At 43.1% G+C, this 72,089-nt stretch overlaps 1 protein-coding gene across 1 annotated transcript; it reads right to left on the reverse strand.

The window, feature by feature from the left end:
• Window positions 1-244: 244 nt before the first annotated feature.
• On the reverse strand, window positions 245-19,761 carry FAAP20 (FA core complex associated protein 20). The gene is made up of 5 exons (XM_066572703.1): window positions 19,704-19,761; window positions 14,473-14,595; window positions 9,993-10,140; window positions 1,158-1,903; window positions 245-1,006 (listed from the first exon to the last, which is right to left on the reverse strand). Exons 2-5 carry the CDS (start codon window positions 14,583-14,585, stop codon window positions 934-936), a joined length of 1,080 nt encoding a protein of 359 aa, XP_066428800.1. The 5' UTR covers window positions 14,586-14,595; window positions 19,704-19,761; the 3' UTR covers window positions 245-933.
• Window positions 19,762-72,089: the final 52,328 nt, after the last annotated feature.

Here is a 72,089-nt window from a genome sequence, read left to right on the forward strand (position 1 = left end):
AGTCTACATGCCATTTCTGTATGCAAGACAGAAACCCAAGACCGAGAGAAACATTATGTGAAAAGCGCCTAAGCTCCAATTATTGCCAAGTGTTTAGAGCATGGTCTATTTGAATAGTTATAAAGTATAGAAACGTCACTACCAAAAACAGAGCCCATAGCTAATGCTGAAGGAGAGATTGCACTGCTGGAAACCTGGGGTAATAAAAGCAATATATATCATCAAAAGGAGTTAACGCAACAGATAAGAGAAGCTGAATGTGGTTGGTTGATGTGGGAACATTTTTCTTTGCACTGGTACATTATAGGCCACATTGTGATGTAATGCATTAATGCAATGGATGCAGTAACAGGTCCTAACTGATGAAGGTACCAAAGCTGGCAGTATTCAGTGTAGCCCTAAGAATAAACAATTCATGGATTTCATTATTGGCATACATTTATGTGGATCGACTCTCACACTTATTTCTTCTAAGCAAGACAGCAGTTTATTATGGTAAAGAAATGATAAGTGTGTTTACTGTTTAAATCATTCTTTTATAGACAGCAATAATGCTTTGTATTGCATGATATGCAAAATATACAGCAAAGGAAGAGTTGTAATTTTTAAAGTGCCATTTCATCCATTAACATATTATGTTTGTTAGGCTGGTGTGTGTCCAACCACAGGGACCTCTACCACGGACAATGGAGAGGTAGGTTGGTGTGCATTTGGCCTCTCCATACAATTCTATAGGAGATATACAACTGGTTAAGTGCACCCAATGTTTTCATGATACAAAAATGGGTACCTGACTGTACCTTGCTTTGAAACAAGTATATATGCAAAAAAAAAAAAAAAACACAAGAAAGCACATGAGATTGTGTATAGACTTCTTGAAAGGGTCCATCAACTACATTCTACTTAAGCATTTGTTTAGTCCACATTGTTAAATTACCATACTACATCAACAGTTGTTTCTGACAAGCACTGAGCCAGATGGCTGTCCATATCAAGCTGTGAAAACCTGTTGAGGAAGAAAATACATACTTAGTATTCATATATATAATCTGTATTTAAATTATCTTAATTTACCGTGTGTCAGAATGAGGCTAGATTTTTAAGGACTATGGAGAAAAAAAAAAGAAAAAAGTTATATAGCTGTACATTGTACTCACTGCTTTGGAAACTGCATCAAACATATGGGACAGTTGTCCAATGAGCTTGTGGCATCTGCTGATTTTTCGACGCTCTCCTTTACTCTATTCCCTCCGCTACTGATCTCGGAGGTCTCTTTTGTGGCATCTATCATTATGACATCACTAGACTTTTCTTCTGCTTCAGGCTCTACTGTTCCTTTAGGGTCCCGTATTGTTTTGTTACTTTTTAAAGACGTTACTGTGGCCCATAAACTAACATTTGATTTTTGTGAGGTTTGCTGCTCCTTGGAAAGTCTTGTGGAACCTTTTTGTAAAGTCTGTGGCTCCTTAGCAACCTTAGATGAGCCCTTACATATCTGTGGTTCCTTGACATTCTTTGAAAAACATTTTACTGATGTCCGTGGTTTAGTGGCATTTTCTATAGTACTTTTTTGTGACATCGCAGGCATGACATTCTTTGTGGAACTATTTTGAGGTGTGGGTATGTCCCTGGTATTACTTTTGTAATCCTTACTACAGACTGGAATCTTTACTTGCTTGGTTAGCAGCATTGTAGATTTGCTTTGCTGAACATTTTGTGGAAGAGCATCAGATGAAGGTTTCAGAATGGGCTCAATAGTCTGTTGACTGGCTTCAATGTCTGGAGCACAAGGCTTTTTTGCATTATCCATAGTAAGGGCTGTAGGCAATGGAAACCATTCAAAGCTCATGTCTCCAACTTTAAAGACTTCAGTCTTAAACATCTCCTTTTCCTTCTTGTTCATCTAAAATATATTTTTTAAATATTTAATAATTAAGGGACACAAATTACACAAATAATGAAATAAGAGTGAAGAAAGGCACAAAAATACATCATATACAGATGACATAACTAGGGCGGATTTATATACTACAATTTTGGCAGCTGACTTGCGATGCAATTATGATGCTGATTGAGAACAATTATATAAAGTGTTACACAGTTTTTTTTCAATAGGATAAAAACCATTTCTTTACGACATTAATTGCAATTTTACATTGGGAGGCCAGTCATTTCTGTGCCAATGACAAAAAAAGATGTTTACATGTAGTAAATCACCAGTTTGGCTTGTTCATAAAAAAAGAAAATTTTAACATAAGCAAAAATAATTCCAAGCATTCATCTTCACATCTACCATATAGTGCCTTCCTTTACTTTCTTTGTACACATGGAGGATAACATTATAAACGAGACTTTAAAGAATGATTTGTAATGCTGATCGGAGTAGACTTTTGGAGAGAATTCAGACAGTTTGCAGCCGCAACTGTGCTTACAGTTATACAGATGGAGCAGATTACAGAGAAATCAGCAGCAACCCCTCTTCCTTCTTTACATAGGGTCTTCTTGCTGCTAGGAGTGCCTATCAGGGCATTAACAAGTTTAATCCCCTATATATAATCTCCTTTTGGCCAAGTGTCCATGGGCAGGACGGAATATCGTAAGCGATATTCCACCACGGAGATCACTAATGTCACCGCGATTTTCCGCGATGAACCTATCTTAATGATAGGTTTATCGCTGAGAATCGTGGCAAGCCGCGATTTTTAGGCGAGAGCGGAAAATCAAGAGCGGTTTTCCGCTCGTGTATATTGGTCTGTGCTTTCCATAGTTTTCCTATGGAAACCGTGTCACGTGTGCGATTTATCGCTGCTTATCACGCTATGACAAGTGGCCCGTGGACACTCGGCCCTAATTTAAAGAGGAGAGCAGCCAAACAATAAGACCTATGGCTGGGTCTTAACAACATCATGATCGTCGCATCGTTTTTTAAATGCCAAAACGAGTTATAAAAGTTGTTCTCCCACTTTTTTTAAATTCAATTCTACTTTTTAACTTGAAATAAGGTGGTGAAAACTATAGCTACAAGCAAAATAGTCAGATAGCCACAGAACTGCCCCAAACATATTTTTTAAAATGACCTCTCAATATTGGTTACTACCGATATGTCACACATAGCTGATTTGCTGTGGATTCTGTCGTAGATTTTGGTGTGGATCTGCAGATTGCTCCATTTTAATTTGGATTCAGTTAAAGGGTGATATCTGCACAAAATTAGCACTTGTGAGCGCACCCTTAGGGTAGGTTTACATGGGGAGGAAATGCTAATTTCAGAAGACATAGTGCTCACCTCCGAAGTCTTCGCCTGTCAGCGCTTCCTTCACCTGATACCCGGCGGCCTGTAGATAGAGTAGTGCTGCTGGTCAGGTGATGGAAATGTGCAAGGGATTTGCACTTTTTCTAGTTAGAACACTATCACAAAAGTACAACTTTATTGAAAAGCGAGCGATCATCCAAGGATTATGCTCATATTCACTACAGATTTTAGCCTACACATTGAATGAGTGAAATCCACAACTTTTCAAGAAAAAACGAGCATGCTGCAGATTTTCAAGTCTTCAGCATTCGTGTTTTTCCACTTTTCAAAATCCTGTCCACAAGCATTGTATTGTAGATTGCTTTGGAACTGCAGTGCGGAATCCAACTTCAAGCGCTAGACTATCTCCAACAGACCCATTGAAACAAATAGAGCAGCAGCGTGCATAATCGACCACCACTCCATTCATTCGGAGAGCTTTAGGACCTACATTTTCGTGATCGGTCAATGTCCAAGTGGTTGGACCACCATTGATGAAAAGCATCCCCTATCCAGTAAATAGAGGATAACTTTCCATCCTGGCCAACTGCCTTTAATCCTTCATACTTCTCTGATATCAAAAGGACTGTAGGTTTGTACTCAGACACATTGGATCAGCTAGTTCAGCTGAATGTAATCTAATGTGTAAGACAAGCATTAAATTATATCACTAGCAGCCAGACGATCTATGCCTGGGTAGTATTTGAACGCTAACTACATTATATATCACTAACCTATATCAGATAATGCCGAAAAAAAGTAAGCATTTATAAAGAATTATTTGCAAAAGAAAATTAAAATGGGTTTTAAGTGGAAAATATCTGAAATTTCGATTGTTCAGAATGTAATTTTTATAAAAGTAACAACGTAAAAATCCCTTCACTTGAATAAATAAATGCTTAGGCCTGTCTGCAGTCCAAGAACACAAAGACTTTGAGTTACTGTAGAATGGCAAAAGTTCTATTTGACAGCATTATTCAACAGATGGTAACTTTCATTTCTCTACGAGTATTCTGTATCCCACCCAACAGAACTGAGGCAGTGCTTTTTAAATAAAAGTCCTGTAGCCATAGTAACCGTAAAAATACTTAAAAGACATTACTTGAATCGCTGAAGTAAAATGAAATAAAAGGGTGCATTTCCTGACATAGGGCAACTCTGCAAAATTTGCGTTTGTGCCAATACAGCTGGAGAGCATTTAGTACCATATAAATTGTTATTTAACTACAGTATTTTGGGAAACAGACTTTATATGCAATCGACTGTAGCCAGAACGGAAAAAAATGACACTGCCAGTTTAAGTAATGCAGGTTTTTCAATAGAAAAGCTGTACAATCTGTTCAAGTAATAATTCGGCTCAGAGTATGCTCGTCATCCGCAAAGTAAAAACCTCTGCACAGACGTACTAAATACATCAGTACAATCTAATCTGATGCCTATTGATCCCTGTACTGCGAGTGACCTGTAACATACTGCTTTTTATTCATCACTACAGGAATGTCTAATAAAGGTGACATTTTGTCTTAGATTTTATTTTCTACTACAAATAGCTGAACCAAAACAGCAGTAGGAAATACAGATAATTATCAAATGTACTTTTGTATGAAGTTAGAGCCAATGTTACATGCAGTTTTGTTGGACACACACTACCTGTGCTCCCATACAATGGCTACAGTAGGGCTTAAAAGACGTACTGCATTTTTTGGACTATTAGACGCACTTTTTAGCTAAAAAAAAAAAATCTGTTAAAAAGTGTGTGCAGCTTATAGTCTGATGAGAGGAGAGTTTGGCAGTGCCAGAAGGTCCTGATCGCTACCTTAGTGATCTTGTAGAATGCTGATAAAAAGCCTGCCAGCAGGAGAAGAAGCCAGAAGGACCTGCAGGAGAGATGATCACCTATCTGCAGGTTCTGGGGCAGCAGTGAGGACAAAAGGTCTAAAGGATCTTTCAGGATGGCTCTGTGGTTCGAGTAAAAAAAATGCAGGATTTTAAGATTTTTTTTTTTTTAAATACAGATTATGGTCAAAGGTTAAGAAGAAAGTCACCGAAGCTTTTGTATAAATTAGAGATGAGAGAGCACCAAAATGCTCGGGTGCTTGTTATTCAAGTTGAGCTTTTCGTAATATTCGAGAGCTCTATTCGAGTAACAAACCCCATTGAAGTCAATGGGAGACCAGAGCATTTTTGCAATTCACCCACCGGTTCCGAGCTTGCTTTTTTTTTTTCCTCTGCCAGCCAGCCACATACTACTGTGGACGTGCGCACGCTGGCACGTTACAGCAGGAAGTGGTAATACGGAGAGGGGGAAGGGGGGGGGGGGGGGGGTCGAACAATGCGTGGTACTCGCTCAAGTAACGAGCACCATCGAGTATGCTAATACTCAAACGAGCATGTTCGCTCAACTCTAGTAAAAATATGTTTTAAAGGAGATGTCTCGAGGCAGGAGTGAATTTTTTTTTTTTGCCCAGTCCCCCTAATTAAGCATACATTACTAAGCCCCCCTGTAAATGACTTTTCTAGCTGGTTTGTACTTACCGTTCCAGCGTTTCAGCAACTTATAAAAATTTTCCCAAGATGGCTGCCAGCTCTTTTCCCTTCGCTTGCTGTAGCCCGACGTGCGCGCTCCCGAGACGCTACCAGCTGTGTCTCCCTGACAACCAGACGCCACGCAGCCGCCGACGGGACCCCTGGAGTGAACACGGCCAACCAGTCACCCACCGCCAGGCAGCAGGTAACCGGCGCAGCCCCCCCCCCCCCCCCCCCCCGGCGCAGCGACGACAGCCCCCCGGCGCAGCGACGACAGCCCCCCCCGGCGCAGCGACGACAGCCCCCCCTCCCCCCCCCCGGCGCAGCGACGACAGCCCCCCCTGGCCCATCACTTACCAGGACGGCGGGACAGCTGGGCGGCTCTGCACCTTCCTCTAACAGAGGATGGTACAGAATGGCCGCTCCAGCGCGCTCCCGAGCAGTGACAGCTCGTCTGCGCATGCGCAGAAGAGCTGTAGCGGGGAGCACACTGAAGCGGCTCGTGCTGAAAGGAGGAGACCGGACTGCGCAAGCGCGTCTAAAAAAGCAAGCTGCCAGCGAATTTAGACGGAACCATGGAGACGAGGACGCTAGCAACGGAGCAGGTAAGTGAATAACTTCTGTATGGCTCATATTTAATGCACGATGTATATTACAAAGTGCATTAATATGGCCATACAGAAGTGTATAACCCCACTTCATTTCGCGAGACAACCCCTTTAACACAAGTATGTGATTTATACAATAGGTCATTTTCTAATGACACATTCCTCCCTTTTATTCCCCACTACTATTTCGTTAGCCTAGTCCTTGGAGCCATACCACGAAAATACCAGAACTACTGGATCCAACACATCCTGGACACTAGCAGTACTACACAGACCCCATTGACTGGGGTCTATCTAGCTTCTGGCATGCTAGCAAATTTTTTTTCACGCTGCACTATTTTGTCTAGGCTTTGGTGCCGGAAGCTCCAAATGGAGCCCCCGGCTGAGAAACCCAGAGCAAATACAATGCAGCAGGACTAGCAGACACTGCTGAGTAATATGAAGGGATCACATCACAGATGAAACCTTTATGTGGATAGCTAAATCTAATGAGTTAATCTATAATCCATTGCAATTGTTTTCATTGGTTAAAAAATAAGGGCGCAGTGAGTTTAACAGAAGCAGGCTGTTGGTTAGTAACCCCCTCACCTACCCTAGAATACCAAGAAAGGAGGCCTATCCTAGACCAGAAAAGTTAGTAATGTTGACCCATCTGCTTTCTTAGACCACTAGGGAAGTTTCAATTAACATAAAATATATTTTTCTATTGTTTGCGGTCTACACCAGGGGTGCATCTTACAGTCCGAAAGATATGGTATTATAGTCCAGTGATTCCAAACCGTGTGTCACGAGAGACTCCCAGGGATGCCACAGCAAGTGGATAGTGGCAAAAAGAACATGACAGAGGAAATTTTTTTTTTTTTTTTGCAGGGATGTCGCAAGATAAATTTCTTTTGACGAGGTGTGCTGTAATCCGAAAGGTTTAAAAAAACTTTTATTGTAAGACGTACAATACATTCTAAGAAGGGAAGGCGGCCGTGGCACATAATAAAATGACCTGTTTAATATTTGACAGGATTTTAAAATAAATCCATATATACTACAGTATCTCTTGCATTGTATGGTGCTTTTGAACACAAACCTCACATATCTTACTTTAAGACCTGATACTATGACTTCCAAATGTCAAGAGACTACAGCTTGGAGTACAAGCTGTGATCATAATGGATAATGTCCAGGCCAGAACCTCTTAAAATCTCAATTAAAATTAATATGAGCGGTTACCTAACTTCTGGCTGAAAAAAATTGGCCTTGAGGCATACCTACAGTACTACTGTTACTGTACTCAAACTGATTCTTATGTTCATGCTAAGTGGACATCTCTGAACAAAAATATATTTTTGGGAAAGAGTCACACATTATCTACAATGAACTTTACAAGTCAGGGAAAAAAAACGAGACTAGTACAGGTGCACACATCAACCAAGAAAAAAAATGATTAAAGAACCCAAAGGGATTATCTACACACCCATAAACAGCAAAGGCTTTCATACTTTCCTTTGATTGTTCTTTGAAAAATATGCATGGACCGCTAAAAATATACATTAACCATTAATTGGTTCTGCACTTTACTTTCTGTAATCAATAAAACATATCTGTGATAAAAAGCAGTTAAAACATTCTGGGCGATTGAGTCACGAGGTAGGGTTGTCTACAACCCCCAATGGAGGACATATCTTGTTAAAATCGATCAGGCGCATGGGGTACAGTGAATTACTACTTCTAAACAGCATCTCATCGTTATGGTAAATAGCTATGCCTTTCGCCAGCTTCTCAGCCCAGTGAGCCAAATCAAAATTTCAGATTTATATATTAAAATTCAGTGGAGTGTACCAGCATTATTGTTATGGGCCCTAAACTCTTTTCTGGAATTTTGAAATGATTCACCATTACTAATAGCACTAAATTGAATGGGAGTTATGGAAACAGCATAGCCTGCTGTGCTACACAGTTTCCCTAAGTCCCGTTCAATAAAAGTTGCGGAATCAGCTGTGGTGGTCAGATCACAGACACAGGTATACCCATCTCAACCATGAAAGGACGAGATGGGAATACTACTTTAAGATGCTCTATAGAACTTCTAAAATCCTTCTGCATCAAATCAAGGATGTGTGACGTTGCAGATCAGCAGTATACATCCAGTTATGACCGGCTGTAAGAGTATGGTCAAACAGGTTGTAAATGCTGTGGATTTTTCACATGGAAAACTAGCAGCATTTACAGTACAAGCCATGAGGCTGAAATTTTTAAATTCTCAGCCACATGGTACAGAAAAATTCCACACAGAATTGACATATGATGTGGATTTTAAATCTGCAGTATATCAACTGTCTGCTATGGATTTAACCCTTTGCAAAGCACACACTATTAGATGTGAATTTTGCTGCTACAAATTATTTGCAGCAAATACAACCCATTCGATCATATCCTAACACTATATGCATGTACACACGAGGTTTGAAAATACATCAGAGGGGCTATGTATGTACAAATCGTTGAAAAACAGCTTTAAAAAAAAAACACACCTCCCTAATTTCACACAAGTCACTATTCACACTGATTTTTAAGATTGAGCAAACCTCTCTCTTGGGCATTAAGAAGAAAAGTACAAAGCCGAATACTACAGTGAGGTACTGAGGATCTTGGTTTTAGTTAAGAATGACTAAATATTAAAAAAATTAAAAGTAATAAGTCTTAGATGTGTTTAAAAAAGTCAGGGGGACTGCAATTTTTGTAAGCTACGAAATTGCAAAGACAAAAACAGCAACAAAAAGGAAAGCACTTTATTGGACAACACTATTCCATAATATTGCCTGGACACCCATTTTTCTAAGCGGTCATGGTGTTTGGTCAAGTAACACTGATGACCTAATTAATAGAACTGAATAAAGGGAAAAAAATGTAGCAAGGCACAATTTTACAACAGCAAAGACACAATCATGTCAGGAACATCCAGGGTGCATTCACATGTGCAGTTTTGTATGTGGTAATTGATAGTAGTATTAGGGGATGTTCATAAAAGGAAAGAAAAAATAAAGGACTTCTTTTTTTGGATCCATTCCTGGTTTGGGCTTCAAAAATTGCACGTTTGAACGCACCCCAAGACTAACTTCACATGGGTGAGTGCGATATGGGGCTGTGAATCACGACCCCATATTGCGCTCCCCACCATATGAATTCCCAGTGGATGCAAGGCGGTTTTATGTGAGAACAACCTTGCATCACTTTAGGGATGTAGCAATCAGGTGTGGCAGAGGATTGCAGAGTTTCTCCCATTGTTTTCAATGGGAGACCTCACATTGCGAATATCTAGCACGTGGTGCAATGCTGCCACCAGCCCCATTGAAAACAATGGGTGGTGCGATGTGAGAGCATGTAGAGAGATAACATGCCACAATTTGTTTCCTGTATTACGGTGCCATGCAGGAAAACATCGCTCATATGTCTCGCAATGCACAAATCTCAAGTGATTTTCTCGCCTGTGTGAAGTTAACCCTTAGGTAAGAAAGAAATTAGAAGCAAGTGGCAACATTACACTGTTCATTAACATCTTCAATCTACTGCACCTTGAGGTTGACATCTGGCAGACCAGGCACAGCTCCGCAGCCCATACTGCTCAAGTCTGGATACACACTGCTCAGAACCTGCTTCCATATTTGTTGAGCAGGAGTTAATTCAATTTCATCAAACCAGGAACCTGTGAAGTCCTGTCTCCTAAAAGAGATCAAATAAAGCAATTTATTAGCACAAGCAGTATAGCACAGATTTTGTTAGTATGAACAAAATAAGACTATGTTGGGGATATACTACATGTATTTGTAGAAAAACAGTGCATACTACCCCCTGCCCTGACAAGAAATTGTACAAGCTATCAGGCAAGTAGTTTTACTTAATAAATTATATCATACCTGTCTGCATGTTTCAAATAAAATCTGCCACCTACCCCCAAAAAATAGCCATACATAACACCAAGCATTTTTTGGCAAGTACAGTACCTGTAAATGTGATCATGTTTTTGTGACCATCCAAAAATGTAAAAAAATTCCAAAAGGGTTAATTTATGCAAGACATTTTTTTTGTTACCACTGTTTTTGTAATGGGCACAACTCTGTAAAAAGCAGAAGCTGCAAGTTCCTAAAAGCCACTGCACATTACCCCATAAGTGACAAGCCACTAAAATCAGTACCTGACAGGTTCCCTTTAAACATGGAGCCCTGCTGCAAAGACAGATTTAGGGTGTGTCCACACAAAGTAAATTTGGTGTGAGTTATTCTCAGCAGAAAAATCCACACTGCTCGCTGTGGATTTTGAAGTGGATCCACAGATTTCACTATTCAATTGAAGGGGTGAAATCTTCTGCGTAGCCACATCAAAACCTGTACTAAATGGTGCAGATCTGCACCAAAATCCACCAAGTATGAACGCACTCTTAACATATAACATTCTGGGTGCATACAGCTGCCACTAGGAGGAGCCAACTACTACTGTTGCATGTTGTGATCAGCCGGGTGATAAATTCAGAACGATTTTTGCTACAGTCGATCGACCCATTACGATTTTAAGCAAAAAAAAAAAAAAAAAGAGAGAGAACGCCAAAACATAGTGTCTTTGCTTTGAGCAGAAAGCACAGGTGCATTGGCTTAGCACTGCTGCCTTGCAGGTCTGAAGTTGACTTGATAGGGATTTAAGCCTGGGACCCCAGAAAGTTATGAAACACTCTACAAAATTTGTATCTGGTATTCGCCCTCCCCTCCCCTCCCATTTTTGGTGAGTTTTCTGGGTCCATGGCATTTTCTTTGCTACCAAATACAGAATGCTTTAGCATTGTTTGTTTTTTGTTTTTTTCAAAAATTTTCATGTCGTTAATCCACAAGCTTAAAAAAAAACTGCAGGAAACCAGTTCTAGAGCTACTTCTTTCTAAAGCGTCTTTTGAGCAAGAGTCGTTGGGTCTAACTGCACGGACATCTTGCAGTTTTCATTAACGAGTCGTTCCTCGTTGTCTTTCAGCAAGCTGAAAGAGAACGTTGAGCCTTATCAGTGCCGTTCACAGCGGGATACCGCTGATACTATTGTTTCAGCTGGTATCCCACTCGGAAAACACAGCCGGAGTATGACGAACACAGCACTCCGGCTGTGTTCTGCATACCCCGCTTGGAGCGCTCCGCTGTATACCAGCTGTGCGCTCCGCTGTATACCAGCTGTGCGCTCCGCTGTATACCAGCTGTGCGCTCCGCTGTATACCAGCTGTGCGCTCCGCTGTATACCAGCTGTGCGCTCCGCTGTATACCAGCTGTGCGCTCCGCTGTATACCAGCTGTGCGCTCCGCTGTATACCAGCTGTGCGCTCCGTGAACACAGCAGGAGTATGCAGAAGACAGCGGTCCATCTGTCTTCTGCATAACCCGCTCGGAGCGCTCAGCTGTATGCCAGCTAAGCGCTCCGAGAAGAAAACCGCTGTATACAGAAGACAAGCGGCCCAGCTTGTCTTCTGCATACATGAGCCTTCATTAACACACCTATGCAAAGTGAAAGCTCAAACTGTCGTTTGAGCGAATTTTGTGCAATCATCTTGCCGTGTAAATGCACACAACGATGATTTACACGTTTACATTACAAGATGTCTTTTGAGCGATAATCGTTGTGTCTAAATAGGCCTTAAGAAAAACAGAAAGGCAAGACTCCAGTGGGCAAAAGAACACAAAAATTGGATCAGTGAGCAGTGGATAAACATCACCTGATCCGATGGATCGAGATTTCCGGAGTCCCCAGATATCAATCCTTTGCAGCATCTCTGGTACAAGTCAGATCAGGCCATTCAGAGTATGTCAGGACCTCCATGTAATCTGAAGCAACTACAAGCAGCTCTCCTGTCCCACATGGGCCAATCTTCCTGCAGAATGATTTCAACAACTAGAGGAATCTATGCCACAATGAATTGCTATGGCTCTGAAGGCCAAAGGAGATCAAACGTGCTATTAGATAGGCGTCTCCAATAAAGCGGCTATTTAGTTTATTTAATAAATGTAGAATGTCTGTGTGAAGTGGAGTCGTCTTGAGGGGGAAAAAAAGCTGAAGGCAATAGAGCCCTTTTATTAGAGTAATTACATAGATTACATAAAAAGATCTTTGTTGATAGAACTAAAATAAGGTCCAGCCAAGAAAATATGTTCCCAAAGTATATTTTTCTGTTACATCATGATGTTCAGTCTTGTGAAGACAGTTCCCAAAACAAGTATCCACTTCTGACCTCCTTATGCTTTACTTACTGACCTTCTCCAATGACACTCGTGAAGGGATTCACTACATCCATATGTTCAATGTGGTCTGTCACAAAATGCAAACAGGTGCTAGATTCTGAAACTTACCTTATGAAAGTATGTAACACATGATTTAAAAGGCAACTAGTAAAATCTACAACCAGTGCTGATTTGCCAGAAGGCATAGATTTGCATAGGAACAGTCAAAGTAACCTCAGCAGGTACATTAATTTTAAAAGTTGAAACTAAGTGGGGAAAAAAACAAAAAAAAACAAAACACACAATTTACAGCAGAGTAGATGCACAGAATATATCATATTTGAGAAGACAGGATAGTAAATCAACAAAGCTTTCCCTTTTTCTCATAAACTACGGCAAGCCTGAGCTGCACAAAACTTTTACAGTGCAACTGCCACAACCCATAGAAATTAATTAAAAGGGAATATCTACTTCAGACAAAATGGAGGACACATGGATGCATTATTGGGGAGACTCCAACTCAGGGCCTTTCCTCTATAAATGAGAGCAAAGAGTAACTATAAACAACAGCTCTCCCTCTGTAGGACTCTGCTCAGTGTATTCCATGGATATCTGATTGATTTCACTTGACACTGTGTAATACCTCTCCATTAGTGTCACTGCAGGGAAATGAAAACTCCATGACTGCTTGAGCACTCCATTCAGATAATAAAACATGCCAGCATTCTGATAAGAGCATCAGAAAAGCAGCCATAGGAAATTTGGATTCCTTATTAGCCAGTTCTGCCAATCACAGACAGCTGGGGCTCATGCATTTGGTTAGATCACAGACCCCATAGTACAGAAACCATGTAATACAGCACCGAAGGAACACCATATGCTGCCCTACAGACTCCTTGCTTTGTCATGTCCTTTATATGTATATATTAAAGAATTCCTCACAAGTCAATGTATCTAGAAACATTTCAGTGGATGAAAAATGGAGATTCTACTTAACAACATTTTCTTTTTAAAAACTAGATTGCAGCTGGAAGGATCCCCATGGGGCTCTTTCAAACGAGCGCTATGGGTTCCATTCTCCTGCTCCATTATGGGAGCAGGAAAATGAAACCCAGTGGTCAAACATTGAACAGTCATATGACGGTATCAAACAGACCCAGTTGACTATAACAACTATAATGGGGTCCATTCAGCCAGTGTTTAAAAGGACAAAATAGTTCTTCATGCAGCGCAATTTCATCTTGGAACCTTTGAGGCTGATGTAACAGACCTTTAGCTCAATTAGATTTCTATATTATTATCAATGTCCACAACAAATATTTTTCGGTAACCAATTATCACACATTTTTGTTTAAACAGATTTTGCACGACAATCATTACATGTAAATGGCCCTTAATTCCCTCCTCATGATGATGGGCATTACTTCTGTGTCAAGCTATTTGCAAACAGCATTTGCTGATGGATGGGCTTTGCATAGTGAAGTCATTTACAAAGTAAGAAAAACATAAACCTTTAGTTTATATTATCTACAATATAGAGTATTCTGGACAACAAACCATGCTAAAACCTATATGGCACTTTTTTTGAGCAGTTAAAACATTCCGGTACATCTGGACTCATTGGGTGCTAACAAATGCCAACTTTGAACACTTTAAGCATGTCACTATTTTAGTGTTTAGCTGGAAAAAAACAACAACATTCATGGTATTAGTAAAATTGATGTATACATCCATGCATCCTGTTTATAGTTTCTGCTACTACGTTTGTGCATAGAAAAAGAAAAAAAATAGTATCATTGTGGCAACTCACAAGCTTAGCACTGATGAGGGCTGTAGTCTGACCTCCCCCTCTTGTCCAACCCGAGCTGTGGTTACACATTTCTTCCTCTTTAGCTTGAGCTTAGCAGACCTCTCTTCAGACATTGTGAGTAACCTGCAAAGCAGCAGAAAAATCAGATATGAGACATTCACCAAATGCAGACACATCTGTTATGTATATTACTCTGCACTGTCTAAGACTAGGGCTACCTGTGCAAAGTAATACAAGAGTCTCAAGACCCATTCTTAGCCATTTGTGTGCAAACTTTACTTCTCTAAGTCATCATTAGAAAGCATAGACCATCACAGGATGTGACTGTCAGTGTCAAATTGAACAGATGTTGCAGTCAATTGCAACTCTTGACAGCCACAGTTTCACAGGCACCAAAAGTCACATAAATCATGCAACTCGGGTCACTAGGCCTCATTCAAGCGACAGTAATGCAGCTGCAGCTTAGTATTCACATTACAGCTGAAAATCCTAGCCAGATCTTGGGTCTAATGGTCCAAATTTAGATTGAGTCGTTAGACTTGCAGTTGAACTGGCACTTGCAGATGTTATACAAATGCCAAAATGTGGCAACAATACAGCCATCTCAATTAGGCCCAGTTTGCATTGTGACATGGATGCATACTGCGGATCGGTAATGCGGTATCATCAGGTTTCTTTGCACACGGGATTACAGTCTACATAAGGCAGTAAGATAAGCAATCACCTAGTGCTTAGGCCTAATTAAAATATGCAAGTCTATATTAGAGAGTTTGCAAATCCTGCTTTGGTTCCTTCAGGCCTTATACACAACCCAGAGCTGTTTGCAAGAGAACCATTAGCTTTGTGCGTCTCTCTACCACACCTAATTATGAAGATCTACTCCCCTAAAACATAGTCTCAAATGGAACGTGCTACAAGGTATATCAAGGTACAGTATGACCCCAAAGACTACTATGTATTGGGCCATCTTCACACGTGTTATGTTCGCTGCGTGCTTTCTGCAACAATAAATTTGCAGCAATTATGCTAGAAAACCGCGGTGACCAAACCTGCACCTAAATTGTACGGATTTGGCCACATTTGTCTTGCAGATCTGCTGCAGAAGTTAACCCTTGTATTTCAAGGGTTTAGGTCTGCAGCATAAATAGACTTGCTGCAGCATTAAAAATTTGCACACGCAATATGCAGAAGAGAAGCCACTGATTTAAATGAGTTGATTCATGAGCATTAGGCCTCGTTTACACGGGCGACACGGCACCGCCGCGAGAAAAATCACAGCCATATCACATCACTAGTCCGTGCGATAACGCTGAGTCTTCTCACGGCAATACCGCCATTTTGTAGCACCACATGCAAGGATTTTCAGGGGTGGGGGTTGAAATATTAGCCCTACTCCGAAAATCAGCCATAGTTGAAGAAAATTTTTTTTAAAAAGTATACATCACCTAGAAGCGCTGTACAGGGTTCCGCCGCAGTCTCTTCTCGAACCCCGGCACTGGTCATCGTCTTCTCTTCTGGACAGGGATTAAAAAATCCCCACCTCCTGGAAGGGCTGGCTGTGATTAGCTGAAGCTTAGCCAATCATAGCCAGCGCTTGATGAATGGCTGTGGTTGGTTCATCGAGTGCTGGCTGTGATTGGCTAAGGGTCAGCCAATCACAGTCAGCGCTTCCAGGAGGCGGGGATTTTTTAATCCCTGGCCAGAAGACCATGAAGAGGAACAGTGACGGGACCTGACAGCACTTCTAAAAGTGATGCATGTGGTTTTTTTCCCCCCTGCAGTTAGGGCTTAGATTAGAGCTTTGACAGTAGGATTCCCTACTGTCAAAGTTGCATCGCACCACAGAAAAATTGCATTTTCATGCGATGCAACAGAGAAGGTGGCTCCATAGGAAAACATGAGGTTTTATAGCCCATGAGTGGCAGATATATCGCCGGACCCGCGAGGTTTGTGTGTCAGGTCGTTGCATGCTACAACACATCACATGTGTGAAGTTACCCGTAAGAAACTATGGGCTTCACATACATGCGATTTGTAGCATTGTAGTAGCGCTACTTTGTCGCCCGTGTGAACAAGGCCTTATGCGTGAGCATTTCGTTTGCACGAAAAAATATGTATCATGTTCTAATTTTGTATCTATTGCGCATGAACACAGGACAGATTAAACTAATTTAATTGCCCATTGAAATCAATGGGAGTATACTTGCGTTGCTCTTTTGCGCGAACGTCATGCACACGCAAAAAAATACAACCCTTGCAAAAACGCAAAGTTCGTTGCAGAAAAATGCAGCACAGGTTCGTTTCTGCCCATTCCAAGCTTGTCTAAGAGTGCATTCACACAAGCGACAGCAAGTTGCAGCAACATTCTCAGGTGCGACTTGCATCACATAGCACACAGACACCTCGTCCGTGTGCCTGCGGCACTTGAGAGACTGCACATCTGCATGTTCTATTCTCGTGCGAGACCTGCAAGAAAATAAAACGTTGCGATTTTTTTCCCATCTCACAGCATCACTGCGAGAAAAATTACACTTGCAAATAATGGGTTGTATTTTCATATGAATTTTGTAAAACTCACAGCGCACAAAATTTGCACGATTTTTTTTGCCCGTACGAATTCCCCCTATGGCCGTAATTACATGGCCGATATTCTCACGCGTTGCATTAATAGATCCCTTTGTTAATGGTTCTCTTTACATGGGAGATATCTCTCTTGCAGCGAAGTTGCAAAATGTAACAATCGCAAGCGGTCCTGATTCAGCGCGAGTCTCACACAAGAATAGAACATGCAGATGTGCCGTCTCCCGCACACTGCACAGAACACGGACACAAGGTTTGTGTTCGAAGCGATGCAGGTCGCACCCTAGAATCCTGGGCTCGACTCGCTATCAGCTGTGTAAACACGGCTTTATAAATATTTTTAAGGCCTTATTTTTATGTTGCATGTCAAAAAGGAAGGTGCCACATTGATCAGCAGGTATCACAGAGGGCAATTACAGACTTGAGTTGTGGGGGGAAAAAAATAAAAAATTGGTGCATTAAAATTATCATATGCTTAGGGTAATTTCACACTGTCATGAAACTCAGCCCAGTATCGAGCTCGCCGTCATGCTATGTCCCCGCGGACACAAGGTGTTTTTTTTTGTAAAAAACGTCTCACGTCAAAAAAGTTTGGATCTTTCTCCTGTGATTTTTGAGCGGCAGCGCTGCTTTTTCCTGTAAAAACATTACTGCCGTTTGCAATTTTATTAGCACGAAAGTCAATAGTACTTTCTAAATGTTAAAAATGCATCGTACGAAAACCGTACGTTTGTGCTTAGCACCGCGATCAAAGGGAGGCTCCATAGGGAAACATGGGAATTAAAAAATAAATAAAAAAAACACACATATGGCATTTCTGCGCAGCACAATATAAGGGTCATGCGTGCCAGCCCTGAGGTGACATAGGGAATAGTAAAGTGTCTTCTGGTTCGTTCACATCAGCATCGCCGACTTCTGCTTAAAAAAAAAAAAGAAAAACACACAACACACAGGATAAAATGACAGCATGCAGCGCGGTTTCATCCTGTCAAATCTAGCAAAATGTCAAGACAGCAACCAAACACGACCGCAGTGTAGTCAGTGGTGTCCATTCAGTGCCATTATAGCATGGTTCCATTCGGCCAAGGGTTGCCATTTCGAAATGCCAACAGAACAGGGAACCCCATAGCCTTTAGGGCTCATGCCCACGGCGGAGTGGGATACGCCCGTGGTTTTACGCCGCAGGAATAAACAAATAAGTCCTATACTATAATACTATTAATACTACATTAATGGAGACCTCCCACCACGGAAAAATAGAACATGCTGCTATTTTTTTTCCCGCAGCGTAAATCTGCGGCAGAATCCCATGTGAGGACTGACCTATTAGAACCTAATAACTGCGTCACTCCGCCACAGATTTACGCCGCAAGGAACGCGGCATAAATCCATTTGTGGGCATTAGCCCTTAGGCTGGGTGTGGGTCCGTTTTCCTACTCCATTCAGAGAGTGGGAGAGGGGAATCTCCTGGCTGAATGGTCCATCTTCTGAGGGAACAGTGCTGCACGCAGCATTTTGTCTTCTGATATTTCGCGCTGATCTGCGACTGGAGGTTCCAACGCAGTTGTGAACCCGACCCGTCTAGCTCACTGAATTTGGCGCAGTTCTCCAATGTTTTAGCCCGCCTGCACACGAACGGATTTGCATTGTGGAATTCACACTGCGGATCTACAGCAAATACAGTTTGTTACATGCCATGGGGTGGAGAAAAAAATAAAATATTGCAATATGTTCTATTTTAGTGCGGATTCCGCATGAACAGCTTCTATTGAAGTCAACGGCAGCCATCCAACCCGCGGCAACTGACATTGCGGAAAGGTTGCAGATTCCACGTCCTTATCTGGCGGCAGGACCGGAAAAGTTAACTTTTTTTTTTTTTTTAAATCCATTCGCAGTACAGATAAAATAATAAAAAGACAGGTACGTGCGGACGTTGGCTGCTGTCAGGGTCAGCACCCACATGCGGAATAAGGCCCGCTCGTGTGTAGGCGGCCTTGGGGCTCCTTCACACCGGTGATCACGAAATCGTGAGGGGTAAAAAAAATAAAATTAAAATCACAGCCAAATCAAAATTTTTCCTCCGATATTTGAGCATCAGCGCTGCTTTTTCCCACTGAAACATGGCTGCCACTCACGATTTTCTCACACGATTTTTAAGCGCTCGAGTCAATAGGACTTTCTAACATTATAAATGCATTGCATCGCACGTAAATCACAAGTATGTGCGATGCGATCCATAGAGAAGCGTGGGAGATTTAAAAAGACCAAAAAAAAACCCGCAGAAAGGACATGGCGCAAATGTGAAGAGAACCATTGGTTTCATAATTACACATTTTTACTCACTCTCGCCACTGTGGAGGCCCCTATTCTAGTTTTGCAACACCATTCATAGACATGGGCTTCCTCCCTATTGGAAACCCCCATATTACAGCAGCAAATATACATTTCACCAACTTTATAGATCTGAAGACCCAAAATGTGACAGGGCAGAAGTGCTACATTCTATCTGGCACTGAATGAGTTACTGCCCCCTCATGATAACTAGGCACACAGCCCAGCGGGGAGCGGCTGCCGGGGTCTACCGTGAGCCGTCATTACCAGCTTCGCTCTCGGTGTCTGCAACTACCGGCTAATTATAATTACTCTGTAACCTGATTACAGACTCACAACCTGCAGAAGAGTGATTAACAGCCGGGACTACAGGGAGCCGCCATCAGCGGCCGCGGCTGACAGGAGAACGACGAAGAGAAAAGCGCGGGCTCTGCGCTCTGCCCCGCCCACCGTGTGAGGGCGGGAAACCTGTCAGTCAGCGCTTAGCCCCGCCCACCACGTGAGGGCGGGAAGCATATTAACACATTCTGCCGCAGTTCTCCAGCGCGGCCGATTCACCCAATCAGCTGGCTGGAATCGGCACATGTGACTACACAGCGTGCACGCGGATTGCCTGCAGCAGCCGTGTGCACTACACAGTACAGTTAAGCAGCCGTGTACTACACACTCCACTTAAGCAGCACGGGGTTAGGGTTTAGGGTTAGGTTTAGGGTTAGGTTTACGGTTAGGTTTAGGGTTAGGGTTGGGGTTAGGGTTAAGCTTTAGGGTTAAGGTTTAGGATTAGTGTTTAGGGTTAGGTTTAGGGTTGGGGTTAGGGTTAGGTTTAGTTAACCCTAACCCTAAACCTAACCCCGTGCTGCTTAAGTGGAGTGTGTAGTACACGGCTGCTTAACTGTACTGTGTAGTGCACACGGCTGCTGCAGGCAATCCGCGTGCACGCTGTGTAGTCACATGTGCCGATTCCAGCCAGCTGATTGGGTGAATCGGCCGCGCTGGAGAACTGCGGCAGAATGTGTTAATATGCGGGCGGGAAACTAGGCAGTCAGTCAGAGCAGGGAAGGTTTCCTGTCAGCTCTGATTACAAGTAGCAGCGCTCCATATTAGTCCCGTATAGGGATACAGTCTGTTATGTTATGAAGTACGTCTTTTTCCCTCGGCTGACCTGCTGCTGTCACACTATAACACCTCTTCACATAGGCCGGTTGTTTGATGCCATTTTTGAAGCCCAAAGCAGGAGTGGATCCAGACAAAAGGGGACGTTTTACCCGTCCTTTATTCTTTCCCCCCTTTTATAACCCTCACCGGCTTTTGGCTTCAAAAACTGCATTAAAACACCTGAACAAAACCTGCAGGTGTGAACGTACCCTAAAGGCTCCCTCACACGTGAACGCGCCGACGCCGGCTTTTAGCCACGATCGAACGACTGTGTAAGGGACTCCATTAAAAACAATGGAAGCCTCTGACAGTGTTTAGCGCTGCACTGAAAGCGCAACGCTGAATGCCGTAAAAAACGCTTGTGTAAGGGAGGCCCAACACGTTCCGCCAGGCATGTCCCCTCCATCGGGCATCTTTTGCAGCTTCTTTAAGCAGAGCTGGAGGGGTCAAAATGACCGCTCTCTGCTCCGTCCGTCTGCCACTGTTCTGGCTCGTCGGAGGAAGCTGAAAGCCTGTAGGGAGATGACCCCCGCTGCACAACATCAACAGAAAAAAAGGTAAGTATAAGGTTTTTATGCTTTAACACGCCTAAAATCGTGGGTTCCCTGTGTTCATTGGGCAGACCAGGGAACAATGGCTGTTAAAGCATAAAAACCTGATTCGTGTCAGAACTAGAGATGAGCGAACGTACTCGTTTCGAGTAATTACTCGATCGAGCACCGCGATTTTCGAGTACTTCACTACTCGGGTGAAAAGATTTGGGAGGCGTGGTGGAGCGGGGGGTAGCAGTGGGGAACAGGGGGGAGCCCTCTCCCTCCCCCCCCCCCACTCCCCGCTGCAACCCCCCACTCACCCACGGCGCCCCCCGAAACTTTTCGCCCGAGTACGGAAGTACTCGAAAATCGCGGTGCTCGGGCGAAAAAGGGACGTGGCCGAGTAGGTTCGCTCATCTCTAGTCAGAACCCCTTTAATAACCAATCCATTTCAGGCACTAATGCAGAGTTTCACGAACTTTTTAGCCTTTGGATCTTATAAAAGATTTTATTGCAAGATACCCCTACCAAAAAGGGAGTTTGGTCAGGTGGCATGGTTAGGCGTGCAGGTTATCCTAATGTGGCCCCTCTCGGTGGCCCCAGTAGTAATAGCGCCCCTTCTCAGTGGCCCTAGTAGTAACAGCGCCCCCTCTCAGTGGCCCTAGTAGTAATAGCGCCCCCTCAGTCACCCCAGTAGTAATAGCGCCCCCTCAGTCGCCCCAGTAGTAATAGCGCCCCCTCTGTGGCCCCAGTAGTAATAGCGCCCACCTTTTATGCCCTCCTCAAGAATAATCCTCACCCTTATTATCCAATAATTAAAAATGCTTTGTCATATTGTCCCCATGATAAGAAATGTTCTCTTAGCCTGTCATTGATAATGCTCTCCGTTGTTGCGCCATTATTATAAATGCTGCACCTTGTTGTCCCCTTAAGGACTAATCCCCCCAAATATACAGCGCTTGGCGCTGCACAATCCCACAGGAGAAAGAACACATCTGGAACTCATTAGGCTGGGCTCACACAGGGCGGATTTGCCGCGGCAAATCCGCATGCGATTTCTCAGAAATCTCGTCCACACGGGACGGCAAATCCGCTGCGGTTAAGCCGGCAGAAGCCGCTGCTGCGGCGTGAATTTGCCGACCGCAGCATGTCTTTTTTTTTTTTCCGCTGCGGCCGCGCTCTCTTCTATAGGAGCGCCGGCCGCAGCGGAAGAGCGAGCGGCCGGGCTGCTTCAAAGCCACCACGGCTTTTGCTCCCACGGTTCTCCCGGCGGAAATGTCGCGGTTTTTCGCTGCGGCCAAACTGCAACATTTCCGTCAGGTATCCGCCCTGTGTGACCGTGGCCTTAGGCTTCTGAATCACGAGCGTGGTGTGGCCCACGTGCGTTTGAACTTGGCAGTGCAAAAAGTACAGTAAAATGCATCGATACATGTGCAGAAGTGCCCCGTTCACGGCGGAAATATGTTGCGCTGAGGAGAGTATTTTTGCGCATACGAAGGGGCCCTTCCAGTTTATTTACACGAGTGCATATACGCCCCGTTTTTACGCCCAACCGTATATACGTGACCATCTGAGGCATTGGTTTCCAATGTATTCATTCACACGGGAGAATATACATTGCGTAAAAAAAGGTTGACCTGCTGAAAATAGAACATACGTGACTGAAATACGTCCAGGATATATACGGTGGCCAAAGAGATAGTTATGGAAGTATATTTTAGCCAGCATACACTGGCAGGTCCTATAGACTCCTATGGGAGCAGGGAAAGAGAAGGGGGGGAGGCATTTATGCAGCGTCCAACGCTGCAAAAAGCTTACAGGTGCCTCTATACAGACATTGGAAGCCATCCCGAGGATTTTGGCAGAGCGAGGGTTTTCCGGGGTGCAGCGTATTTCTTCGCTAGAAACTACGCTCCCGTTCATGTGAATGGGTAAAAAAACGCTGTCTATGATCGCGGAAAAATGTCCATTCATGCAGTTTTATGGTGCCTGCAGGCAAATGGAAAAACGCCTACGCTCCTGTGCATGAACCCTTAGGGCTTATTTACAAGAGCATATATCGGCCTGCGTTTTCATGGCTGGCCAATATACGCTTCCATCTGAGCAGTTCCCCCCTTCCCACCCCCTCACCGACTCTCTCCTCTACTCTGGGGTTTGCAATGCGAGGAGGTGGGGCGGAGCTAAACTCAGCTCTGTCCTGCCCACTTCCATTGTGGCTGCGGACAAGGGGAGGGTCGAGAGCTTAGCTCCGCCCCCATCCCACCCACTGCCATTGCAAACAGCCAGAGGGGTGGAGAGAGGCAGAGAGGCGGTAAGGGGGTGGACTGCTCAGATGGAAGCGTATATCGACCGGCCGTGAAAACGCCAGCCGACATACGATCGTGTAAATAAGTCCTTATGCTGTAGAATTAAATATATATATATTAACTCACCCCACTTTGCTGTCTAAGCTGCTTCGCTCTTTCCTTTTAGTTTTAATGGTGGCATTTGGTGATTTACGTGACCATTTGATCGCTTTCTATTCCCTTTTTGTGAGGTGAGATATGGAAAATTAGCTATTGTAACCATGTCTTTATATATATTTTTCACGGCATTTACCATGCAGGCTGAATAACGTTTTCATGTGGGCTATTAGATACATGGTGATACCAATTTTGTTTTTTTTATATCGTAAGGAGAAAATGTAAATTTTTTATTAAACTTTACTTTTTATGTTTGTCCCACTAGGGAACTCGAATGTCATTAGGAACAATCATTCCTATAATATACAGCAATACGTCAGTATATTATAGCGTCTTATAGGCCATGGTAGATTGCAGACCCACAGGCCATTGTCAAGGTCTCCAGGTGCTATAGCAACATATCGGCATCTTGCAGTCACATCCGTCAGCCTTTTACAAGCCGCAGTTGGATTGATTATGGCATGTAAAGGACTAAACGACTGGGGTTTGAGGGTTCTGTACTCCCAGCTGTTAGAGCTGGAGCCCGGCTGTCATCGGACAAACAAACCCCTACTTCTTCCAGGACGAGACACCCGTGCTGGACGTATTCTGATGCATTAGCCTTTTTACGGCACATCGAAATAAGGCCCTTTGTGACTGACATAGAAAGACTTATTGTTAGTCATAATGGAGTTTAAGAAAACTCTTAATGCAGCAAGAGAATTTCTCCATAAAATAATCAGTAAATATAAGGATAAGAGTTTAGGCTTTATTCCCACGAGCGTATATACGCGGCTATGTAGGCGCGTTTTCACGGTCAGCCGATGTATGCGACCATCTGAGGTATTGGTTTCCAATGCATTAGTTCCCATTGCCGAATTTGCGGCACGTAAAAACGTTGCACCGTAAAAAATAGAACATACGTGACCAAAATCCACGCCTGCTATTATACGCTGGGTAAAAAGATACTGCTGGATTAGAGATGAGCGAGCGTACTCGGTAAGGGCAGATACTCGAGCGAGTATCGTCCTTTTCGAGTACCTGCCTGCTCGCCCGCAAAGATTCGGATGCCGGCGGGGGGCGGCAAGGGAGAGCGGCGTGAACGGGGGGATCTCTCCCCCCCCCCCCCACCCGCTCCATCCTGCTAACTCCTGCAACACAGCGCTCACCCCCGCCGGCACCCGAATCTTTGCGGGCGAGCAGGCAGGTACTCAGTGAGGACGATACTCGCTCGAGTATCTGTCCTTACTGAGTACACTAACTCATCTCTATTCTGGATCTATATTTCGATCGATATACCCTGGCAGCTCTCATAGACTCCTATGGGAGCTGGTAAAAAAAGAAGGGGGAGGCAGTTTAGGAGAGTCCACCACTGGGAAAAGCTTACAGGAATTTGAAAGTCATTCCGAGGATTTCTGCTGAGCGAGGGATTTCCGGGCTGTGACTTTTTTTCATTTAAACATCGCACCCAGCTGTGAATGGACAAGAAAATGCAAATTAAGCTCGGGACTTGATCACTGAAAATCGTCCACTTATGCGAATTCATGGCGCGTCCCACCGAACGTAAAAATGCATACGCTCGTGTGAAGGAGCGCTAAGCTTGAGTTCACAATTTGCAGAATGTGAGCCGAAGTTCTTCAGCAATGTCGTACCATATAATGCAATTAAATGGAGTTTTAACAAACCCCATTCACTTACAGCGGACAGAATCCGCAGCAGAAAGCAGGCATGCTGAAATGCTGTGGATTTTCACCACGCAATTCATTCATTGCATGGTAAGGTGCTGCTGATTGCGAGGTGAAAGGAGTGGCAATTTGAAATCAGCTGCAGATCCGCAGTCGATTTCAAGTCAAAATCCGCACCAATCAAGCGGAATTTGACTTTGCGTTGATATGGAAATGCTGCGTATTTTCCTGCGGAATTTTCCACTGTGGAAAATCAATAGCATTTCCACCACATGTGAACATATCCTTTAGGGCCTTTTCACATTGGCGGAATATTTCCACCGAGACACAGAGGAATTGGCCCTGTGGAATTCCCCATCAAATCCCCACAGGGCTAGCTGCAGATTTTGGTACAGAATTTACTGCAACTTGACATGCAGAATGCAGAAAATTCTGCCCATGTGAAAAGGTCGTAAACTGGTTTTCCGGAATTAAAAAAACAATTACGGGCATGAAATTGTTTATAATAAAGAAAAAATGGATACTCATCTACTCCAGCAGCTCCTCATCCAGCACTAGAGCCCTGATGCCCATTGTTCTGAACTTGAAAAAAGCGGCGGATGGTAATCACAGGCTTCAGTGGTGATTCTTCCATGTTCTGCTGAAGCCTGTGATTGGCTAACGGTCACATGCACAATGTATGGCACGTGACCACCCGCCGCTTCTCCTAGGTTCTGAGCAGTGGGCAACGAGGCTCCATTGCTGCACAGAGAACTGTTGGAATAGGGGATTTTCATTTTATTTTTTTTTTTACACCATTTTAAGAACCTTTTTAAAGTCCAGGGAAACCCTTTTAAATATGTCATAGCGCTATACAGTGGAATCCAGTATTAGGACTTGTTCACACTTGCTTTCATCTCAGTTTTAGATTTCTGTTTTTCTGTTCCATTTTTAAAGCAGAGAAATAGAAGTAAGGGCTCATTCAAACGAGCGTAGCGATTTTTAGGTTGGCTGTGTCACGGCCACAGCGCCACCGAAAATCGCGAGAACAGGCGCACAAATGGCAGACGGCCCAGGTCCGGCGAAAATACGCCGAGCCTAGATTGCCGTCGGCTGGGGAGAAAACAGTTTAGCTCTACTAAATTGCCTCCCCCTTTCCGCCTCCTTGCCGGCTCTCGCCAAGTGAAGGAGGCAGGACTTGGTGTGCTAAGCTGTTGCCCCTTGTTGGCTGCCAGCAATGGAAGGGAGCGGGAGCTTAGCAACTAGCTACTGCTCTGTCCCGCCCACTCCCATTGCAAACAGCCGGCAAAGGGTGGAGAGAAGATAGGGAAGGGGGTGGGAGTTTAGCAAACATGCAGCTAAACTCCCTTCTCCGGCAGCTACCATTGGCTCCCATAGGAAGTTCCTGAACTATCTTTCCTGGCCAACGTAAAAGCGCCCGGCCAAAATGTGCCTGTATGCGCTATCTTGGCCGGCCAGGCGGTTTTACGCTGTGGGAAAACTGAATGATTCCATTTGCTTCAGTTACGTTTTGCCTCATATTTTTAATGGAACAAATTACACAATGTGTTTCTAGTTTATAAAAAAAACAAAACAGCATAAAACGGGCAAATGAGCTTACGCGGCTGCTCGAAATAAATTGCTGATGTTTTCTAGGGGTATGAATGACTTTGGGCATTCATTTCACTGTAGGTTTACAGGCTGTGTTATGCCTTATGTCTCACTATATAGTTTATAGCTCTTTGTTTCAGATATTTCTGCCCTGCGGCTAATTGTTCTTGGAGATTGTATTTCACTGTTGACATTGCTGCATATGTCTACTGCCGTTATAACTGTATTCTCTAGTGCATTGCAATGTAATGTTCGTTGTCATTTTCTTGCTTTGTTATTCCACACAGTACTTATGCGTATATGTATACTGCAATGAGGTTGTACATGCTGATTAATCTCTCAATATAATGCAGTACATGGTGGTTTCATCTACTGCCATATACCACTTCACAATACTACACAGCATACGGGTTATAAAGTATGTTGGTAACTGACACACTGGAAATGACTTATGTAGGTATACAACTTTTAGGCTCTGTTCAGTCTATATTTTAACTGTCCGTCAGGAGTTTCGGTATTTTTGACTGCACAGTCTTCAGATCTATACTGGCTGTTAGAAAGCATGGAAACCTAAGAAATCCTATGAATTGCAATCCATTCAAAAACAGTTTGTAATAGCTCCATTTTAAAGTGAAACCATGACGGTAGTGTGAACAGTGCCTTGGTCTTATTGCATTATGGTACACTGAATGGCTCTTATATTATAGACACCGGCCCTTCATGATTGGTGCTTCCCTGTATGGAAATTAGACACAGGACACAGAGTGCAGCATATAATCAAGTTTCTGTGCATCAGTTTCAGTGTGAGTCTATGTAAGAATAAGAAAATCTAGCAATCTGAGTGACTTTGACCAAGGCTTCGTCAACGGTGCTAGACTCATGTAGCAGAGTGTCAGATTCCCTCTGCTACGGTGGATATATTAGAGACTGCAGTAATAGGTGAATGAGCACTGTTAATCTAAGGGACCTGCTGGAAAGTTCTGGTAGATACCCTGAGAGGATATAAAAAGGGTCCGGTTATGGTTCTAAAGCCTTCTGTCTTTTACTGACTTGTGGGACAGCTCTGTTGTGTTACTGAACAAGCTGAGGTGGTTTGATAGTGAGACGTCTGGGTGCTGATGTGAAAAACTACCTGCTCAAGGACTGCGACTGAGAACTCTTGGCACTGTAATGCCATTGCCACTACATAAGGGAGGCATCTGCTACGCACAGTACCTGGGAGCTCCTGGTGACAACCATGGGAGGTAGAAAATGGCTCGAGCTCGCCAGCTAGCTTGAATTCACAGAGGCTTTGCACAAATCTTACTCTGCCAATGACGCCAGCTTTCAGAACCAAGAGAGACCGGTCTCCAGTGATTGTTGTGTGCACATATACTACAAGAGGAGCAGTGGAATTGTGGATTGTGCAAGAACATCAGTTTTGATCTAGACTTACTTACTGCCCCCATCCCGCCCCCTCTCATTGGAAATGGCCGGAGGGGAGGAGAGAAGAGGTGAGCTGGCGAGAGGAAGGGAAGGGGGAATGTCTCCTCAGGTCCCACAACATTGCGGCCTTGATGTATATGCTCCAGGCCGTTTGCCGTTCAGGCGTTTTTAATGTGCCGGCAAGCGCACGTAAAACGTCTACTGCCGTGTAAAAAGGACTTCAATGTGAGCAGGAATGGGATGATAATTATAAATCACAATAGTCTGCACAAGAAAATAAGGATGTATTAAATTTTTTTTCAAGGACAGTTGAAAAAAGTACTCTATATTTACAGACTTTCCAGGAATTCATGGACAGCTGGAAACTCCGAATGGGGCTCACAATCTAATTTCTCTATATCAGACACACACCAGAGACAATTTACCTATCAGTATGTTTTTGGGGTGTGGAAAGAAGCTGCATAAAAATAAATAAAAAGTTGGATACACAAACAGAAAAACAAAATTCTGGGATAGTTATATCAAGTGCATTTACATCAGTTGTCTGGCTTAAATGCACTAAACTAGAAAAGTGGCACATGCACATCAGTGGGGTTCGGGTGCTGAGGGGGTCTCAGCACCTGAACCCCACTGATCAAAATTGATCAGCAGGGGTGCTGATTGCTGAAATGAAGTGGCTGCAGCACTCACCCAAGTGCTGAGCCCCTTCGGCTGTTTTCGCTGCTTGTCAGCTCCTCTTGGCAGCTGAAAACAGGCATATAGACTAATATAGCTGTCTATGTGTTGGTCTTGAGCTGCTGAGAGGAGCAAAGACAGCAGAAGGGGCACAGCACTCAGGTGAACTCTGCAGCCCCTACTTTTCAGGGATTAGCGGGGTCTCAGCACCTAGATCAACACTGATCAAAACTTTTGACTTGTCAAAAATTTTAAAAAGTGCTGTTACTCTAAAAATACATGATTGTATACAACTTTCAGCGGTGATCTAGAAAGAGGCTGCAGGAGAGTATCTAAAGAGACGAGATAACCCATTTAAAGGAGTAGTCTGGGGAGTAAAGATTAAACTTAAAAATCTGCTTAGTATAAAAACAAAGTCATACTCACCTCACCTGGTCCTGTTCCAACGATGCCTGGTCCCCTCTGCTCTCTTCTTCTAGCTCCAGCAATGACATCCCATCACAGAAACATGTGGCTGCTGCAGCCAGTTAATTGCTGTATGTAAAGATACATTTAGATGGAACGATTATCATTCTAAAAATCATTTAAACTGAATGATTATTGTTCACTTGAATGTGAGCCAACGACTGAACAACGAAGGAGAATCATTCGCTTACTATTCGTCTTTCAGTATGATTGGCTCTTTCACTTCTTGTTGCGTTTAAACACTGATCATGCAGCATTTCACGTAGGAATGTGGACGCTTCTCAACAATGCTCTGCCTATCTAAACAGGCTGCACAAGCGCACATGAGCTGGTGATGACATCACCATTCACTCGGGCAAACAAGAATCAAGCAGTTCTTGTGTGTAAAAGGGCCATAACTCAGATTGAGCCCTTGTAATTGTCCCTGCGATGGGAAATCATTGTTTCCACAATACTGTGGAGGACCAGGTACCGTTGGAAGAGGGAGTTACGGGAGATCGAGTGAGGGCGAAGTATGACTTTGTGTTTATATACAATGCTAAGCAGAATTCAACTTCCTTTTTTTTCTCCCCAAAATACCCCTTTATTGCTCTTCTGAGTTCATTAAACATATATGTTAGTTTGCGATAGGTATGGAAATAATTTTTCACATTTTGATGAAATCCCACATTTAGAGATGAGCGAACGTACTCGTTTAGGGCGATTTCGCAATTGAGCACTGCTTTTTTTTGATTACGTGACTACTCGGGCGAAAAGATTTGGGGGGCGCCGGGGGGCGGGGCGGCGTGGTGGAGCGGGGGGTAGCAGTGGGGAACAGGGGGGAGCTCTCTCTCTCTCTCTCCCCCCACTCCCCTCTGCAACCCCCCGCTCACCCCGGCGCCCCCCGAATCTTTTTGCCCAAGTAGTCAGTTACTCGAAAAAAGCGCTGCTCGATTGCGAAATCGCCCTGAACGAGTACGTTCGCTCATCTCTACCCACATTCCATTGGGAGAACTAATGTACTATAATAAAAAAAAATCACATCCTTTAAAAAAAACGGTCTATCCACAGAAACAAATCATGCTAAGTAAAATTAATTGTTTCCTCAGGGATATTTCACATAGTGACTGATTGTCATAACAGTAGTTACAATAAGTGAGTTTACTTTCCATTTGATATGGGAAGTTTTACCCAGGGACAAACATAATACAAGTCTTGAAGAAAACAAAAATTGTTTGACATTAGCCTATCACAATGATTTCTGAAAGTTGAAAAATACTCAAAGACTGAAGGCTCATTTACACCAGCAGATGATCGCTTAAACGAAAGTTTAAGGCTGCATTCAGACGAACGTATATCGGCTCGGTTTTCACGCCGAGCCGATATACGTTTTCTCTCTCTGCAGGGGGGGGGGGAGGATGGAAGAGCCAGGAGCAGGTACTGAGCTCCCGTCCCCTCTCTGCCTCCTCTCCGCCCCTCTGCACTATTTGCAATGGGGAGAGGTGGGACGGGGGTGGGGCTAATTCGCACCATTTAACAAATAGTGCAGAGGGCCGGAGAGAAGGCAGAGAGGGGGCGGGAGCTCAGTTCCTGCTCCTGGCTCTTCCATCCTCCCCCCCCTGCAGAGAGAGACAACGTATATCGGCTCGGCATGAAAACCGAGCCGATATACGTTCGTGTGAATGCAGCCTGAGTGACAGCTTTAAGCGATCGTTTTGCTTAAACTATTAAGTAGCTACTCAGCTACTTAAGTAGCAATTAGGTGTGTAAATGAAGCCTTCACTGAATGCAGTTAATACCCTAGGGCTCTTATCTGCACTCAGATCCTTTGTTCTCCTCGGGAAAACAATGCTATCAGCACTCCCCGTGGAGAACTGCTGATAAGGCTGAAGGATGATTTTTAGGTTAGCTTGAATTTAACAATCAGCTAACAGTGCCCGAAAAGCAGGCGATGAGTGCACATTTACACTCACTGATTATCGCTAATGCGATCACTGCTTAGCGTTTTTTTTAAGCGATCATCGGCTGGTGTAAATGGGCCTTAAAGCCGGGCTCACAAGGGCAGATTCCAATTGCGGAATACGTGGAAAAACGCAGACATAGAAAAGCATTTAAATTCACTTTTTCGCTCACACTTGCGGATATAAATTGCATGTTCCAGGAGCTGAGCAAAAATCACAGCATGCTCTATTCTGCCGCGGATTCTGAGCAGACGGCCTCCATTGAAGTCAATGGAGGCCATCCAACCCGCAGCCCATATGCAATTAACATAGCTTATAAGCCACGGGTATCCATGTCATCATTAGGTGATGGTGTGGGAAATACAAAAATTCAAGAAAATAAACTGTTCTGCGCAAAACCGACAGCCGTCGCGGTCATCCACAATATAAGAATATAAGGTGCGAGGGTCGCCGGCCGGGCTCACAACCAGAATCCGCTGGGGGTTTCCCACACGTGGAAGCCAGTCCACCCGTATGAGCCCGGCCAAAATACCATAAAACCTTCATATTGTAAGATTAGATAATGTGGAATAGTTATAGATATATGAGTACACTACGAAGTGCATTCAAGTTGTTAGTGCAGCGTCCAAGGAAAAGGCCCTCAGCCAAGGAGACAGCAGGGTAGAGAAAAAACCTTGTCACGGGGCTCTACTGTCTCCTCCCCTGGGGGTAGCTCGGGACCCGACCTCGTTACTAACAGCGGGACACCACAAAGAATATCAGTGGTTACCTGAAGTCCTGTTTGTCACTCCTGACGCCAACATTCCATCCTCTGCGGTGAAGATTTGAGATGAAATGAAGTAGTCCACGCACAGAGAGTGTCTTTTCTGAACAAGAACCGTGAACGTTCGGCTCTGTCCGTTTACTTAAACATAAATAACCAATAACACCATAACAGTTCTTACAGTGGTGAAGCAGGGAGGATTCATGGAGTATCTGTACCTCTACAGTCCTAGTTATCTGTAGGAATTTGCTCTCCTGGTAACTCTCTTTCTCTCTCTCCTGTCAGCCACTCACTGCCTTTCTCGCCCTCTGGCGGTTCCTCCATTTCTCCGGACACACGCAGTTCCTGCACATCTTTTCCTGGGTCCGGGCTCATGCACTCCTGGTAGCTAGCTATGGTGGGGAGTTTCTTGGGAAAGATAGATCCAAGCAGGAACAGTAGACCACGTCTCAGCCTCCTCCATGTCTCCCTTCGGTCACCTACAACTTTCTCTCTCTCCTCTCTAGTCCTATTAACGACTCAACTGTTTTCCACCCCCTTTCACTATCACATGGCTACATTTTTATCCTACACAGGACAAAACGATATACTTTCCAGACATGATCAGACATTAACCCATTCATGCCTGCAGACATTCAATACACATAAATCTGATGCATTCAACAGAAAAGACAATGCACAAGACATAAAACATACATTCTGAGGTGCTGGAGGAGACCCCAAACTCTGGGTCACTACATAAGGTCTCCTAATTTTTTTCTAAAAACTACTTAGCCCAGAAAGCTGAAAGAATTGTCACTTCTAAACATAATCTCCCTCTTGACATACAGCACGACTGGAAAACGTGCGACCATGGAGAGTGTGCTTCATCGTTGGAAAAAAGACAAAAATCTCTAGATGCCAGGTTAGGTGAGTAAGATGCATGAAGGACACTGCAAATTTGCAGTCTTGAAGAAACCGCTGAATAAGGGTCACTTGATGAGCAAGGGCATTGTCTTGAAAGAAGGCCACATGTGCAGCCTTTTCTTGCTGTTTTCTTTTGCAATGCAGCAAGGAGCTTCTTCCACAAAATATCTTCATAGGATGCAGCTGTCACCATAGTGCCATTTGAAAAGCAACGAGTAAGTCTCCCTGTTCCAAAACCTGGCCACCGTCATTTTCTCATCACTAGCAGTTAGCCGGAATTTCTTTGGTGGTGGTGAATCAGTGTGCTTGCATTGCACCGACTGCAGTTAGGTTTTAGAATAGAAAAGTGGCTCCAGGTCTCATCCATTGTGACAATTGACAGAATGAAAGCATCATTCATGCAGTCATCATGTGTGAAGACCACCTTGAAGTGACAGATTGCTATGCATGCAGCCTTGGTATCGTCGGTCAACATTCATGGCATCTACCTAGTGGAAACTTTCCACATCTTCAGGTCTTCACGCAGGATGGTGTACACAGATCCTATGGAAATGCCAGGTTTGCTGGCAATCTCTTCCACAGTCAATCAGCGGTCCTCCATAACCATTTGCTTTATTTGCAGAATCATGTTGTTGAGCTGGCTGGTGCATAGCCAAGGCTCCTTTGGTTCATTCTCATTCTAAGGGCTTATTTACACAAGCGTATATCGGCTGTCGTTTTCATGGCCGGCCTATATACGGTACGATCTGATGCATTGGATTCTAATGCATCAGCTCACACAGGCGTATTCCCGCGGCGTAAAAGTGCCCGGCCAGCAAATATAGCGCCAGGCAGGAAAGATAGTCCTGGAACTATCTTTCTACCTGGAATACGTTGGCCGCCGCATAGACTCCTATCGGAGCCTATGACAGCAGCTGGAGAAGGGAAGTGGGAGGGAGTTTTGCAGCGTGACTGCTAAACTCCCTCCCCCTTCTCTCCTCCTTTCTCCTCCCCTCCGGCTGTTTGCAATGGGAGGGGGCAGGACAGGCTGAGCTAAGCTCTGCCCCTTCCCATTGCTGGCTGCAGACAAGGGGAGGGGTGGGAGCTTAGCTCCGCCCCAACCCATCCCTTTGCAAACAGCCGGAAGGGTGGAGAGAGGAGGTGAGCCAGCGAGGCGGAGGGAAAGGGGAGACAGCTTAGCAGAGCTAAACTTTCTCCCCATGCCCAACGGCATTCTGGACTCGGCGAATATGCGCCAGGCCTGTGCCGTCTGAACGTGCGCATAAATGTTAGATTTGTGCGCCCATTTACACGTTTTTGCGGCGCCAGTGGGCACACGTAAGGACGCATATGCTCATGTGAATCATGCCTAAGTTTGTCTTTCTGTGCAGCTGTTGCACCCACAAATGCACATTTTTCAAATCCATGACAATTTCACTGCATGTCTCACGCAAATGAAGGAAACAGATGATTACACACTGTTCTTGGAATCTGAACATCACCATTGTAAGTATTCATCCAGCCGCTGTCATGTGGCTTCTATGCACTTGACGAAGCAGCCATCCCTGAAGAATGCCCACGTCTTCCAAAAGTTCCACGTGTCTCATGTTTCTGTCTGCTATTTCGGAGAAAAAAATTAGGGGACCTTAGAATTTGAATGCGTAGAATTAGAGGAGCCCATAGGACTATAAAACCATACAACTTCCGACCAATTTTAGGCAAGCTGCGGAGCCATGACATTACATACCCTTTTACATTACAAAAGCATTGTTACAATATATCTTATATGGGATTTAAATTCTGAAAAAAAAATCTGCATCTAAATCCATGTCAAAATCAGCACCAATTACTGCAGATTTGCACCATTTGCTGTGGTTTTTTTACTTGAATCTGCAACAGTTTTCACCCCTAACTGAAGGTGTAGAGTCTGCTGTGGAACCGCATTAAAATCTGCAACAAAATTTTAACAAGGATTTTGCTGTGCAGAATCCACAGAAAATCCGCCACGTGCTCACTAAGGCCTCCCTCACACATGCGTTTTGATAAGCGGACTTAAGCATACCTCATCACATGTTACAGCATATGATAGCGTTTTTTAACAGACTCCATCATTGTGATAGGTGATGGGGTGTGTTAAAAAGCACTGAAACGCGCTAAAATAAAGTAGACAGGGATCAAAAATTTGAGCACTGGTCAGAAAAGCCCCAATGAAATCAATGGGAGTGTTGTACTACGGTTAGCGCAGTAAGAAGCAGGCTGCGTGAGAGCAGAATGTGGCTGGTTAAATACATTTTTGTTTTCTTCTTTGTAGCCAATTTTATGGTTGCTCTAGCAATAAATATTTACTTTACAGCATTTTGTAATTACTTCATATATAAAATGCAAATAACAGTTTTTGCATGTGTAATACACAGTACCAATCGCCCATACACTTTAACTGTGCCTTTCATACACAGCACGAGAAATGCACATGCAAGAAAAACTGTGGCATTTCCCATCTCGGTGCTTATTACGTGCACACGCGCCAACATAGTGTATGAGAATTATCGGCACGCAACAAGTACGGATGTGATATTGGATCATCAGAGATACATTAGAAAAATGTTGGCCATTAGAAAATGTTGGCCTCAAATAGTTATTAGCAATCTAGGGAAGCATTAGATGATCCAGAAAGGTCTGATAATCTGACACCTTTTTCCAGTGCAAAATTTCAGTGTTGAGAAAATATCAATTGAGGGCTTATTCACAGGAGTGTAGATCGGCTGCCGTTTTCACTGCTGGCCGATATACGCTACCATCTGAGCTGTCTTCCCCCTTCCCTCCCCCTCGCTGGCTCGCTGCCTCTCTCCTCCCCTCCAGATGTTTGCAGTGGGAGGGGGCAGGATGGGGGCGGAGCTAAGCCTTGCTCCAACCCTTCCCATTTCTGGTTGCAGACAAGGAGCGGGGAGGGAGCTTAGCTCTGGCCCAGCCCCCTTCTATTGCAAACAGCAGGAGGGGAGGAGAGAGGCAGAGAGCCGGCAAGGGGGAGGGAAGAAGGAAGACAGCTCAGATGGTAGCGTATATCGGCCGGCCGTGAAAACAGCGTCCGATCTATGCTTCTGTGAATAAGCCCTAAGAGACATAGAGGGGTTGTACCAGAATATTAAGTTATATAGGGAATAGCTTGCTGATCAGTGGGGGTATCACTCAAGAACAGGGGTCCTGTGTCCCTTGTCCTCCTCACTGCGGGGTTACTGCACCCCCACGATGTGGAAGACACTGAAGGGAGTGCTGCTCACACAAGCACACCAGTATTCCAATGACCTTCAATGGGATTCTGTAACTCCCATTGAAATAAATGGAACGCTGACTGTGCATGCTCCGCTTACGCTATATTCAGAGTGACGTCACTGCGGGTGGAGAAGCGATCTCCTGTTGTGACAGGATAGCGGGACATGGGAGTCCCACTCCAGATCGATGGAGATTTCACTGATCAAGACTCATTTCCTAGACTTACTTCCTGATGGATTTGTAAATGAGTTTTATATAATTTATGGCCGTCTAATCCTTCAAAATATTTGATTATCCCTCACATACCCAGTCATATTAACGCTAGATTAAAGGAATTTAATGGCTTATGTAGACAGGCGTAATTCCCGTCCATGTGCAACTGACTATTAATGGGCAGCATGCGGACCTTTTATAATCAATAGACCTTTTTTTAACCCAGACTGATGTTGTGTGCGCCCTGTTTTTCACAGGTAATTGCCAAGGAATACTAGAAAGAGATAAAGAGAGGACAAACACACACACAAAAAAAGAGTCAAAGACTATAAGTGGTCCATTTTTGTGGACTGAAGAAGGTCACGCTCATCTGAATAATGCCTAACTGTGGTTGATTACCTTTATGTGGCCACATCTACAAACTATATAAAGATGGATTCAGACACAGTGTTTTTAGGAAAAATGTTATGTTTTTAGTGACGTCTTTCTTTTTACCATACTGTTCACACACAAAAATTGTCCATTCAGATGGTAGCTGCAAGTCAGGAGTAAGTATTACATGCTCTACAAACAGTGTTTTTTCATACTTGTGTGATCTTCCAAACACTAGACTGCCATATCTTTGTAAAAAAAACACATGTACTCTTTAAAGGGGGGTTTCGGGCAAAAATTATTGATGACCTCTGCTCAGAGTAGGTCATCAATAGTTAATCATCAGGAACCTACCACTCGGGATCCCCTGTCCGTGTTACTGCATTATAAGACGGCCACACCGGGTGCGGACGTCTCTCTGCATGATCAGCTCCATTGCCGGCCATGTGTTCTATTTGCCAGCCGGTGCAGAGAGTCGTCCACACTGGCAGTGCAGTGGTCTTATCCTGCAGAAACACGGGCGCATCGGCGCCCGTGTGACTGAGCCCTGAGCTGATAGCCTGGCCTGTTGTCAGAGCAGCGGGCTGGACATGTGTCCAAGGGGACGGTGCAGAAGTGCCTTAGCTGGCCTTACTTTCATTAAAATCAACGGGAGCTGAAGCGACTATTACACTCCTGGCACTTCCACCTCGAACACAGGAGTCCATGGCAATGAAGCCAGCTAAGGCACTTCAGCTCCCGTCTCCTATGACGCCCATCCAGCCCGCTGCCTCACCGGGGATCACGAGCAACGGGTCCCTGGCAATTAACCCTTTCTAATCCACTGTCTGACATCTAAAGACATTCTGATTGAAGGCTGTACAGCTCTGATGTCGGAAGACGTCCGGCATGGTATTCTTACTGTAGATTACTGGCTGCTATGTTGTCGGGGGCATCACCAGCATGTCCCATGCTGCAGTACTTGCTCTAGCCAGCAGATGGCGCCATTGTATAATGGCAGAAAGAGAAAACCCCCTAGGAAAACCTGAATCCAAAATTGGATTGCAAAGGGTTAACTATTGACAACTTATCCTATGGATAGGTGATCAGTAGTTTTTGCCATGAAAATCCCTTTAAATAAAAAAAGCTGTTTTTTTTATATGCATTTTTAGGGTAAATGGAGCCTAAGCCAATTATCACACGACAGAATCCATGTTGGATTTTTCCATGTGAATTTCACCCTAAAATCTGCGTGGGACCCGTGAATTTCTGCCACGAATTTGCACTTAAGTGTGCAATGGATCTGCATGTGTATTTAGCCCTTTTCAATGGGCAAATCGGCATGTGGATTTTCTGATTTGCTACAAAAAAAACCCTCTTACAATATAGATTTCCATTCACATGAATATTCAGCTGGCATAGATTTGGATTCCGCATCAAATCCCTGGCAACAATCCGCCATGCGAACATACACTTCGGCAGACTTATTAAATATTTGATTTTGCGTAATTTAAATGGTTGAAGAGGAGGGAGAGTTAAACACTGTAAATGTCTACGCCAACCACTTCCTTCCTAAAGATGAGCAGCAGATTTCTTGATAATTACTGACTACCACGTCTTGAAATCTCCCTTTGCAGTACACTTTTGACTTTGGTTTAGGCTTAGTAACTTATATTTATTTTTTTTCCAGTCATTGCAGAATTCTTACTCATTATTCACAGATATGAGTCACAAACCAGAACTATTTGTAAACATCAAGAATTTATGAGAAAGCGCATGGAAAATCATACTTGTATTTAAAGAGACAATCTTGAAAGTTCACATTTTCTTTTGCTAAGAGAATAACATTATCCCAGTAAATCACAGTATATAGTGTGGCTAAAATTGGGTTTGTAAATAATTTTTATTACCCTCTTTCACAGTGAGGGCTCATGCTTACAGCCAGAGGCGTAACTTGATGCTCCTGGGCTCCAATGTAAAATCTGTAACAGGGCCCCCAACTATAATGCTTTATTTATACTACTAGGCTTATTATATGGAGAAGATGGACCTTATGGGCCTGGGAGCAACCGCATCCCCTATAGTTAAGCCTGTGCTTACAGCTATATAACGCTCTGTTTTATCTGGAGCCAGAGGTGGTATGATCATAGGCTCTCCTGGGAGAACTAGTGGTAGCCAGTCAGGTCATGGGCTGGTCTGGTCTGGTCAGGCAGGGCTGGCATCAGTACCTGGGCAGATGCCCAGCCATATCCACTTCAGTGGGCTCACAGCAGGTGAATTAGGCTTGATACAAGATGAAGCTACAGACCTCCCTCTCCCACTGGCTCAGGGAGCCCAGCAGCAGGCTGGCTGTGGTAGGGGAACTTTCATTACAGAAGTCAGTGTGAATTCGGTGCTAGTGCCTGTGTGTTATCAGTTGCCTGTGACATTTCTTCTAATTTAAACACCCCCCTGCTTCCTTTCTAGTGCGATAAATACCAATTGTGCACAGTGCTCAGCTCATCCATGCCCAGAGAAACAAGCAACAAACAGATGACCTCTCAAAGTACAAATACAGCATCAGGTAATACAACCCCAATTCCAAAACAGTTGGGACAATGTGCAAAATGGAAATAAATGGAAAGAGAAAAAGAATGCAATGATTTGGAAATCTCATATATGCATATTTTATTCTCAGTAGAACATAAAATACATATCAGAAGGTGAACGTGATTGCTAGCTATGAGCAATAAAGACAGAATTTCTATTAGACAGCTTACATAACCATGTGGTGCCGCGAGATTGGAAGCTGCTTTTCCGTGGCCCTCCCTGCACTTTTGGAATCTCAGACACTTGGCAAACTATGACATTATGTGACACTAATTGGGTGTTACATGTACTAATATTATGGGCACTAGAAACAGTGTTGTGTGGTATTTTTCCAACACAAAGTCCACTCCATAACCAGCAGGTGACAGCTTCATTACATAGCTTACACCCACCAGCAAAGGCTGCGATCAGTGTTAACACTGTTTACAGCCATTTAACCCCTTAGATGCCATGGTCAACGAGCATTTAAACCAGTAAACTGAGGGAGGGCCCTCTGTCACGTCATGAGCCTCCTGTGACGCGATCTCTGGGAGTCAATTGTTGTAGTAGGAGCAAGCGCTCACACAACCCCATCGATGGAGAAATAAAAAAAGTTGTAGAATATGGCGACAGAAAACAATAAAAAAAAATTTTTTTTTAAAAGTAGTACAAAAATACTACAGTTCGAGATGAACGCCCCTTTTTCGCCCGAGCGCCGCGATTTTCGAGTACTTCCGTACTCGGACGAAAAGATTCGGGGGGCGCCGTGGGTGAGTGGGGGTTGCAGCGGGGAGTGGGGGGGGGGGGAAGGAGAGAGGTCTCCCCTCTGTTCCCCGCTGCTACCCCCCGCTCCACCACGCCTCCCTCCACCCCCGGTGCCCCCCGAATCTTTTCACCCGAGTACGGAAGTACTCGAAAAATGGCGGTGCTCGATCGAGTAATTACTCGAAACGAGTATATTCGCTCATCTCTAACTACAGTATTAAAATCATCCCTTAACTAACTAGCATATTTCCCTAATAGACCATTTTGCCATAAAGTAAAAGTGGTACACACAAGTTTCTAGATTCTGGTTCATAGTTGATATTTACCGTAGTACTCAAGTAATGCACTACATGAACCTGGCAACTATTTTCTTTTCTTTTGGAAGAAGGAACATTAGTTTTATAGCTATCCAACAACGCATTGTATGTTTAAAATATTTATGGCACCGTACAGAAATTGTATTCTGACGCAATAAATATCTCAACTTTGTTATTCTTTGTTTATTATAAAACCTAATAAAAATTATTGAAAGAAAAATACTATATAAATTTGGTATCGCCGTAATCGCATAGACCCATAGAATAACATGAGCAAGTAATTTGAACTCCACCATGAGGGATGTAAAAATGAAACCCCCCAAAAAACAATAGTGCAATAGTTTTTTTTCCCATTTCACCCAACTTAGAAATAGTTTCAGTACTTTATATGGTACATTCCAAAATATAACTTCCACCACAAAAAAAAACAAACTGTTATACAGCTAGATGGATAGATAAATAAATAAAGTGATAGCATTTGGAAGGTGAGAACGAAAATATGACAACGAAAAAACTAAAACTGGCTCGGGAATGAATCAGTTTTTCCCAATGTGTCAATAGCAACATAAAAACATCATGGGCAAGACCCTATAGACTATAGGAAAGAAAGTAAGTGTAGTCTCCTGCAGATTCCATATAAGAGGACTATAGTGTATTTTATCACTGGCAGCCAGATTCTTTCAGATGATTTTTTTTTTGGTGCCGCCCGCCAAGTCCTACAGACCCTGCTATAAATTATTACTGTGTTAATATAAACTGGGGCCCTTTTATTGTGTATATTTGGCCAAAACTGCCCTACAAAATACATTTTTGCCTAATATATATTTTTTTATCAGTTGCAGATTTACAAGTCAGGATACCATGAGGGAATTCAGTTGTTTAAAACTGAGCCAAGCAGCTGTCAATCAGGGCTGACCTTGAATAGATTACCTCTACACATATGGTTACCAGGTCACGGAAGGTAAATGCCTCCAGGAGTAAATTCTACACACCATTCATTACATGCCATAAGCCGCCACTGCCAGCAATTTATCAGCTGTTTGATCATTCCTGTCTAGCGGCATTTATCCTATTACTCCAGTATCACAGGGAAAGCAAATGTTATGCCTCGCAGGTCCTTAAATATCACACCTGCACTAAGCTGACGTGATTTCTCTACATATACTGCTTGTTCTAGGTCTTCTGTAAATCTGAGCTTACCTTGACTCAACAGTCACCACATTAATTTAGTTTGTAAGACTATTCATATTTTCCAAGTTTTCAAGTGTTTCCTCCACTTTTTCTGCTGCAGTTTAAAAAATGGCCTTTCTCTACAGCAAGCTGTGGTTTTTATTGGCATGTGTATGACATCATTGGGGGTGCCCCAAGACCACCTCAGTGGGTAAAGTAACACATCACTTGTTACTCCCATTATCAAGGTACAATTTTCCATAGGTTCTCTATTTAAAGGGATTGTCCAGTTGTAAACTATTGATGGTCTATCCTGAAGATAAAATAGATTGGTGAGAGTCCATCACCAGGGACCCCATCTGATCAGCTTCAGGAAGTGGACTGATACATTCACAGTGCAGTGGCCAGGCTTAGTACTGCAGGCGAAGTTTTCATTGAATTCCATGGGTACTTGGCCTTCAGTACCAAGCCTGGCCTTGGCCCTACGAACAGAGCTGGCTACTTCCTGCAGAAATCAGCTCACTGCACCAGTACATCAGCCCAGAGAACAGCTGATTGAGGGGGGGGGGGGGGACCCTGATAACATACCATGACAATCTACAATTGATGACCTATCCTGAGGATAGACCATCAATAGTTTACAACTGGACAACCTCTTTAAAGCTGTGGGTGCTGATCATGGGAAGTCACTATAAAATAATATGCCTTTAGACCCATTTTCTGCAATGTTTTTCTGAGTAGTTGGTGGTCTATTTTCTTTCTATTTAATACTATGAACAACTTAGCAAACTTATGGTTATGACAAAAAAAAAATTAAATTATACCGGAAGATAGATGATCTCACCTGCCATTTAAAAAAAAATCAATTGTTTCAGATAAGGTGTTTTTTTATCTACAAACTTTTCTATTAACAGAAAAACATAGTGTGAGGTTTTAGAACACCTCAATTTTTCCAGTTTTTAGTGATATTTACAGTTTAATGTCTCAAATGTAGTTTGAAATGAAAGCATAGAACAAGTAAACAACGTTCAGATGAGTACACATAATGAATCACCAAATTAAATCTAGATTTTTGACTCTTCACTGTAGCCACCTATAGCTGATACAATAGCTTTACACAGTCGACAGAAATTTTTAAAATAAAAAACTTTGCGCTCGTGAAGAATGAAAGAAGATAGCCCACATCAGTCGTCAATCCGGTGAAAAAGAAATTAGGACGGCACTTACTCAGGAGGAGGGGGGTGTATAAAACAAGAAGCCCCCTCCTTGAAGTGTCGACTCCTCAAAGACCTCCCAGTCGTGGATATTACTGCAACAGGCAGATTAAATCTTCGTTTTTATTGTTGGATAATGTTGGCAACACGTTTCAGTGTATAAAGACACCTTTCTCAAGCCAGTACATTAAAAAAATCATACAAAACATACTCACATTTATGGGGAAGCATGTATCACTTTCGATTCCATGGGTGACGCCATCTTTGTGGGCGGGATTACCGGGATCAGCCCACTGTATCCTAATAAGGGGAGGGGCCAACGGCACAAGGCAGCAGGCCCAACATTCTTACATCAGTATTTTTACACCATAAAGGGCCAGAGAGTAAAAGCCATTCAGGCGCCATATTTAGGAGAGGAAATAATTTTGAATCGTTATACTGAGGAGAGGGGAGAGAGGAGGGTGGGTGGTATACCATAATGAATGGCATCATCACGCTCCTCCTATGTGCTACGTCATGGATCACGTGACGCGGTCGCGTTGTCTGCACTCATCCGATTTTGTAGTGGCCTTTGTGTGCCACATCTATTGCTGTCAGAGTTTCCTCCAGTTTCTAAGTGCCTTTTGATGGTATCGGAAACTGTACTGATTGCCACCTTGGTTTTCTTGCCAATTTCTCTGTAGGACAGATCTACACTCCTAAGGGTTATAATTGTCTGTCCGTCCTTTTGATTAATTGACTTTTTCTTGCCATTGCAATAGCAATGCGCTCTGTCTTGATCCTGCCCTAGAGGGTGTTGTGATGCAATCCGTTCCAACACTGGTTATGTAGAATCAGAGGGTTTGGAAGTAATCTACAAAAGTTGAGACACCTGTAGGAATAGCTTGCATCTAGTTTCAAAGAATAATTTGCTTTCTGTCCTGCAGAGCAGCTGGCCTTGATGTGTTCCCTGAAAAAAAAGCCCTTTGGTTAAAATCATAAAGTCAGCCTATTGTTGCATTACAGGTTAAAATTTCATAATGGATTTATGTTTTAACTTACTATTGAACCTTTTAACCATTTCACGTTATTTGCTGGACTTGAACTGTTTTTATGTAAAAAGTAGCTGGAAAGATTGAGGTGTTCTAAAACAGGAAAAGCAAACTACCAAGTACAACTTTCACTAGCTATGGGTACTTTTACATGGACTAAGGCACCTGACAGTTATTCCAGCGATCATCGCTCCTGTGCTTCCACACAGGGGCAATGATCGCTTACTGAATGTAGGCAGAGCCTCGAAGATCTCTTCCAGTCACCCGTCTCCCTTAAAGGGGTTGTCCCGCGCCGAAACGTTTTTTTTTTTTTCAATAGGCCCCCTGTTCGGCGCGAGACAAACCCAATGCATGTGTTAAAAAAAAAAACAGTTTAGTACTTACCCGAATCCCCGCGCTGCGGCGACTTCTTCCTTACCATAGCAAGATGGCCGCCGGGATCTTCACCCACGATGCACCGCGGGTCTTCTCCCATGGTGCACCGTGGGCTCTGTGCGGTCCATTGCCGATTCCAGCCTCCTGATTGGCTGGAATCGGCACACGTGACGGGGCGAAGCTACGAGGACCAGCTCTCCGGCACGAGCGGCCCCATTCACCAGGGAGAAGACCGGACTGTGCAAGCGCGTCTAATTGGGCGATTAGACGCTGAAACTAGACGGCACCATGGAGACGTGGACGCTAGCAACGGAACAGGTAAGTGAATAACTTCTGTATGGCTCATAATTAATGCACGATGTACATTACAAAGTGCATTAATATGGCCATACAGAAGTGTATAACCCCACTTGCTTTCGCGGGACAACCCCTTTAATTATAAGCAGGTAGTTGTTTTCACAGGCCTAAAGATGGTTGTTTTTTAGATGAGCTGAAAACCAAGCAACTCTAACAGGTGAGTAATTCTCACTCAATTGCTAGGTCAGCTCCTGGGTTTCCACGAAGTAACAGTCGCACATAATCACCCTTTTGAGTGATTACTCAGGCAGCTGTTGGTCCATGTAAAAATATGTGTAGGTTTCTGAAGCTGAACCAGCAGCAATCAGCTGATAGTTGGGCTGGCTTTGCTTGATGAACCAATTCCTTAAGGGTGCGTTTTCACATACTCTGCCCAGCCGCAGCTGCCAATAGCCAAAAGCCTTTGCCGACCTTATCGGCAAGATCACACTTCCGTTGGCTTCTGTGGCTGGGTGGAATTTCAGCCGCAAACTGGTACCTGTATGTGGAAACTCACCCTAAGGCTTCATTCACACAGGTGTAACAATTTTCGGCTGACCGTCTCACGGCCACAGAGCAGTCAAGAATCGCATGAACAAGAGGCAGCAATGACCAAGTCATGGCTGCAACTCCAGTTTTAATGTCCGTACAGACAGCTAAGGCTGCGGCACATATACGCTGCAGCCCCAGGATACCGTCGGCTGGGAGGAAATTTAACTCAGCTAAACGCCCATCCCCTTTCCGACCCCTCTCTGCCGCTTGCCGGCTTACGACAAAGGGAGGGGGGCGGGAGCTTAGCAGAGCTAGTCCCTCCCCTTCTCTGCTTCAGTCTATGCAAACTGCTGGCACGGGGGACTTTAGCACACTTGCTCCCGCTCCATACCCACCCCTCCCATTTCAGACAACCATCAAAAGGGGGAAAGATGGGGGAGAGAGTTTAGCAGTCACGCTGCCAAACTCCCTCCCACCTCCCTTCTCTGGCAGGAATCTATGGCAGTGGCCGCCATATTCCGGCCAAAGATAGTTCCAGAACTATCTTTTCTGGCCAGCGTAAAACCGTCCGGCCAGAATGCACAACGTATGCGCCAGCTTTGCCGGATGGACGTTTTTACGCATTAGACATATGCCCATCTGAACCGATGCATTGCAAACCAATGCATCAGATGGGTAGTGTATATCGGCCCGCGGTGCTCGTGTGAAAGAGCCGTTAAGGGGAATTTTGACTTTCTGCACTTTCCAAATATCTATACATGTAACTTTTGTTGTTTGCGCAAATCCAATTATCTTTCCTCGCGATTTAAAACACGCTCTACAAAACAAGCATGGCCTGATTTATTCTCTGTAACTGATGCACAACTATAATAAATATAATAGGTAGTACAAGTTATGTAATGTTTATTCACGTAATATTGACGTTCAGTTTACCGGGGAAAACACTGGTAACATAAATAGGCTTTTTTATTCATTCCAAGGCGACTGAAATCATCTCTTACCCTCTTGAGACATGAGTCAGTACTTGGCATTCAGACAAGCCCTCTCATCTTGCCTAGGATAGGCTAATATGTGCGGCTAACTTTGAATAGACAGTCTACCTACACACTGGAAAATCAGTCTTCACAGCTTCTCTTCTGAATATTATACCACACTACTCTTAAATTACTAACCGGGAATATTTCAGCCTTGTTCCAAACTGTACAATATTTCAGACACTAGTCATTCCAGGTAGGGTACTTAAATTTAATTTGTTTTCAATTGGTTTACCATATATATATGGGCAGACAAAGACTCACTGTATAGAGGAAAAGTGTAACTCATATGGGCACAACTTCTAAGTCTAGAACATTTTAAGAATTTTTTTTTCCATTTTTTTGCTAAACCCCTTGAAGTTTTAGCTTCAATGCTCTATTGTCCACATTCATATTGATGCAGTCCCCGCACTGCATACAGTCACTTGGAACATATGCTTTTTAGAATATTTTGCCTCCGTAGCAAAGTTCGATTTAATGAGGAATCCTTGCTTTATAGCTAACTGGAAATTCACCCCATGTTCCCAAAGCAGAGAGGCTACTTATATAAAAAGCTTTAAAAGGAATACAGGCTTGTGTCACTATGAAGGTGACCATTAAAGAAGGATGTATGCTTTGAAGGGGACACTAGTGACTAGACGAGGGTAACATCTTTTCAGGAGGCATATCTTTCTTTTATATGACAAAATTAGACAGCATATATTAACAAACAAATACATTAAAAGGGATTTCTAAGTTAAATTTACATTGAGGGCAGGAAATGGTTAAAAATACCAAAAAAAAACCAACATATCTATCCGATCCTCCCAACAGTCCAGCACCACCACTACCAATTTCCACGCCAGTCTCGGTTTACTGTGCCTACAGCTGTTACATGCCTGTATACACATGTGACTGCTACAGCAAATCACTGGCCTCAGCGGTATACACCCCAGGACTGTTGAGGCCAGCGATTGGCTACAGTGGCACATGTGTATACGGAACATCACCACTGCAGCCAAAGTGAACAGAACACAGTGAGGGTCATAGAAGGGTATAGTATAGCTTAGTTTGTTGTTTTTAACCATTGCCTCTCCTGTCCAATTCAAATTTAAACCCTCCAGCTACTCATATTCGCTAACCCAATTACAGAGGTAGCTATAGCAATATAGAGTCTAAATGGCTCTATAGTCTGAAGCAATGCCAAACAAATGTCAATACAGTCTCCTGAGTGGAGGAGGTGGGCAAAGACTGCCAGGTAATGTCACTTACCTGGGTCTTTCTAATGTAGAAGAAAATCCTGGCAGCATGTAGAGGTGCTATATAAAATACACTCTTTACTCTCCCATCACACAGAGACCGGAACGCTTTGGCAGTGAGGCCTTTCTCAAGCTGGGAGATGGGAGAATAAAGAGGGTTTTTTTTATAGCACCTCTACATGCTGCCAGGATTTACTTTTACATTACGTGGCCTTCTGTGGGAGTGCGGTTTGGACTCTTATCTGGCTATTGCATTTGGTGGCCCTACCAAGTTTGGGTCTTTCTGGTGCTGCTGACACACTTCGTTATTTTGCATTTGATTACTTGGGTCTTTCTATCCACCCTGCTCATTGCTCATTAATGCTCATTGTACACAAGCCGAATTCTTGGACCGAGGTAACGAGTGTCGATAGACGCACATTGATCAGCGCTTGTCTCTCTTTTTTTTTTAAAGGGTTGACAATTGGCTTATGCAGGCAAACAATTACTAATGGGATCGTTCGTTCCCATAGGCCAGCTGTACATGTCCTTCTTCACACGGAGAGATGAACCACAAATCAGGGAGTATTTTTTTGCTCACATAAACGAGCTGATCAGCTGATGATTCTGCCTTTGTTCACTGGCTGATCATTGGACCCTATACACGGCCCAATTGACAGAATGACTGTTTTGAGGAACGCTTGGGCTCAATAATCGGCCCATGTAAAAGGACAATTACAGTGCAAGGAACTAGTGGCGTATCAAGTCTCTCTGATCCACTACTTCATAAGGTTGAACCCCATTCCAGGGGTCAGGATGCCAACTGAACTCAATGCAACACTAAGTCAGTGCACATGTGATTGAGCCCTTAAAGAGTTTATCTGGGACTTTTACTATTGATGACCTATCCTCAGTAGAGGTCATTAATAGTTGGACGGTGGGAGCAAGCTGCTTTGTATCCCCTCCGATCAGCTGATTGCTGGACTTGCTGTCAGTGCGCACAGCGATGAAAGTATATAGCGCTGTCAACACTGCAGTGACCCTCTTTGGTACTACAAGCACAATTCCTATTTAATTCAATGGGAACTGTGTCTGCAGTACCTAACTAGGCCACTGCAATACAGACAATGCAATCTGTTTCCAACACTGTCGTCATTGACAGCTGGCCCAGCGATCAGCTGATATTTGGGGATCTGAAACAGCAGACCCTGCCAATCAACTATTGATGATCTATCCAGACTATTGGTCATCAATAGTAAAAGTCCCAGTCAACCCTTTTAAAGTTGTTAAATGGCAAAAAGGTGTAAATTCATTTGTGCATTGCAAAAAAATAACTAGGCTCCAAAATACTATGTGTGAGAAACATATACATACTTGCAATGTGTGGATACAAAATGTACTGAGGATTAAGAAAAAAGTGGTATTTGATTATTCAAAGATTTATGGGTTTTTTTTGTCTTCCCTGTCCTCTTTCTTTTTAGTGGATACAAAGATGGGAATAGGTGAGTATGGGATAAACTTGTTATTTGGAAGTAGTTTGTATTATTGAACGTTTGTGTATATATTTTATTATATAGATTTTATAGAGCATGCACCACATTCACAGACATGCACAAGGATTTGGCATGATGCTCTATACTTGAGCATACACACTGAAAATAACCATTTAATAAACGTTGTAGTGCATATGTCAAGTATGATGGAACACTTTCTTCAAGAGTGTCTTTCCAAGCAAAATACACTTATTTGTCAGATCTTCACTCAAAGGTTCGAAAGGAAATGAAATGTCGCATTTACCAATTCAGAGCAATATTGGCAATTTCAACCTTGAAAAAAAAAAACCTTTACAGTGTACAAAAGCGTCGGCATGAACATTTTTTTAGCCTTGAAAACTTTGTTTGCGTTTTATGCATGATGTGGGAACATTGATGCCTTTTTAAAGGGGTTGTCCATTTTGGAAAATCTTTTTTTTTTTTTTTTAATTCTTTATTCACATTTTTTCATGTATATAACAAAAGAAGTCCCTCTTGGGAAGATATCATTAAAATACATACTTTGATTGTAGATATTGACAAACATTGAACTAACGGGATAAATAGTATATCACTCTGCGTTGCTACCTTCCCTATTCCGGAGGTAGGCAGTCCAGTTCGCCGTATATTCCGAGTGTGCTCCTAGAGTGAACTGGTATGCATGAATAAACAGATAAGTTTACATCAACCAAAATGGACAAATAAACATTATGAACATTTAGAAGAGAGTATTAAGCAGAAAGAAGGAGCGGATACAGTCCTAGAAGACTAAATTTGGGAAGTGGGACAAGGAAGGGCAAGAAGGAGACTCACATAAAAGGAAAAAAAGAAAGAAAGAAATGAAAAAAAGGCGGGGGCGAGGGGAGGAAGGCCGAGGTCGTATTAGCCCACTGCAACGATATGGAGCATGTCCCTGAAGTTGCCCCTATCATCACCTCCTCACTCACACAGACACCCTAATTGCTCTTGATTGTGCGGTACTCCAGATTGCCCTGAAAGCTTAGCCAAGGGGTCCATGTTTGGTACCACAGGTCGTGTTTTTTCTGTAGGTAGGCTGTGAGTTCCTCCATCCATTGAATTTCCTCCACCCTCTGAAGGAAAATCTCTTTTTACTAGAAGGAACCTAAAAAGCTAAGAAGAATTACGAAAAGACAAAATTAGCACTACACATTTTAGGACGACCAATTAGTTCTAGCAATGGGTCAGACCCCCATCATCCGGACATGCCACCATTGGATAGACTGTGTTCTCCAAGAGGTCTTTGTAGCCACATTCTGTTCTGACAGATTACAATAGATTAGAACACATTTGTATCAGCTTGCTTTTACCAGAAAGTGAATTTACCGCCAGCGAATCACTCCACGTAACGGTTTCTGAAATGTATTTCACCGTAATGTTCATCCACAACATAAGCTGACAGAAGATGACTAGAGATGCATGATGACCACAGATGGGGTGCTAGAGGTTACTGATGCTTTAGATGTCTAGGAATTTTGATTACCTCTTGCTGTGAATATCAAGGAAAGGAGACTTGACTTTATATAAGAACTGTGGCTTCAGAGGCATCTGTTCACACTTAAATTTATGATTTTATTTGTTGCTTTCTGGGCTTTTCTCCTTGAGAAATAATGGCTTCAAGGTGTAAGCAGCTTGAAAACTCAGACAAAAACAGTATGTTCTACATTTTGTTCCTATAAGACAAAGATTACCTTGCCTCTAAAGACTGGAGCTCTAGGGGGCTGCAGCTTCTCAGTGGTAAATAAAACATTCTGTACCAGTGCTTTGTCTTTTTAATTATATCTTTTGTATACTGATAAAGAACAATACAAGTATAAATAAGACTGTTTCTTAACCACTTTTTTTTCTTGTGGTATTAATCAAATACTTTCCATCTGACATAGTACAGTACATTATGAATTAGGGTCAGTCTATGTTGCTTAAAGGGGTTGTACCAGGGTTACAAGTTATTTCCTATTCTATGGAATGAGAATAACTTACTGATCGGTGGGGGTCTTACTACTGAGACCCATGTCGAGTTCAAGAACGGGGGTCCCGTGTTCTCCTCTGTGCATCACTGCGAGGGGTGCTTCTCCACCCGCAATGACATCAGAATGAATGCAGCACTGGCCAAGCACATGTGGTTGGCGTTCCATTCATTTCAATGGGGCTCATGGAAATACATGAACGGTTGATGCTCGGGTATCTCAACATTTTCATTGAAAGTGAATGAAGCGCCAGTGCACTTGCCCAACCTGCGCTTCGTTCAGTCTCTTCCTTACTACAGGAGGTGAAGTAACCCTGCATTTAGGAGGACAGAAGACATAAGTTGGATTTTGGTTAGAAGGTGCCTGGGCAGAAATTATTTATCCCCTACACCCCCACCCCCACCACAGTCATGGAAGGAAAAAAATGACAGGCTATGCCATATAGCTATACTTCAGGCTGTTTTCACACATAGTGGAAATGCTGTGAAATTTCTGCTGATGGAATTACTGCGGAAATTCTGCTGCATTTACGGTACAAAGGAATGTAGAGGGGATTTTAAAAATGTCTTTGACATGGTGAGGAAAATTTCTGCGCCGAATCTGTAGCAATTTTTGAAAAACGCTCAAAAAAACCTGAGCATGTTTATTTATGCTGTTGAATTTAACCCTTGAAATGCAAGGGTTAAATCCTGCAGCAGATTTGCAATTAAAAATGCAGCCAAATCAGCACCACTTAGATGTGGATTTGGCCACTGTGCCAGTAAATATGCCACATGTTAAGGTAGACTAAGGGTGCCTACTAGAGAGGAGCGAGCATACTCGCTAAGGACAATTAAACGAGCGAGCATTGTCCTTAACAAGTACCTTAGCGGAAGAAAAGATTTGGGTGCCGGCGGGCGGCGGGAAGCGGCAGGGGAGAGCCGGGGGGAACGGAGGGGAGATCTCTCCCCCCCCACCGCTCCCCCCTGCTCACTCCCCGCAACTCACCGCTCACCCGCGCCGGCACCCGAATCTTTTCTTCCGAGTGGGCAGGTAGTCGCTAAGGATAATATTCGCTCGAGTAATTGTCCTTAGCGAGTATGCTCGCTTATCTCTAGTGCCTACTCACTAGCAATATATTTTCTTGCCATGCAAGTGAAAACACATGATTATGAAACCAATGATTTTCAATGGTTTCATACTCATTTGCAATTTTTACTCTCAAGCTTCGCAGTGCAGAGAAAAAATCTGCGATATCGCTCAGTGTTTTCAATGGGGCCAATAGCAGCAGCACCCGCTCCATTGAAAACATAGGGAGTACATTGCGGACTTCTGACACAGCTGTGACAGCTATGGCAGAGGATTCCTTCATCACTCAATTGAATTCAATGAATGGTTGAGCGCTGCTTGTGATTGGCTGAGCGCTGTAACCAATCGCAGTGATCGCTCAGCTGTCATTTAATGACTGAGCACTGCCTGTGATTGGCTGAGCGTTCAGCTAATGAGACCAGCGCTTTCTGGGGGTGGAATTTTTTAATCCCTGGCCTCCAGAAGACAACTGCCGGGGCCAGACAGAAGAGCCAGACAGCTCTTCTAGGTGAGTATAATTTTTTTTTTATAGCTAGGGATGATTTTCAGGGGAGGGCAACTCCCGAAAATCATCGCTGCAAGAGTTGCCTGCAACCCACTGCTTTTAATGGGGCCGCAGCAGTGCCGACTCCATTGAAAGCAATGGGATAGCATCACGGACTTCTGCCACAGTGATGTACTCCCTATGTGTTCAATGGGGCTGGTGCTACTGTTTCCATTCCCATTGAAAACAGTGAGCGATATCGCAGAGTTTTCCCATCGCTGCGAGGCACTCACTCACTCATCGCAAGAAGCAAGTAATGCTCCTCCGCCGCAGCTGACAACCACAGCGGAGGATTGCGGACTGTCCCCCATTGTTTTCAATGGGGAAAAGTTGCATGGCACCACGTGGTGATTTTTTTCTTGCATCACTTATGTGGATGACCCTATTAAAAAAAATGTGGTGTTCATAATCGTGCAAGATTTGTGTATCTCGCAACGGACAATTTTTGCGCAATTTTCTCTGCCATGTCAAAACTGCCTTATACCACCTTTTAGCATGTTTAGTTTGCACCAAAGTTGTGTCATGCTCCTTTTTCACCAATCTCCTTCACTGTGTTATGTCTAGTAAAAGGCCCTGATGGGGCAGTGCATGACTTAGGGATCCTTCTGATTAAGTAATGGCATATCGCTAGGCTACACCATCACTTAAAGATCAGTGGGGATCCAAACTTTTGAAACCCCAATGATCCTGAGAATTGCAGGGTCAGACCCTCAGTGATCATTAAGTGATGGCATGACTTAGTGATATCATTTTATCATATGGGAATAGCCCTTTAACTCGAGTACTTATGGCTAGTGTTTTATGTGCGTACTGTAGCTATAAGAATAGTTCACAGCCATAAATTGTTGACAATGTGAGTGCAACTGTATTTTCTGATCTCAAAAAGTTAAATACAAAGAATCCCAAGGTACAAGAAATAATTGTAGTATTTTGTATGTAACCAATCTATATTTTTGTACTGGTGTCTTTCTTTATGCAGTAAGCGCTGCATTGAATTTTAGATTTTAGAAATGATTTATGTTTTCATAGTTCTTGGCTATAGACTAATTGATGACTCATGGTGGTATTGTTACATAACTAGTTTGGTATATTTTTTTTAGTTTGTACTCAAGAAAGTCATGGAAACATCAGTTTTAAGGATCATTATGTTCTTGTCCATTTTTAAGTTATGAGAGGGTAAGTTCTGTAATTCTACACAGACAGGCATAAATTGAAGGACTAGTGTAAAAGGCATGGCACTGTAAAATTCCCAGATGCCTCCTTTATTGCAAATTTTTACACTGCGTGGTTTCAGATCTTACTGTAGACTCTGTGTTGGATTCAAGACAGGAGTTTGACTACGTCAATCCGAAACTTTGAGTTTGTTTCTGTAGAGCACCTGAAAAAAATAGGGGACTGAAGTGCCAATTTCTCCCTTGGTGGTTCTGCTCAGCTTTTCTTTTTTTTGGGGGGGGGGGGGGGGTTGTAGAAAAGATCTTCTAGCAAATATCAATGTAAAAATAAAACCATTGCTTAATTCAAAGTATGTTAAAAACAGAGAGGTGCAACTCATACATGGATGACATGTTTCATACTGCTGCATTTCTTAATCATAACACCTGCTATATTCTGGTTAGTCTTGGATTGCCTACGTCCAGCTGGATGAGTTTTCTCCTTGCACTGTCTACATACTAGAGGATCTGGTCTAATTCCATATTGGGGAGCTGAATGGCCATTGTTTCTTTGGTTGACCATTGAATGTAAATGGCTCGGCAATATTTTTAGTGCTGCTTCCATGTATAGTGGCTGATTTACACGCAACGATTATCACTCAGAATTCGTCCAAACGACAGCTTTTGAGTGATAGCCGTTGCCTGGAAATGTGTGCCCATCGTGCACTTACTGTGCACTTTTCATCCATAACTGAGTTCAGCTCAGCTTTAAATCCGTCGTCCCTGATAAGAGGGACAGCACGCTGAGTTCTCCGCGGGCAGCGCTGATAACTTTCTTTCAGCTGCTGTCTCGCTGGAGAACAATAGTGATGTGTTTAGAGAACAGACCACGTGCTGTTCTCTTAACACATGCAAATGAATTTAGTTAGCTACTAATGGGCTGATTAGCCCATTCGTTGCTAATGCAAAATGATCGCTCAAAACTGTCAGTTTCTGGCGAATTTTGAGCGATCATCTGTGTGTAAATAGACCTTATTTTTAGCTATAGACGGCATCACAGCAATTGCTAAAAAAGTAGCTTGTTTCTTTTTGGTTCTGTACAGGTTATATTATCCTTCAAGGAATTTTCTCTTGCCTTTTCTAAATAAAACAGGTCTAGGTCTGAAAAAGGTTTTCCGAGATTATATTATATATACATTTTATGGGATATATATATATATATATATATATATATATACACACACACACACACACACACTCAAGGCAGTTCAAAAGAACGGTGCAAAAGTAAAGCTGATTCTCTATCTGACTCTTTCGTTGTCTGTCTCTCTCTGTCTGTTTCTGTATGTCTATCTCTCTCTCTGTCTCTGTATCGCTCTGTCTCTCTGTCTGTCTTTCTCTTTCATTCTCTTTCTGTCTCTCGCTATCGATCTCTCTATATCTCTCTATCGCTCTCTCTATGTCTCTCTATTGCTTTCTCTAGGTCTCTCAATCGCTCCCTCTCTCTGTGTTTCTATTGCTCTCTCTATCTGCCTATCGCTCTCGTTCTGTCTATCGCCCTCTCTCTGTTTATTGCTCTCTGTCTATCGCTCTTTCTCTGTGTCTCTCTATTGCTATCTCTGTATTTGTCTCTCTATCGCTCTGTCTGTCTATCGCTTTTTCTCTGTCTCTCTATGATCTCTCTGTGTTTCTCTTTCCTTCTAATGCTCTCTCTGTCTGTTTCTGTCTCTCTATTACTGTCTCTGTCTCTCTATCATTCTCTTTCTGTCTGTCTCTCTATTGCTCTCTTTCTCTGTTTCTCTATCACTCCCCCCTCTGTCTGTTTTTCTATTACTCTCTCTCTGTCAGTTTCTCTATTGCTCTCATTTTCTGTCTATCGGTCTCTGTTTGTCTCTCTATCACTGTCTATCTCTCTATTGCTCTCTCTGTCTGTCTCTGTATTGCTTTATCTCTGTCTCTATCGCTCTCTCACTCTGTCTCTCTATTGCTCTCTCTCTATTGTTTTCTCTCTCTTTATCACTGTCTTTCTCTCTGTCTCTCTATCGCTCTTTCTCTCACTGTCTCTCTCTCGCTCTCTCTGTCTCTCTATTGCTCTGTCTCTGTCTGTCTCTCTATCGCTCTTTCACTCTGTCTCTCTATTGCTCTGTCTCTCTATCGCTCTTTCACTCTGTCTCTCTATTGCTCTCACTCTGTCTCTCTATCGCTCTTGGCAGTGTATTGTGCACCTTAGCAGTGTATGCTGTGTTGCTTAGCAATGCTTCACTCATTCCAGCGCATGCCCTAAGCACATCAGCGCCACCCATAGACTTAACATTGTAACTTTCAACCCACCTGACAGGTCCCTGAATGTATTAAACTAACATTTAATGATTTTATGGCACTGTTTAGCATGTGTGTCATCTAATGACGCCAACATCATACACTAAAGTTACAGCAAAGGAGTCAAAGTGGGGTGCAAGAAAAAGCATGTAGGCTTATTTATATTAGATATGAAGTGACATACAGCAGCCAGAATTACATGAAAAGGTAGAAAGGCTTTTGAAGTTTTTAATGCACCTTACATATGGTCGATATGGGTGCCGTTGGTGACTCTAGATGAACGAAAAGGATGGATCTCCGATGCAGTAGAATCAATAACAGAGAATATGCTGTGACATGTCTGGGCAAAACTGGACTACCAACTTGACATCTGTCTTGTCACCAACAGCGCCCACATCAAACATCTGTAAGGAATATTAAAAACTTAGAGACTTCTTCCATCTTTTCATCTCATTCTGGCTGTTGTATGTTAATTCGTGTATGAATAAAGTAGTTTTCACTTTTTCACAATTCTTTTGGAATCGCCATAATATCTTAGTGGCAGAGTAGCTGAGTGCCCACTGGAGTTGCCGGTTTATTCCACTGGGGAGCCAGATTTTGGAAAAATGGTCAGCAAGGAAGGTGCTTTCTCTGCTTTGGAGTTGGTCAGTTAGGCTATTTATACTCCACCTGAGAGGGCTCATTAAAAAGAAGGGTGATAGTCTCAGTTTTGGCTCCCATTGTAGGGAAGAAACAGGCTTGTGACTAGAGAAAGCGGTATGCTGTGGAAAAGGTCTGTTGGAGCTTTTTTTTTTCTAAGCAGCTTGCCATTCTGAAAATAATAAAATAGCCTATGTTCATTTGTTCCAAGCCCTGCAACTGCAGCATCACATGTCCCATTCCCCTTGCTGGCATTGTTCTGTGATTGACTACAGCAGTCAGCCTGTACACAGGACAGCACCGATTGAAGGATGTAAACAAAGCCGGTGGGAAGAACTAAAACTTTGGGCTAGGCCAACAACAGTCTGGAGCAGATGAGCAAGGGTTCTTTTATTATTTTTTTACAATAACAAGTTGTTTTTAAAAAAAAACATATACAACTCAAAAAACGTAACTTGTAATGAATATGTGTTTTCTTAAACTAACTAAATATACTGTATGATGATATGAAGCATCTGAAATAATACGTCCAAATAACTGCACCATACAGTCCACCAAGAATACTATCATAGAGTTCCTGCATAACAATACCAAGCAAAAGTACAAGCCCATCTAACAGAGTACACCATATCAATAATATAACAGAACCTGCTAAATCAATGTAAGGCTGCCTATCCACGGTCGGGTTTGAATTGCTTTCCCTATGGCGATATTCTGGCTGTGGGGAACGCAGTGAAAGCTCTCCATAGCATTGCTATGGAGAGCGCTTCCCCCCTGTCCATAAGCAGAGAATCATTGCGATTCTCCGTCCGCGGGTGGCAGTTCGCAGCATGCTGCGAATTTACCGCGATTCTTCGCAGTCAGCCTATCTGTCAGATAAGCTGACAGCGGACATCCGTCTGCCGGCTCCTGCTCCCGGGTGGCGGTATCCCACGGCGGATCTCCACCACGGGATACCGCAACGCCAGTGGACAGGCCTTAATGTAATAGTTCTAGCCAGTCTCCATATAAAAATAGCTAAGTTAGTCCTACCAGTTAGCACTCCTTGTACAACCAGGTCTTCTCTGATATCTTGGCAGCTCTTCACTGCGATAAAAGGTGTTATCTTGGCTTGCAAAACCATCTTTTCCCCAAAAAACAAGTCTTTGTGGAAAAAGAAGGCATACTATTGGTAATGCTTTACCAACTTTACAAAATTTTGTGAACTACAAGAATACATTTTTAAGCCTCAGTCACACGGGAGCATCGGCGCCCGTGTTACTGCAGGAAGGGTACGGACGTACCTAAAGACGGCCGTCTCTCTGCAGAGCCGGAGGAAGGAACATGTGACCGGCTTCATTGCCGGTCATGTGTTCTTTCCTCCGGCGCTGCAGAGAGACGGCCATCTTCAGGTACGTCCGTCTCTTTCCTGCAGTCACACGGGCGCATCGGCGCCAGTGTACGGATGCCGATGCGCCCGTGTGACTGAGCCCTTAGGGGGGATTATACATAGACGCAGTTACATTGGAATCAAATTAACCAGATATTGAAGCTCACCTACGAGCCATTCAAGCATTGAGACTATAGCCTAGCATCAACAGATAAACATTATTGGTCTGATACAGTAAAAGTTACTTAATCTCTGCTTACTTAATATGGTCCAAGTATCCAACAGGCTTCATAATTTATTATTGTTTTCTAAGTCAGTAGATAGTCTTCTTTGCAAAAGAATCACTGTTCAAGCCCAGTAACACAAATAAATCACTTAAACAAACCGCAATATGAAAACAAGTAAAGCTGTCACAGCAAGTCCGATTTTATCCAGAAGTTATGTTTAAGCAGGAAATGACCTAGTCAATGGAGGAGGATGTGAATATTTTGAAATGACATGAAGTTGACATATTTTGGGCTTTCATGTTTCAATCTTAAAATGAATCCTTTGAGCTTTTTTAACATCCCAAAAGCTAGCTTTATATTTAATTTGTTGCATACCAGTTACTGGCACAGGAAAATTGTGTGGTGCCATGATGAGGACACTGTGAGTACTACTGCTACTATGGCTGTGACTATTCGGGTATATTCACATGTCACAGATTTGCCTATAGCAAACCTGAGGTGTATTGGCAAAAGGATCTGTGGTAGAAATCTGAGTCTGACACTTATATTGCTACTATGGACATGTAGTTGATTAATTTCCATGTGGAATTTAAACATTCTTCTCATGGATTATTTATTTGCATGGAATGGGCAAACTGTGCCAAGATAGGTGGTGCTGCAGAGGTATTGTTCCATCTTCCTTATTTGCATATATTTCCCAGAGGAGCTTGCATGACCTCCTAAATCTCCTCACTCACCTTCTAAGCGCTCTCCTTAAGGGGACAGGATTCCCTTCCTGACCAATGTAGTTACCAAACTCCATTGGTCAAGATCAACTGATCTTCCCTGTACTTCTGGCGGAATAAAAGAATGCAGCCTATCTATAAGCAGAGAGATGGTGAGGGAACACTTAGATAACTTAAATTAATTCAAGTCTCAAGGTCCAGATGAATTACACCCTAGGACACTAAAGGAAGCAGTGGAGGTAATTGCTGAACCACTCGCCATATTCTTTGAAAATTCCTGGAGAACAGGAGAAGTCCCAGAAGATTGGAAAAAGGGCAAATGTGGTCCCTATCTTCAAAAAAGGGAATAAGGTAGATCCAGGAAACTACAGGCCTGTGAGCCTGACTTCTATACCAGGAAGGATCTTTGAACAAATTATTAAACAGCATGTATGCAAGTACTTGGATAAAAATGGAGTCATTAACCAGAGCCAGCATGGGTTTGTAACAAACAAGTCATGCCAGACGAATCTAATTTCCTTCTATGATAGTATCACTGACTGGGTTGATCAGGGAAATGCAGTGGATATAGTTTTTCTTGACCTTAGTAAAGTATTTGACAAAGTATCTCATACTATACTTATTGAAAAAATGACCAAATATGGGATTGACAAGGCAACTGTTAGGTAAATTCAGAACTGGCTGAGTGATCGTACTCAAAGAGTGGTCATAAATGGCTGCACATCCAAGAATGTATCAATGGGGTACCACAAGGCTCTGTCCTAGGCCCAGTGTTGTTCAACATTTTTATAAATGATCTGGAGGGGGGAATTGATGGGGAACTGATCAAATTTGCCGACAACACAAAGCTGGGAGGAATAGCTAACACTAGGGAAGAGAGAGAGAGTATTCAAAAAGATCTGAAAAGCTTGAACAGTGGGCTGCGACTAACAGAATGGTATTTAACAAGAAGAAGTGCAAAGTCCTACATCTGGGCAAAAAAAAATATGAAAAAAGCACATACAGAAAGGGAGGAATTAAGCTAAGCAGCAGCACATGTGAAAAAGACTTGGGTATACTAATAGATCATAGACTGAACATGAGTCAACAATGCCTAATTGGCTCCTGCCTCTTGGGTTTTTTTGCCTTCCTCTGGATCAACAACATAGGAGGATACACAGGCTGAACTAGATGGACATTGTCTTCATTCGGCCTTACATACTATGTTACTATGTGATGCAGAAGCCAAAAAGGCAAACACAATTCTGGGATGTATTAAGAGAAACATAGAGTCTAGATCACGTAAGGTAATTATCCTCCTCTACTCTTCGTTAGTCAGACCTCATCGGGAATACCGCCTCCAGTTCTCGGCACCACAGTTTAAAAAATACATAGACAAATTGGAGCAAGTTCCAAGAAGAGTTACCAAGGTGATGAGCGGTCTGCAAATCATGTCCTATGAGGAACAGTTAAAGGATCTGGGAATGTTTAGCTTGCAAAAATGAAGGCTGAGAGGAGACTTAAAGGGGTTGTCCCGCGCCGAAACGGGTTTTTTTTTTTTTCAATAGCCCCCCCTGTTCGGCGCGAGACAAACCCGATGCAGGGGTTAAAAATAAAAACCGGACAGCGCTTACCTGAATCCCCGCGCTCCGGTGACTTCTTACTTACCTGGTGAAGATGGCCGCCGGGATCTTCTCCCTCGGTGGACCGCAGCTCTTCTGTGCGGTCCATTGCCGATTCCAGCCTCCTGATTGGCTGGAATCGGCACGTGACGGGGCGGAGCTACGAGGAGCCGCTCTCCGGCACGAGCGGCCCCATTGAGAAAAGACGAAGACCGGACTGCGCAAGCGCGTCTAATCGGGCGATTAGATGCTGAAAATTAGACGGCACCATGGAGACGAGGACGCTAGCAACGGAACAGGTAAGTGAATAACTTCTGTTTGGCTCATATTTAATGCACAATGTACATTACAAAGTGCATTAATATGGCCATACAGAAGTGTATAGACCCACTTGCTTTCGCGGGACAACCCCTTTAATAGCTGTCTACAAATATCTGAAGGGCTGTCACAGTGCAGAAGGATCAGCCCTATTTTCATTTTCATAAGGAAAGACTAGAAGCAATGGGATTAAACTAAAAGGAAGGAGACACAGATTAGATATTAGAAAAAACTTTCCGACAGTGAGGGTGATGAATGAGTGGAAGAGGTTACCGTGGGAGGTGGTGAGTTCTCCTTCAATGGAAGTGTTCAAACAAAGGCTGGACAGACATCTGTCCGGGATGATTTAGTGAATCCTGCACTGAGCAGGGGGTGGGACCTGATGACCCTGGAGGTCCCTTCCAACTCTACCATTCTATGATTCATTTATTTTCAGGCTAATATGTTGACAAACGTATCGGGACACCCACCAATCCTGTGATGTCAGGGAAAGGGGATATGCATATCGGATGTGTAAGCATTAGCTATAAAAGGAGAGTGTCGCAAAGGCATAGCCCAGTACAGAAGCCATCAGAATGTCACGAGGTGTACAGTTGACAGACTTCCAATGGGGTATGATGGTGGGATGTAACTCTAGCAACCAATCAGTACAGGACATCACAACACTTTTGGATCCTTCAAAGTTCATTGTTGGTAATTTTATTAGGAAATAGAAAATATCCAGTGTGTGCACTGCAGCCATGTTTGAAGAGACCTTGTAAACTGACAGAAAACGGACAGCAAACCTTGTATGAGCTGTAAAGGCATCACACAAACAGGCAAAACATTCACACAGGAGGTCTCACAGGCCATTGCAACATACATTAGCACCAGAACCACCAGTAGGGAACTGCATGTGACTAGTGACTATGGACGAGCAGCTACACACAAGCCCAACATCACAGAGGCGCCTGCAGTGTTTCTTGGAGCATCATTCTTGGACTATATATGAGTGGAAACAAATGTTGTGGACAGATGAATCACAGCTTCCATTCGTATGATTGCACTTGGGTGTGGCGGTTGCCTGGAAAACGACTGTATCATCCCAAAAGTGAAGTTTGGAGGAGATTCCACTATGGGGTGGGGATATTTCTGTTGGGAAGGACTAGGGTCATTGGATATAGTGAAGTCCACCCTCAATACCAATGTGTACACAGACGTTCTGGACAATGCAACATCACCTCCCCTATGGCAGTACTTTGGTACAGCTCACTATCTCTACCAACATGACTGAATACCATGTCATACAGCATGCAGTGTTGAGGCTTGGTTTGAGGAGCAGAAAATCTGCAAGCTTGATTGGTCAGCCCAAAGTTGGAATCTCAATCCCGTTGAGCATCTCTGGGAAGTAATTTGAAGAATTTCAAATAAAGAAGGATCTCAGCAGCACACTAAAAACCCCAGCAGTGGGGGAGAGGCGACTAGGCTTTAAAGGTGCACGCTCACCATAGGGTCCGGACTTCAAGGATCCCAAAAGCCAGCACAAAATAACCAATGTAAGCAGCACCACGCAGGAATATTCAGATAGTCATCAGTAAAGTTTAGTTCCAAACTTCATCTTTATTTGTTAAAACTCCATCCGTAACAAAACTTGCGATGTTTCGTCCGACACAGCGGACTTTGTCAAGCATGACAAAGCATTCATTGGTTATTTCGCTTGGGAAGTAATTTTAGGGATTTGCAATCTGAAACTAATACACACACTGCATGCAGTGTACACTTTAATTTTCCGAATCCCCACTTCTACCCCATTAATTCCATGTCACCAGTAATGGATGAGCCTTGGAAAATGATGTATTAAATCTTTATAGACAGAATGTCCAGGTGACTGCACCGCCCTTCCAACGCCATTTAACCAGGACACAGTGGCAGGCAATTCGTTATCTTAAAACAATGCTCATATTAATGTATGCTCTGCAGACAAGGGAGGTTGTAGTCCTGAATAGAAATCTTTTCCAGTCACAGCGTCTGTCTACACGTGACGATGTTCAATGAAAATAAGGAAACAAGGACCCTTGCCACTGGCTTGTGAGCTTGTGTATTTTGGCTGAAATATTACCCAATACCTCGTATTTCTCTGCATTTATCAGGAACATGCAGTGCGGCTCTGAACACTGGGGGAGCCCAGGGTCCCAGTGCCAGTGTGGTTCACCTATGAGGTGCAAAGTAGCCCACTGGATTGTATGTACTATGTGGCCTGACTCAAAAATAGCACTAAGCAGCCACCCCCCTCAATATAAGGAGATGTGCAAGTGGTTGTTCATTGATAAGTTGTACCTCTGTAATTGCTCCTTCATTTAGCAATTTGGCTGTCTGCATTTTTACCTGCACTCTGAGAAGGGTGTGTACACTTTCATCTTGGTGTAAAATGGGCAAATGTCTGCAAAAAATATTTGTAATATGAGAAAAATCATTACTATATGATATAGAAAAGATTAGTACGCTTTTAATCATGTTAATAGGGGTACGAAAAAGAAGATCCTTTGCAGAGTTAGATTTATTGTTAATCCAACACTTTTATAGTTTCTTTCTGAATCTAATTTGTAGATTCTCCATATTTTCATGACAATCCCCAATGATAATGTCACCAGCTCATTCGCTTGGACAAACGAGAATCGTGAGATTCATCCCATGTAAAAGGGCCATTACTTAGGGAGGCTACTGTTACAATGATGGAACAAAGCAGCAGGGGAAAACATTTTTGTGCACCTTGGGGGCTCCATGTAAAATTGGTGTTAAAGGATGTACTACCAGTAAATATTTAATACATTTTGTGGAAATAACTCCTAAACTGTGGCCCTCCATCAACAAATTAGACAAGAAATGTTTAAATGTATCAGTGGGATGGCTTGTCTGCTTACGATATGTGTGAACATCGTCAAGAATAGACAGAACCTGTGACTGGTAAAGATTTCTATCTAGGACTACAACTTCCCTTGTCTGCAGAGCATACAATAATATAAAGATTATTTTAAAGATCACTAATTGCCTGCCGTTGTGTCCTGGTTAAGTAATGTTGGAAGGGCGGTGCAGTCACCTGGACATACTATCTATAAAGATTTAGTACATTATTTTCCATGGCTCCCTGAAACTTATCCATTACTGCTGACGTGGAATTAATGGGGTAGAAGTGGGGATTCGGAACATTAAAGTATATACTGGATGGAGTGTGTGCATTAGACTTACATTGCAAATCCCTCAAATTACTTAAAGTTAATTGATCTTGAAAATGTACTAGGACAGGAGGAGAAACATGCTATACATTGGGGTGTTCTATCAAAACATTATCAGTAACATCTCATCTTTTAGAAAATGTCTCTTAACTGTAAGTAAACTCATAAATTTGTTGCTGACCAAAATTGTTTGGAACAGGTTACAAGGACAAGATGGAACAAAATTATCCTCAGGATAGGTCATCATCAATATTATATAAGTGGCAGTCCAACTCCAAGCACCCCTGACCGATTAGTTGTTTGTAGGGGCCATGGCATTCAAGTGAGAGTGTAATGGACAAAAACTTACTGGGATTAAGGTGCAACGTGATAATTGTATTAACAAATGCACAAATCCTCAAGATTATGATGTGACTTCTCCCTTTATTTGTAATACCAGCATAAAATAGATGCGTTTCAAGCATTAATTCCTCTTTCTCAGTAGAGCTGGGGACACACGTCAAGTGTAACAGGGAATGGGCACTGACACATTTTTGAGTTGACGAGTCAGTATCTTTTTCTTTTCCTCCCACCCACCAAAAGATATAACCCAGTTACACCCAACTATAGTTGGGGGTGCTTCACTCGTTTCTTTTCAACTATGGGAAACGGTTAATAATCTGGTGCTGGGCGCAACTCACCATAAAGTAGCTATAAGGCCTTAGTCAGACGGGCGTTTTTTCGCGCGATTTGCGGATCGCATGTCGGATGCGCATGCACAAATCGCGTGACCGGGGGCGAAAAATCGCAGGAAAAATCTGCACCTAGCCACGTTAATCGTCGCAGCAAAACGCCCGTCTGACCGGAGAAAAATCGCCGTGCGCATCAAAATGCGCATGAAACTTAGACTGGCCGGCGAAAAAAATGATTTTGGTGCGCACATAAAACGCCGAACGCAGATAGGCGTGATCTGCGAATCGTCGTGTCCTATAATTTATCGCATATCCGCATAAAAAGCGGACATGTGACCGATACCATAGCAAACCATTGGTTCTATATATGCGCGAATCGCATGCACGTGCGCAAATTGCGCGAAAAAACGCCCGTCTGACTAAGGCCTAAGAGTGTAAATTATATTTTTTATTGTATAGAACTTAAGAACCAGCAGAAAAAAATCCGTTTCGAGGCACAGCCTTTTCTTTAGTTAAATTGGGATAAGACACTATAATGGACGGTATAGTGAAAAAGAGGTAGGAAACAAAGTGAAAATATAAAGGAAACAAAGAATAAATAAAGTTAAAGATCAAGAGTTAAAATCAAAGTATAGTACACATAATAAATATAAGCATGAAGCAGAAAATGTGACGCAGTAAGAAGCAAAACAATAAATATGTATTACATGAATGAGAGTAAAATAGAAATTAAATTGATCCATATAAGATAATTTCTGGCAGATTTCAAAGCATAGGAGAACTCAAAATCACAATAATTGGCCAAAGGAACAGGTAAAAAGGTAAAGTGTAAGAAATCATACATGATAAATTTATGTATCCTTACACCTCAACAGGTAAAAAATGTTAATCTCATATTTTATCTTAAATATAAATATAGATGAAAAGTAAACAGACATATAAAGTAGTAAATAAATAAAAATAATGCATATATATACATATACCAGTATATATATACTGTAGGCAGTTAAAGGGTGAAGTTGTGGATGGAGTGTATCTCCCTCCCAGGCTTTTAGTCTGGACAGGGTGGCGGTCCAGTCCACAACTTCACCCTAGCTGTCAGGAAGCGCAGCTGCAGGCACTGATCCCGTTACGGGAGCATAAAAGACTGCAGCTCCAGGACATCAGGGCCTGACAGCCTGAGGAGGAAGCCTCCGTGCACCTTGCACGGTGCAGCTTTTCATTTTGTGATTCTTGCGTGGACCTGAGCACCCTGTGTGGTGCCTCTATGATTTTTGAAAGACTGTTTCTGTTTGCTGTGCTGGGAAAATAAAACTGAGGAAAGTTTTATCGTACTTTATGGTCCTGTGTGTCTGTGCCGACCCCAATCCCCCTGACTATTACAATACATACATATACCGGTGTACACACACACACATATATATATATATATATATATATATATATATATATACACATATAAATAAATTTATGGGTACATTATAAAATTCTAATGAAATATTCGCCATCAGGGGCTATACAAAATAGTAGATAGGCACTGGCATTAAAAGCGGTATATAAATACTAGGGTCTAAAACCATCAACGGCCTTAAAATATGTATTCTTTCAGGGATAGTATACTTAGGAACTAAGGGTGTATGGTTTTAAGGAGTGTAAAATTGGGAATAAATTAACTTACTAACCGCCTATTGAATACTTGGTTGTGCCTATTAGCTGACATGGTGGAACACCTGGAATAGTAATACGAAGGAACTTAAACTGAGGTATATGCAATATAGAAATTTGCATGTATTGACCCCTATTGTTGTATTTATAACTATGCCCGTAATACATGTAGGGCCGTAGTTTGTATAATGTGGATGAATGGTACATGGAATGTATGTATATTAACTAATAGGACAGTGTGCATGAGTTGGGAGTAGAAGTAACTAGAATGAAGAAGAGATAATATAAGATGGTAATAGTGTGCTGTAGAAGGAGTTAATAGGTGGTGGTAAGACAGAGGTGTGTGAAGTGGTGAAAAAGTGCGGCTTGGGACTTTATAAGAATCAAATTGTACTTATCGCCGATAGAGAAGGGGCTCAGGAATTGCTGCAGAGGATCTGAGAGCCCGTAGTATAGCGAGGCATGGTGGGAGAAGGTGCGGTATACATGCCGGGCTGCTGCACATGCACAGAGGAGACCAGCCGTGGCTGTTGATCTGCGTTCTGTTTCAGCGGTGCGTTAGTTAGACTATTCAACAATTCCTATTAATGTAGGTAGCAATAAAAAAAGATATAGATGACTTCTAAATATGTGGCAGTGAAAGGATGATGGGGCTGGTAAATGGATGACCAAGGAAAGGGGAAGAAGAGGGGAGAAATCATAATGAATGTGTGAGATTGTGCCTCAATGGGGCACAATGGGGCATAGGAATGTATGTGACTGTGGACTTCCTATTTAAACCCCAACAATTGGAACTTTAAATTTTACAGGTAAGATTTCTTCTTCATCTATTGAGTATTTAGACCTCACACTGAGTCAAGAGGACAACAAAGGGCAACCATATTTTAAAGCCACGGATAGTGATAGTTATCTGGACTTCAGGAGTGCACTATAAAAACTGGATAACTAATATCCCTTTTGGACAATTCAGACGGATTAGACATAATTGTGCTAAAATTGAAACAGAAAAGGGATCCGTGCCACCTGGTTTACAGAAGCTATGAACAATGCCAGAAATTCCAGTCCACTCCTGACCATACAGAAAGTTAGGAAAGAACTAGATTGTAAACATTACTTCATCACGACCTATGACCCTTGCCACTCTCATCCGTACCATTCTAGAAAAACCCTGGCCCGTTTTAGTTAAGGATTAGTGATGAGCGAGCATACTCGCTAAGGGTAATTGCTCGAGCGAGCATTGCCCTTAGCGAGTACCTGCCCGCTCGAGAGAAAAGGTTCGTCTGCCGGCGGTGGGCAGGGAGCAGCGGGGGAGAGCGGGGAGGAACGGAGGGAAGATCTCTCTCTCCTTCTCTCCCCCCCGATCCCCCTGTTCACTGCCGCAACTCACCTCTCACCTGCGCCGGCAGCCGACTCTTTTCTTTAGAGCGGGCAGGTACTCGCTAAGGTCAATGCTCGCTCGAGCAATTGCCCTTAGCGAGTATGCTCGCTCATCCCTATTAAGGATCCTTTTTTGATCAACAATATCTAATCTAAACTACACATCACTTTTAGAAGAGTAAAGACCCAGAGGAGCATCCTAACCCCAAATATTATATATGCATTTAGTTTTATTATTTTATGTACTATGTCTGTTCACTATTTATCTATATTTATGATGAAATATCCGATTAACATTTTTAAAAATCTGCCACAAATTTTATATGGATCAATTTAATTCATTTTACGCTCGTTCAGGTAACACAGATTTATTGTTTTGCTTTCTACTTGTGCTTCATGCTTACCTTTATTATGTATATTATACTTTGATTTTAACTTTTGATCTTCCACTTTATTTCATTTTAGTTTTTTACAATTTTGCTTTGTATCCCACCTGTTTCACTACATCGTCCATTATAGTGTCTCATCCCAGTTTAACTGAAGAAGAGGCAGTGCCTCTAAACTTGTTTTTTTTTTTTTTGCTGGTACTTAAATTCCATATAATAAAGAATATAATTTACACTCTTATTGCTACTCCCTCCCCAGGGAGCTGTGTCTGGCGCCAGATTTTTAACCATTTCCTATACCATGACCTGTTGTTCACAGGCTTAGACTGGCTGGCAGCACCTCCGCACACGCATGTCCACCACCAATAAATCACAGACATTTGTCCTTAGCCGACTGAAAACACCACCATGGGGTAGCTCCATCTTACTCTTTTTTCAGCGTTTGTATTCTTTTCAACTATGGCATTCAAATAAGCTCTGCAGTCTTTTTATTGTATTACAGGGCCATTAATTTTGTTTGCCTTCTATTACACTCATTTCCTTTCATTTGAATGGGACAGAGCTGCAATTAGGTCATGTGACTAATGGACATAATATCACAGGCCAATGAAGAGCCGGCAGTGTTCACCAAAGTTTCATTGCTTTTTAATACAGCTGATTGGTGGGGGTGACATTAATCAAACCCCCAGAATCTAATATTGATGACATATCCTATGGCTCAGTCATCTGTATTTCAGTCCCAGAAAACCCTATTAAGATATGTGAAGCATTGACTATGGCCAGCAATGGGATTAGCAGTTAGGTTCTGTAAACACGTATGTTATGACAAATTTACAGACTTTCAACATCCTAATGTCTTAAATTCAGAATTACCCTCATAAGGACCAGACATACGTGTTCTTTACGGTGGTAACTTAGGGACCTTAGGCTAGGTGGCCGTGTGAATACAGCCTTAGCCAGTGTAGAACCTAATTGTGTAATAATATACAGTAAAATCTATGATCTGTGATGGCCAGTGATTTGTGGATAAATGATTCTGTATACATTTTAAAAATCTATAAATGTAAGGATAAATGAAATCTGTAGGAACTTCAAACATAAGTGTTCTCTAGAATATCTTCAGCACCTTTTTTCTTCTTTATGCCATTCTGGAGGTGTGTGTAATGTTTCTCCTTGTGAAGAGCACCATGAGGGTGTAGGGGGTCCTACAAGCCATACAATGCTCCCTGGGAAAAAGCTATGCAGACAGTGATGGAATAATCCTCCACATCAACCACCGGTAATGCATGTCCCTGAACATTGTTGTGGCTATGGACAAGCTGGAAGAATAGGTGGACATGGGACTATGCCACGTTAGCAAAACCTTAATATTAAAGCAAGTCTTACAGCTGGAACATGACAGGTAACGTGCCATAGATCAGGCAGACAGGCTGAGCAGACTGATATATAGTATTATGGTAAACGATTCAGTACAATTTGCTTTTTATTTATTTAAGCCTTTGCTCATTCTGAGCTGCACAGTCCGATGGGCGGATCTATCAGTGATTGACAGCTGTGTATGACTGTACATACCGGGGTAGCTATCAATTATTGATAGGACCATGCATTGAAAGGTTCAGCTCAGACTTTGCAGAGATATAAATGAATAAAATGCAAGTTGTCCTGAATCTTTACCCATTAAAGGGCTTGTCCCGCGCCGAAACGTGTTTTTTTTTTTTCAACCCCCCCCCCCCCCCCGTTCGGCGCGAGACAACCCCGATGCAGGGACTTAAAAAAAAACCAGCACAGCGCTTACCTGAATCCCCGCGCTCCGGTGACTTCTTACTTACCGGTTGAAGATGGCCGCTGGGATCTTCTCCCTCGGTGGACCGCAGGGCTTCTGTGCGGTCCATTGCCGATTCCAGCCTCCTGATTGGCTGGAATCGGCACGTGACGGGGCGGAGCTACATGGAGCCGGCATCCTGCACGAGCGGGCCCATTGAGATAAGAAGAAGACCCGGACTGTGCAAGCGCGGCTAATTTGGCCATTAGACGCCGAAAATTAGTCGGCTCCATGGAAACGAGGACGCTAGCAACGGAGCAGGTAAGTGAAAAACTTCTTATAACTTCTGTATGGCTCATAATTAATGCACAATGTACATTACAAAGTGCATTAATATGGCCATACAGAAGTGTATAGACCCACTTGCTGCCGCGGGACAACCCCTTTAAGCTATATCACTCCACTCAGCTCTTCCTGCTCTATAACATGAACCTCTTTTTCCACTTGTGTAGAGCTTGATGACCACTAGACATGCCTCTGTGATGCAATCAAAGAGATTTTGCCCATTTAACGGGGTTTGAAAAGGGGCATTGTTAGAATGTGAGAATCTGGATGGTCGTATCACTTAATTGCCCGGCTGCTGGGCCCTTCTGAGCAGACTGTTAGGAGATATTGGGACCAGTGGATGCGTGAGGGCACACACACAAAGCAACTGGGCTCAGAACACCCTTGACAGACCATCACTAGAGAGGATCATCTCACCGTCCAACAAGCATGTGCGGCTCCAACTGTTTTGTTGTCCACAATCCAGAAACAGTCGTCACTATCATTACAGGCCCCTGTGCCTGTCAGAACCATTTCCAGACGCTTGCCAAAAGGACATTTGGTCTCATGGCACCCATTACGTGACTGCCTCCTACATCCACCCATTGTCACCTATGTTTGCAGTGGTGTTGTGAACAATGAAACTGGACTGCTACAGAGTGGAATTGGGTTGTGATGAATCCAGGTTTTGATTGGAGACTATTTTTGTCTCTGGAGACCTAGGGGCGAGTGTCTCAATTCTGCCTTTGCTGTGGAGTGGCACAGTGCCCCTATTACTAGTTTGATGGTCCCGGGGGCCATCACATATGAGTCTGTCACTCCTAGTATAGGTATAAGAGACAGCAGAAGTTCAGTAATATGCAGAGCTTACTGGAGGCATTTTCCAGGAGGATAACTCTCAGTCGCACACAGCATGGGTGTCACAGGAATGCCTCAACAACATTATCACATCTGCCCGGTTACCAGATTTATTGCCAATAGAACATGTGTGGGACCATCTGGGACACCAATTTCGGCAGCCTACAAATTTGCATGATCTAGAGGCTCAGTTTCAGCAAATGTGGACTGATATGCCACAGGATACCATATGGAACCTGCATGCCTCCATGCCTGCCTGTATCACATCTTGAATCCAAGCTAGAGACGGTCCAACGGGGTACTAGAGCCTCCCTTCAATTGCTCCGTTTTCCATAATAAATTATCCTTATACTCTGATATCGTAATTACTTAATTGTATCAACGTTACAGTCACACAGAGAAAGTTTCATTCGATTCCACCAACTTCTTCTAGGTGCTTGATTTTTTTTTTAGAATGAGAGTAGCTTACTGTATATAATGTAGCTTGCTCAGGAACTATATCCTGAAATGACTTTGGTCATATATGCTGAAAGGAGGAATATAAGTAGATGGTTAACATATGCTGTCTACAAGAGCTATAATACAGTGAATCAAATGCACTTAAACCCATTAAAGTAATGCTTCTTGAATGTGTACATAGTGGAGTCCATGTTGATGTGTGGGCACTTATTCCTTGCAAGTGCTGCATCTATTTATTTAAGCACCAGCTATCCAATATTTCACAATATTTTTTATGTATGGAAAGGAATTCCAATATCAATATAGCAAACATTTGGAAGAGTTTAGAAAACTATGTATTTCGGGAAAATAATTCTCTCAGATCAAAAGAAGCTGACAATACAATGACATCATGTATGCTTTAACAACTCCTCTTCAGTAAAGGCCCTTTTACACGGGCCTACAGTCGTTTGGACAGCTGCATGAGCGTGGACATCGCCGCTAAGGTTGTCAGCGCTCGTGCAGAGCATTCAGACTGAAAGTCCTGCCAGTGGCCAACTGTAAATCTGATGGAATTACAACATGTACTTTTGGTAAAAGAATGCAGGTATTATAATTAAGGAGT

This window comes from Eleutherodactylus coqui, chromosome 6 (genome assembly GCF_035609145.1).
Source record: "Eleutherodactylus coqui strain aEleCoq1 chromosome 6, aEleCoq1.hap1, whole genome shotgun sequence".
In the NCBI taxonomy this organism is placed as follows: Eukaryota; Metazoa; Chordata; class Amphibia; order Anura; family Eleutherodactylidae; genus Eleutherodactylus; species Eleutherodactylus coqui.

What these genes read in the sequence shown, in the direction of transcription:
- FAAP20 (XM_066572703.1), bottom strand. Translation starts at nt 14,585, where the DNA reads ATGTCTGAAGAGAGGTCTGCTAAGCTCAAGCTAAAGAGGAAGAAATGT. An exon ending in CCCTCATCAGTGCTAAGCTT is followed by an intron (nt 10,141 to 14,472) that starts GTGAGTTGCCAC and finishes GATCTCTTTTAG; the next exon opens with GAGACAGGACTTCACAGGTT. An exon ending in TTGATGCAGTTTCCAAAGCA is followed by an intron (nt 1,007 to 1,157) that starts GTGAGTACAATG and finishes CTTCCTCAACAG; the next exon opens with GTTTTCACAGCTTGATATGG.